The 71,541-nt window shown below is 44.7% G+C and overlaps 4 protein-coding genes across 4 annotated transcripts; 3 read left to right on the top strand and 1 right to left on the bottom strand.

The window, feature by feature from the left end:
- Positions 1 to 38,021: 38,021 nt before the first annotated feature.
- On the top strand, positions 38,022 to 39,877 carry LOC127316819 (large ribosomal subunit protein uL6). Its single transcript, XM_051347282.1, has 3 exons — positions 38,022 to 38,474; positions 39,071 to 39,193; positions 39,555 to 39,877. The coding sequence occupies exons 1-3, from the start codon at positions 38,112 to 38,114 to the stop codon at positions 39,636 to 39,638; spliced, it is 570 nt and encodes a 189-aa protein (XP_051203242.1). The 5' UTR covers positions 38,022 to 38,111; the 3' UTR covers positions 39,639 to 39,877.
- Positions 39,878 to 40,187: 310 nt separating this feature from the next.
- Positions 40,188 to 43,853, bottom strand: LOC127316817 (formamidopyrimidine-DNA glycosylase). Its single transcript, XM_051347279.2, has 10 exons — positions 43,546 to 43,853; positions 43,194 to 43,245; positions 43,027 to 43,084; positions 42,280 to 42,348; positions 42,064 to 42,189; positions 41,880 to 41,930; positions 41,419 to 41,496; positions 41,234 to 41,333; positions 41,005 to 41,039; positions 40,188 to 40,926 (listed from the first exon to the last, which is right to left on the bottom strand). The coding sequence occupies exons 1-10, from the start codon at positions 43,769 to 43,771 to the stop codon at positions 40,369 to 40,371; spliced, it is 1,353 nt and encodes a 450-aa protein (XP_051203239.1). The 5' UTR covers positions 43,772 to 43,853; the 3' UTR covers positions 40,188 to 40,368.
- A 118-nt stretch (positions 43,854 to 43,971) lies between these two features.
- LOC127316816 (uncharacterized) lies at positions 43,972 to 47,058 on the top strand. Its single transcript, XM_051347276.2, has 5 exons — positions 43,972 to 44,882; positions 44,971 to 45,168; positions 45,255 to 45,537; positions 46,035 to 46,115; positions 46,764 to 47,058. Exons 1-4 carry the CDS (start codon positions 44,019 to 44,021, stop codon positions 46,082 to 46,084), a joined length of 1,395 nt encoding a protein of 464 aa, XP_051203236.1. The 5' UTR covers positions 43,972 to 44,018; the 3' UTR covers positions 46,085 to 46,115; positions 46,764 to 47,058.
- An 18,375-nt stretch (positions 47,059 to 65,433) lies between these two features.
- LOC139834051 (uncharacterized) lies at positions 65,434 to 68,260 on the top strand. The gene is made up of 5 exons (XM_071824432.1): positions 65,434 to 66,072; positions 66,161 to 66,358; positions 66,426 to 66,708; positions 67,226 to 67,338; positions 67,990 to 68,260. Exons 1-4 carry the CDS (start codon positions 65,434 to 65,436, stop codon positions 67,273 to 67,275), a joined length of 1,170 nt encoding a protein of 389 aa, XP_071680533.1. The 3' UTR covers positions 67,276 to 67,338; positions 67,990 to 68,260.
- The last annotated feature ends 3,281 nt before the right edge of the window (positions 68,261 to 71,541 follow it).

Here is a 71,541-nt window from a genome sequence, read left to right as displayed (position 1 = left end):
GGTTTATTTGTTCGAACCTTGCTCTTTTGGGGAGTTTGCTATCTCATTCCTTCTTACATATTTTATTAGCTTGAATGAGATAAATCTTTGAGCATGTTTGCTTTATTTCATCCTCTATGCTCAATGGTTTCTTCTTAGTTCATTTGTTGAACTTTATTGAACAAATCTTTTGTGATTTGCTTCTTTGATATAATTTGGACAACAAATTTGTTTTGTGACACCTTTATGCCTTATTCAATTCTTTTGGTGTTTTGTCCAAAGTATATCTTTCTTGGATCTTTAAAAGTTTTGGTGCATGCTTATATGTAATTTGTTTATACTTGTAGCATGCTTGCTTTCTTTGATCCATTATATAGGATATACTCCATCAAATCCTAAATGGCTAAGATGTGCATGAAATTCAAATTTCATCTAAATATGCACATATTTACATGGAGTGTGTCATATATATTGTGGTTAGTCTAACCATGTTGGACCCAATAAGTTTGGGGACCAAGATGTACTTGAATGATGTTTTAGGTACATTGGAGATTGATACGTCTCCGACGTATCGATAATTTCTTATGTTCCATGACACATTATTGATGATATCTACATGTTTTATGCACACTTTATGTCATATTCGTGCATTTTCTGGAACTAACCTATTAACAAGATGCCGAAGTGCCAGTTGTTGTTTTCTGCTGTTTTTGGTTTCAGAAATCCTAGTAAAGAAATATTCTCGGAATTGGACGAAATCAACGCCCAGGTTCCTATTTTGCCCGGAAGCATCCAGAACACACGAGAACCGCCAGAGAGGGGGCACAGGCCCACCAAACCATAGGCCGGCGCGGCCTAGGGGTGGCCCGCGCCCCCCTATAGTGTGGGCCCCCCAGAAGTCCACCGACCTTGCCCTTCCGCCTATTTAAAGCCTCCGTCGCGAAAACCCTGATACGTTCGACGAAACCAGAGAAAACCTTCCAGAGCCGCCGCCATCGCGAAGCCAAGATCTGGGGGACAGGAGTCTCTCTTCCGGCACGCCGCCGGGATGGGGAAGTGCCCCCGGAAGGCTTCTCCATCGACACCACCGCCATCTCCATCAACGCTGCTGTCTCCCATGAGGAGGGAGTAGTTCTCCATCAAGGCTCGGGGCTGTACCGGTAGCTATGTGGTTCATCTCTCTCCTATGTGCTTTAATACAATAATCTCATGAGCTGCCTTACATGATTGAGATTCATATGATGATGCTTGTAATCTAGATGTCATTATGCTAGTCAAGTGAATTTTACTTATGTGATCTCCGGAGACTCCTTGTCCCACGTGTGTAAAGGTGACAGTGTGTGCACCGTGTGGGTCTCTTAGGCTATATTTCACAGAATACTTATTCACTGTTATGAATGGCATAGTGAAGTGCTTATTTATATCTCTTTATGATGGCAATGTGTTTGGTATCACAATTTATCTATGTGCTACTCTAGTGATGTTATTAAAGTAGTTTTATTCCTCCTACACGGTGTAATGGTGACAGTGTGTGCATCCGTGTTAGTACTTGGTTTATGCTATGATTGTGATCTCCTGTAGATTACAAAGTTAACTATTGCTATGATAGTATTGATATGATCTATTCCTCCTTTCTTAGCATGAAGGTGACAGTGTGCATGCTATGTTAGTACTTGGTTTAGTTGTTGATCTATCGTACACTCTAAGGTTATTTAAATATGAACATTGAATTGTGGAGCTTGTTAACTCCGGCATTGAGGGTTCGTGTAATCCTACGCAATGGTGTTCATCATCCAACAAGAGTGTAGAGTATGCATTTATCTATTCTGTTATGTGATCAATGTTGAGAGTGTCCACTAGTGAAAGTCTGATCCCTAGGCCTTGTTTCCAATACTGCTATCGCTGCTTGTTTACTGTTTTACTGCGTTACTACTGCTTGTTTACTGTCCTGGGCAAAGCACCTTTCTGGTGCCGTTGCTACTGCTACTATTTATTCATACCACCTGTATTTCACTATCTCTTCGCCGAACTAGTGCACCTATTTGGTGTGTTGGGGACACAAGAGACTTCTTGCTTTGTGGTTGCAGGGTTGCATGAGAGGGATATCTTTGACCTCTTCCTCCCTGAGTTCGATAAACCTTGGGTGATCCACTTAAGGGAAAACTTGCTGCTGTTCTACAAACATCTGCTCTTGGAGGCCCAACACTGTTTACAGGAAAAGGAGGGGGCGTAGACATCAAGCTATTTTCTGGCGCCGTTGCCGGGGAGGAAAGGTAAAAGGTACTCACATTCCGGATCTCGGCTACTAAGCTATTTTCCGGCGCCGTTGTAAGTACTCGAAGCTATTTCCTTTAGATCCTGCAATTGCAACTTTTTGTTTCTTGTTTACACTAGTAAGGCATAATGGAAAACAACAAAAATATGAGATATCTTTATGAACTTTATCTTGAATTAGGACATGATGTGTTTGAAGAGAAAATTAAAAAACCCATGGAACTTTATATGCATGCTAATGGGAATGTTATTGATATAAATGCTTTGGACACTATTGTTGCTAATGCTATGGAAAATTCTAAGCTTGGGGAAGCTGGTTTTGATGAGCATGATCTTTTTAGTCCCCCAAGCATTGAGGAGAAAATTTACTTTGATGATACTTTGCCTCCTATTTATGATGATTATAATGATAGTAGTCTTTTGTTGCCACCTGTTATGGAGGATAAATTTGATTATGATTACAATATGCCTCCTATATTTGATGATGAGAATAATAATGATAGCTACTTTGTTGAATTTGCTCCCATAACAACTAATAAAATTGATTATGCTTATGTGGAGAGTAATAATTTTATGCATGAGACTCATGATAAGAATGCTTTATGTGATAGTTATATTGTTGAGTTTGCTCATGATGCTACTGAAAGTTATTATGAGAGAGGAAAATATGGTTGTAGAAATTTTCATGTTACTAAAACACCTCTCTATGTGCTGAAATTTTTGAAGCTACACTTGTTTTATCTTCCTATGCTTGTTACTTTGCTCCTCATGAACTTGTTTATTTACAAGATTCCTATTCATAGGAAGCATGTTAGACTTAAATGTGTTTTGCCTCTTGATGCTCTCTTTTGCTTCAAATACTATTTCTTGCGAGTGCATCATTAAAACTGCTGAGCCCATCTTAATGGCTATAAAGAAAAGAACTTCTTGGGAGATAACCCATGTGTTATTTTGCTACAGTACTTTGTTTTATATTTGTGTCTTGGAAGTTGTTTATTACTGTAGCAACCTCTCCTTATCTTATTTTAGTGTTTTGTTGTGCCAAGTAAAGTCGTTGATAGAAAAGTTCATACTAGATTTGGATTACTGCGCAGTTTTAGATTTCTTTGCTGTCACGAATTTCGACCTGCCTCCCTGTAGGTAGCTCAGAAAATTAAGCCAATTTACGTGCGTGATCCTCAGATATGTACGCAACTTTCATTCAATTTGGGCATTTTCATTTGAGCAAGTCTGGTGCCTCAATAAAACCCATCTTTACGGACTGTTCTGTTTTGACAGATTCTGCCTTTTATTTCGCATTGCTTCTTTCGCTGTGTTGGGTGGATTTCTTTGTTCCATTACCTTCCAGTAGCTTTGGGCAATGTCCAGAAGTGTTAAGAATGATTGTGTCACCTCTGAACATGTGAAATTTTTGATTATGCACTAACCCTCTAATGAGTTTGTTTCGAGTTTGGTGTGGAGGAAGTTTTCAAGGTTCAAGAGAGGAGGATGATATACTATGATCAAGAAGAGTGAAAAGTCTAAGCTTGGGGATGCCCCGGTGGTTCACCCCTACATATATCAAGAAGACTCAAGCGTCTAAGCTTGGGGATGCCCAAGGCATCCCCTTCTTCATCGACAAATTATCAGGTTCCTCCCCTGAAACTATATTTTTATTCGGTCACATCTTATGTGCTTTACTTGGAGCGTCTGTATGTTTCTTGTTTTTGTTTTTGTTTGAATAAATGCTTGTGTGGGAGAGAGACACGCTCCGCTGTAGCATATGGACAAGTATGTCCTTAGGCTTTACTCATAATATTCATGGCGAAGTTTCTTCTTTGTTAAATTGTTATATGGTTGGAATTGGAAAATGATACATGTAGTAATTGGTAGAATGTCTTGGATAATTTGATACTTGGCAATTGTTGTGCTCATGTTTAAGCTCTTGCATCATATACTTTGCACCTATTAGTGAAGAATACATAGAGCATGCTAAAATTTGGTTTGCATAATTGGTCTCTCTAAAGTCTAGATAATTTCTAGTATTGAGTTTGAACAACGAGGAAGACGGTGTAGAGTCTTATAATGTTTTCAATATGTCTTTTATGTAAGTTTTGCTGCACCGGTTCATCCTTGTGTTTGTTTCAAATAACCTTGCTAGCCTAAACCTTGTATCGAGAGGGAATACTTCTCATGCATCCAAAATCCTTGAGCCAACCACTATGCCATTTGTGTCCACCATACCTACCTACTACATGGTATTTCCTTCCATTCCAAGTAAATTGCTTCATGTGCTACCTTTAAACCTTCAAAATGCTTCTCAATTTGTGTTAATGTTTTATAGCTCATGAGGAAGTATGTGGTGTTTATCTTTCAACCTTGTCATTTACTCTTGACAGACTTTCATAATGGACTAGTGGCACATCCGCTTATCCAATAATTTTGCAAAAAGAGCTGGCAATGGGGTTCCCAGCCCCAATTAATTACAACTTGCATTAATAATTCTCTTCACATGTTTTGCTCTGATTCATCAGCAAGCAACTTAATTTTGCAAATAGACACTCCTCCATGGTATAAGATTGATGGTAGGCACCCGAGGATTCGGTTAGCCATGGCTTGTGTAAGCAAAGGTTGGGAGGAGTGTCACCCATAAATAAAAACTAAAGTACATGTGTAAACAAAAGAGAAGAGGGATGATCTACCTTGCTGGTAGAGATAACGTCCTTCATGGGAGCCGCTCTTGAAAGTCTGGTTGATAAGGTAGTTAGAGTACCCATTACCATTCGTTGACAACAACAAACACCTCTCAAAATTTTACTTTTATGCTCTCTATATGATTTCAAAACTTGAAAAGCTCTAGCACATGATTTAATCCCTGCTTCCCTCTGCGAAGGGCCTTTCTTTTACTTTTATGTTGAGTCAATTCACCTATCTCTCTCCACCTCAAGAAGCAAACACTTGTGTGAACTGTGCATTGATTCCTACATACTTGCATATTGCACTTGTTATATTGCTTTGCATTGAAAACTATCCATGAGATATACATGTTACGAGTTGAAACAACCGCTGAAACTTGATCTTCCTTTATGTTGCTTCAATACCTCTACTTTGAATTATTGCTTTATGAGTTAACTCTTATGCAAGACTTATTGATGCTTGTCTTTAAGTACTATTCATGAAAAGTCTTTGCTTTATGATTCAGTTGTTTACTCATGTCATTACCATTGTTTTGATCGCTGCATTCATTACATATGCTTACAATATTATGATCAAGGTTATGATGGCATGTCACTCCAGAAATTATCTTTGTTATCGTTTACCTGCTCGGGACGAGCAGAAACTAAGCTTGGGGATGCTGATACGTCTCCGACGTATCGATAATTTCTTATGTTCCATGCCACATTATTGATGATATCTACATGTTTTATGCACACTTTATGTCATATTCGTGCATTTTCTGGAACTAACCTATTAACAAGATGCCGAAGTGCCGATTCTTTGTTTTCTGCTGTTTTTGGTTTCAGAAATCCTAGTAAAGAAATATTCTCGGAATTGGACGAAATCAACGCCCAGGTTCCTATTTTGCCCGGAAGCATCCAGAACACACGAGAACCGCCAGAGAGGGGGCACAGGCCCACCAAACCATAGGCCGGCGCGGCCTAGGGGTGGCCCGCGCCCCCCTATAGTGTGGGCCCCCCAGAAGTCCACCGACCTTGCCCTTCCGCCTATTTAAAGCCTCCGTCGCGAAAACCCTGATACGTTCGACGAAACCAGAGAAAACCTTCCAGAGCCGCCGCCATCGCGAAGCCAAGATCTGGAGGACAGGAGTCTCTCTTCCGGCACGCCGCCGGGATGGGGAAGTGCCCCCGGAAGGCTTCTCCATCGACACCACCGCCATCTCCATCAACGCTGCTGTCTCCCATGAGGAGGGAGTAGTTCTCCATCAAGGCTCGGGGCTGTACCGGTAGCTATGTGGTTCATCTCTCTCCTATGTGCTTTAATACAATAATCTCATGAGCTGCCTTACATGATTGAGATTCATATGATGATGCTTGTAATCTAGATGTCATTATGCTAGTCAAGTGAATTTTACTTATGTGATCTCCGGAGACTCCTTGTCCCACGTGTGTAAAGGTGACAGTGTGTGCACCGTGTGGGTCTCTTAGGCTATATTTCACAGAATACTTATTCACTGTTATGAATGGCATAGTGAAGTGCTTATTTATATCTCTTTATGATGGCAATGTGTTTGGTATCACAATTTATCTATGTGCTACTCTAGTGATGTTATTAAAGTAGTTTTATTCCTCCTACACGGTGTAATGGTGACAGTGTGTGCATCCGTGTTAGTACTTGGTTTATGCTATGATTGTGATCTCCTGTAGATTACAAAGTTAACTATTGCTATGATAGTATTGATATGATCTATTCCTCCTTTCTTAGCATGAAGGTGACAGTGTGCATGCTATGTTAGTACTTGGTTTAGTTGTTGATCTATCGTACACTCTAAGGTTATTTAAATATGAACATTGAATTGTGGAGCTATGTTAACTCCGGCATTGAGGGTTCGTGTAATCCTACGCAATGGTGTTCATCATCCAACAAGAGTGTAGAGTATGCATTTATCTATTCTGTTATGTGATCAATGTTGAGAGTGTCCACTAGTGAAAGTCTGATCCCTAGGCCTTGTTTCCAATACTGCTATCGCTGCTTGTTTACTGTTTTACTGCGTTACTACTGCTGCGTTACTACTGCTTGTTTACTGTCCTGGGCAAAGCACCTTTCTGGTGCCGTTGCTACTGCTACTATTTATTCATACCACCTGTATTTCACTATCTCTTCGCCGAACTAGTGCACCTATTTGGTGTGTTGGGGACACAAGAGACTTCTTGCTTTGTGGTTGCAGGGTTGCATGAGAGGGATATCTTTGACCTCTTCCTCCCTGAGTTCGATAAACCTTGGGTGATCCACTTAAGGGAAAACTTGCTGCTGTTCTACAAACCTCTGCTCTTGGAGGCCCAACACTGTCTACAGGAAAAGGAGGGGGCGTAGACATCAGAGATGCAATGGAAGCTTGTCTCATCTATAAGGAAGGTGTTGTCACCATATGAGAATTGGAGTCAAGCTAGGATGATCGATGAACTCTTATCTACTACATCAAGCCATTGCTATCTCGGTAACAAGTATCTTATTCATGCATTCTCATATAGCATCCAACCTCTTGTAGGTTGTATCTTGGCATGAAATTATTTATTTCAAAAATATTGCGGTTCTTGAAAAATCCTTTTTAAAGTAAAACTTCTTATTGTACATTTGAGTAATCTGAGAAGATGCATATGTTGGGAATATATATAAATCATGGTTATGATTCACCTACCCAAATATGCCCTCTAGCAATTTATTGCATATCAATTCCTCAAAGAATTCTTATGTGCAATTTTGATAAAAATTGCGAAATAAATCCCTATTTGTGATACTTGTTGCCTCTCTCAAAACATTCCAACTAGCTTTACTTCCCTTACCGTTAGTTGTGATGTTTTTGAGATTTTCTTGGTTGAAGCTCATTCATATACCATAAGTGAAAATTGGAGCCATAGGCTATATATGCTTCTTAAGCAAACAACCTTTGGTATATTTTATGACTTTATCTTGGATACATTGTCTTATTTATTTTATTAATCTCTTGTGTGTGCATGTTTCTTTATGGATCATATTGTCCACTTTAGAAACTCATATACATGAGAGCGTTAATCCATCACCTTGATATCCTTGTTCTTTGCCAACCATCTTCTTATCCTTTTGATTTTAGTGTTGTTGGTAAAGAAGATTTATGAGTGCTTGGTTTATTTGTTTTTCCTCATGCACTCATATCTCATAATTGTTGGACTCAAGTTGTTCTTGATAAGCATATTCTCTTTATCTTAGTTGTGTTCTAAATGATATATAGGGAGTAAGGATTCCATGTTTGTGCATATTGTATTCAAATGCAAACATTATAAATTGTGCACGAACCTTGGGGAGCTTTCTTATTTTATTTAGAGCACTATATCTCTCTTATCATGATATCTTTGTTTGTCCAATTGGATCTTTGATTGCTTGCTTTATTTGTTGAAGCTCACTTCACCATGTTATCTTTATGCAATCTTTGATCCTCAATATAGTTTGACTTCCTTCAAGTATTCGTCATTGGATATGTGCATTTGATTCCACTCAAACTATGAGAAGTGCACACCTTGGGGAGGAACTCACATTATATTGGCTTTCTAATTTTTTCACCCATTTTGGCACTTGTTGCCAATGGGGGAGAAGTTTAGAGGGTTTAAGGGAACGGTTTTATACTTAAGTTTGGTTTGTGCTTAAGTGTTTTGCCTCTCATGCATTCCATATTTATATGTCTTGCATGGTTGTATATATATAGTGGAAACTATCCCAGAGGTTAATCTTGACAATGTATGCAATGAATTCATGTTCATCACACGTGCATACATTGTGGGGGAGTTTTCTCTATATATATTGGTTCTACTCACATCCCTTGCATTTGTTGTAGTTGTGTGAGTAGAGCCGGTTTTGATATGGGCTAGTAGCTTTGTGTTACTTGACCATATCAAATACAACCTCTTGTATACAACTTATTCTCGGATAAGTTTCGTACTTGTTTCTAATATTCATTATATAAACCCTCTTATTGTGATTGTCATCAATTACCAAAATGGGGGAGATTGTAAGGGTACATTGCCCCTATGTGTGGTTTTGGTAATTAACAACAACCCCTATGGACTAATGTTTTCATTGAGTTTATATGAAGGAGTATTCCATAGGTACTACTTGTACTCCATGTGTTGGATTCAAGTATGGATGCCATGAAGATAAAGGTATACCTTGTGTATTGGCATCAAGATCATCGGTTTGAAGATATATATGTGATATGATCAAGAAGAAGAAATGAAGATGGAGTTCTTATGTGGAACTCAATATTAGCCATGCTCTATCTTAAGTGAGTATGAGAAGTACAAGCTTGAGTTGGGCAAGTTCATGATGAGCATCTCAAGTGGATCACATGCTTGAAGCTTACCGTCCATTTGGTGATAATGGACATGTGAAGATGTGCATAAATGAAGCCTTCCCGTCATGGTGTATGGGGGAGCATTTGTGAGTCTTCACGAAGCAACGTTGATCAAGTGAGGCATTCCAGCTTGTGTAGAGCTTGAAGAGTTATCATCAAGATCAAGCGGGTTGTGCAAGGCAAAGGTATGACCTTGATAGGTTTTCCTTTTACCGGTCTCAAGGTGGTTGATGGGAGACCGGATTATAGGATAGATAGCCGCACTATTAAGAGGGGCTTTCGGTTGGGTAACTTGATCACATCGTCTTAGGGAGCTCAACCCTTTGCATGCTTTGCATTCCATAAATCTTATTGCTTCTTGGTGTTTCTCTGTGTGAAGTTCTTGAGCTTGTTGCTAGCTTTACAACCAGCCCAAGTTCATCGAAAACGGAATCCATATGCATCTTCTATTGCGTTTTCAAGCTTGGAGGTTTTACCGGTGTCTCTTTTATAGATAGGTCAAACATTCATCTTATGGTTTTTACTCTGTGGGTGGACAATGATGTTTCTATGCATAAATTTGTAGGGCTTGTTCGAAATCGGAGTCCGGACGCAAAAGTTATCATGGTTTTTGTAAACCATGTTTTTCATGTTTGGCCCGGCGCGCCGGCTGTCTCACCGGCTCGTCCGGCACAGACCGGCTCCCAGACCGGTGCCATCCGGACGGTTTCCAGGAGGCTTTCAGGGGCGCCCGGTCCCTGGCCCGGTCTGACCGGGTTTTCCGCCAGGCGGCCCGGTCTCTGGCCCGGTCTGACCGGGTTTTCCGCCAGGCTGCACGAAAAACTCCCAGATCTGCCCCAAACGGTCATCGTTTGGCTATAAAAGGGGCTTCTTCCCCAACAGTTTTCTAGGGTTCTTGAGCACGTTTTTTACCACCATTGTTGAACCTCTTGAGCTTGCTTCCTCTCCCTTCCCTCCCATGATTCTTGCTCATTCTTGAGGGATTTAAGAGAGGAGATCTAGATCTACAACCTCCACCAATCCATTTCTCCTCTAAGTGAAGGGAACTCTTGGGATCTAGATCTTGGAGTCTTTTGTTGACTTTCCCCATTGTTCTTCCTCTCCAATCTCATCCTAGCATTTGTTGTTTTGGTGGGATTTGAGTGTGAAGGACTTGAACACCTCTAGTGTTCTTGCTTTGCATCATTGCATAGTGTTGAGCTCTCCACCACGATTAGTTTGAGTGAGAGACCGTGAGCTTGTTACTCTTGGAGGGAGACCTCCTAGTTGGCTTGGTTGGTGCCCCGGTGATCTCTTCGTGGAAGATTGTGAAGGGGCCCGGGCTTCTCCTTCATGGAGCTTGTGAAGTGGTTGTGGAGCTTGCCATCTCCGGAGCGGAGGAAAAGCTAACCATAAGGAAATGGCCATTATCCTTCGTGGGTGTGGTTCGGAGAATAGGGTGAGCCTTCGTGGCGCGGGGAATCCTTCGTGGGGCCTCCACTCCTCCAAACGTGACGTACCTTCTTGCAAAGGAAGGGAACACGGGAATACATCCTCGTCTCCGCGTGCCTCGGTTATTTCTATACCCGAGCTCTCTTTCCTTGTGATAGCCATCGTGCTTGAAGTACATATATCTTGCTATCACTTGTGCTACATATATCTAGTGCCTATCTTGCTTAGCTCTAGTTGCTATTGTTACACTTAGTTGAGCTTAGCATATTTAGGGTTTGTGCTTGTAAACTAAACGTTAGTTTAATTCCGCATTCTTACAAGACAAATCCGTAAGAGTTTTTAATTGCCTATTCACCCCCCCTCTAGGCGACATCTCGATCTTTCACTAATGTTTAGATCTTGTGAGCTACCCGGCCTACGTGATCAAGATCATCCTTATGTAATCCTACATGTTGTGTTTGCTGGGATCCGATGAATATTGTATACTATGTTGAGGTCAATTATATATTCATGTCACATGTTATTTATGATCTTGCATGCTCTCCGTTGGTAGTAGATACTCTGGCCAAGTAGATGCTTGTGATTCCAAGAGAAGGTATTTATGCTCGATAGTAGGTTCATGCCTCTAGTAATCTGGGAGAGTGACAGGAACTTCTAAGATTGTAGATGTGATGTTGCTACTAGGGAGAAAACAACAATGTTTTATCCGAGGATAATTCTATTGTTTACTTTACACACATTGCTTAATGCGATAATATGTTGCTTGCAAATTAATACTGAAAGAGGTTCTGACGATAACCGGAAGGTGGATTATTAGTCGTAGACGCAGTTGGATTACGATCTATGTATTATGTTGTAATGCCCAATCAAATCTCATAGTAATCATCTTGTCATGTATGGTCGATATTATGTCAATTGTCCAGCTGTAATTTGTTTACCCAACATGCTATTTATCTTAATGGAGAGACACCTCTAATGAACTGTGGATCCCGGTCCTGTTTCCTTTACACTGATAAATTCATCTACTGCCATCCTGTTATGTTTACTTTCTGCGAACATCTCTTTCCACTCGATATGTCTAATCCTTTGTGTTCAGCAAACCGGTGAGATTGACAATCTCACTGTGAGTTGGGGAAAGTACTTTGGTTGTATTGTGTGCAGGTGTTATCACCAGAATTTGACCAAGTCAGAGGTGGGCCGCGACCCAGATGGGCTTAAAGATTATATGCGGAAGAAATACGTGAATCGGCCTTATATGCAAGGTTGGGCTAGATTGCCCATATATCTGTAATATAGTAGATCGCATCTTAGATAGAGTTTTACCCGTGCACGGTTAGGTGCACATCTAAATTAGAAAGTCCCCTGGACTATAAATATGTATCTAGGGTTTATGAAATAAACAACAACTAACGTTCAACCACAAATCAATCCTGGCGCATCGCCAACTCCTTCGTCTCGAGGGTTTCTACCGGTAAGCATCATGCTGCCTAGATCGCATCTTGCGATCTAGGCAGCACAAGCTTCATGTTGTTCACGCGTTGCTCGTACTGAAGCCTTTTTGATGGCGAGCAACATAGTTATCTTAGATATGTTAGGGTTAGCATTGTTCTTCGTATCATATGCTATCGTAGTGCAACCCTTGCATATCTAGCCGCCCTCACACCTATCTTAGGTGTGGGGGCGGCACCCAGCTTGATCTTTATTTAGTAGATCCGATCCGTTACGGTTGCTCCTTGTTCCTCAAGGATTAGTTTAATATCTGCAATAGTTAGGCCTTACAAAGGGTTGGAGGATCCAGCGGCACGTAGGGTGTCGTTTGCTAGTCCTAGACAGGACGTTCCGGGGATCAACCTCGTGTTGGTTTTTAGGCCTTGTCTAGGATCGGCTTACGATCACCGTGCGTGGCCACGAGGCCCAATCGTGAGTAGGATGATCCGATTATGCGGTGAAAACCCTAAATCGTCGTAGATCGTTTTAGCTTTATCTTGATCAAGCAGGACCACCATATATTCGTGCACCTCGTACGAATCATGGGTGGATCGGCTCCTTGAGCCGATTCACAGGATAACCTGAGAGCCGATCGAGGCTCGTATTTAATGTTTACGTGTATGCCATGCAGGAAACTAAGCGAGGCATCTCCATCACCTTCCTGACCAGGTATAGGTCAGGTGGCACGCCCTTGCATCAGCATCGGACGTGTGTACCAGAGGATTTGCGGGCCGTCGCTCGGAGGGACCAGGGCCAGCCGCAGCCCTAAGTTGTTCCCGGCTCTACTATGTTGCCCGTCGCTGCCCGCCGGTGGGTTTTGACCGCAACACATTCTGGCACGCCCGGTGGGACAAGCTTCTTCATCAACCACATCGCCATCTACATCTGAGATGGCGGACGGCACTCCAGTCACATACGAGGATCTGACCGACGAGCTCAAGAAGAAGTATGACGAGGTCAAAGCAATCCTCGAAGCCGACCTCATCGGCTCATTTCACAGAACCCGTTCACATGGCATAAGGTGGAAGGGGTTCTCACCGGAAGGCGCGCTCGATGGAGTGGACCTATCCGTCCCGTCAGGAGAACGTACCAGGGCCCTGCGCCAGGAGATTAGCGGCATGGTGACTCACTCGTTGCATCGCCATTCTGAGAGCCTGGTGAATACTTTGGAGCATGTCGCCTTTCGGATGATTAAGGAGGTCATGAAGTATCAGCACTCTCTATTAGAACCAGCTCTTGGGACCTACCAAGGAAAAGTGCCACTTCAGTCCCGTCCACCGTCGTCATTCGCATTGGCGGCACCAGAAGTGCCTAATTCGCCGTCATGCGCCGTTGACAGGGTTAATGACACTTACCCTGGGAGGTGCCAGCCAAGATACTCGTTCAACATCAACATGGTAGAGCAGGGGCACCGCCCTGATGAGGGTAGAGACGAGGGCAGCTACTCTCATAGCGAAGATAAGGAAGAAGCCGCTCCACGCGATCGGCCCCGACACTGCCAAAAGATCCTGGTGATGATCAAGATGGAAGCCGATTCTAGCGATCGGCCCGTATTATCCGTACCACCTGCTCTCCCAGTATGTGGCGTCGACCTCACAGGGGACGAAAAGCTAGGGTATGGGTTTACATCGGCTGATGAGCTAGAGGAAGTCGACATTGGTCCTGGGGATAAGCCGCGACCAACTTTTATCAGCAAGAAGTTAGATCCACAGATCAGGGGACAGATGATAGCCCTGTTAAAGGAATACCCAGATTGCTTTGCATGGGATTACACGGAGATGCCTGGGTTGGACAGGAGCATCATTGAACATCGGCTCCCCCTTAAGAAAGGATTTCGGCCGTTCCAACAACGAGCACGTCAGATGAGGGCCGAAATTCTGGAGGAAGTCAAGAAAGAGATCGAGAAAATGTTGGCCGCCGGGTTCATCAGGCCATGCAGGTATGCTGAGTGGATCTCCAGTATCGTTCCTGTAGAGAAGAAGGACGGCCGATGGCGTGTGGCCATCGATTTCTGAGATCTCAATAGAGCCACTCCAAAGGACGAGTATCCAATGCCTATGGCAGAAACATTGATAAATGCCGCTGCTGGCCACAAGGTGTTGAGCTTCATGGATGGCAACGCCGGCTATAACCAGATCTTCATGGCTCCGGAAGACATACACAAGACCGCATTCAGAGTACCAGGGGCAGTAGGCTTGTTTGAATATGTGGTCATGACCTTTGGGTTGAAGAATGCTGGTGCAACGTACCAACGAGCCATGAATTATATATTTCATGATCTGATCGGTAAGTTGGTGGAGATCTATATCGACGACGTGGTAGTCAAATCTGTCTCCATGGAGGGACACTTGGACGATTTACGGCGCGTCCTAGACCGAACTCGGAAATTCGGACTAAGAATGAATCCGAAGAAGTGTGCCTTTGGCGTGACGGCTGGTCAATTCCTAGGTTTTCTAGTTCATGAACGGGGAATTGAGATCGGCCTGAAAAGTCAGGAGGCGGTGCGTACCATGCAGCCGCCAACCACGAAGAAGGAGCTCCAACGTCTCATCGGCAAGATCAATTTCGTCCGACGATTCATCTCTAATCTGTCAGGGCGAATCGAGCCGTTCATGGCGCTGGTGAAAACTAAATCTGACGACGAGTTTCATCAAAGGGCGTAACGGCAACAAAGCGTTTGATGAGATTAAGCGGTATCTGACGACGCCGCCTGTGCTAGTTCCGCCCCAGCAAGACAGGCCGTTCTACATCTACCTGTCGGTAGCTGACACATCCATCGCTTCGGTAGTGGTGCAACTCTACGAGGGCGTTGAAAAGGTCATTTTCTACCTCAGCAGAAGGATGCTGGACGCGGAGACAAGATATCCTGAGGTCGAGAAACTTTGCCTCTGCCTGTTCTTTACCTGCACCAAGCTTCATCACATCCTTTTGACGGCAGAGATCATTGTCATATGCAAATCAGATGTTGTCAAGCACATGTTGTCGGCCCCTGTTTTGAAAGGCCGACTTGGTAAGTGGATGTTTGCGTTGTCAGAGTTCGATCTCCGGTATCAGCCTGCGAAAGCAGTCAAGGGGCAAGCGTTGGCCGATCTTATCGCTGAACGGATCAGTACCAATATAGCAGCACTATCTATACGTGCATGGGCTATGTTCTTCGATGGATCGGTTTGCGACGATGGTTGTGGCATCGGCATTCTGCTCGTGTCGCCTCGGGGGGCAGAATACTCCTTCTCCATCAGATTATCTACCCTTTGCACCAACAACGTAGCAGAATATGAGGCAATACGTAAGGGAATGGAGTTGCTACTGGAAGCCGGGGCGGAAGCAGTAGAGCTTTTTGGAGACTCTAAGTTGGTGATTAACCAGCTCACGGATGAATATAAGTGCGAAAGTGAATCGCATTTCCCATATTGGATGGAATGCCGTGAGTTGATGACGCAGTTTCGGTACATCAACTTTAATTGGGTCCCAAGATCCCAAAACACCGAGGCCAACAATCTCGCACAAATGGCGTCAGGCTACATAGATATAGCTGACGGGTCGGAAGTTCTGGTACAATTCCTGGAACAGGATGATTGGAGAGCCGAAATCCTCAATTACTTGAAAGATTCGGCTCGGGGGGCACCTAAGCGGATAAGATACAAAGCCATGAAGTATGTCCTCATAGGAGACGACATGTTCTACAGGACGTTGGAAGGGTTGCTACTCAAGTGCCTGGGACCAACTGAGTCTAGTCGGCTCTTACATGAGGTGCATGAAGGCGCCTGTGGAACTCATCAGTCGGCTCATAAGATGAAGTGGCTAATCAGGCGATCAGGGTTTTATTGGCCCACCATGCTTGAAGATTGCTTTAATTATTACAAGGGGTGCCAAGCGTGCCAGATGTTCGGGAAGATTCAGATGGTACCAGCATCAGCGATGAACCCTATCATCAAGCCTTGGCCGTTTTGGGGGTGGGGCATGGATATGATCGGCAAAATCCATCCGGCGTCGAGCAAAAAACATGAATGGATTTTGGTTATCACAGATTACTTCACCAAGTGGGTGGAAGCCGTCCCTATGAAGAAGGTGAAATCAGAAGATGTGATCAAGTTTGTGAAAGAACATGTCATTCATAGGTTCGGGATTCCCCAAACTATCACGACCGATGGAGGTTCGGTCTTTGTTTCTAAAGAATTCAGGAAGTTCTGCGATGACATGGGGATTAAACTGATCCGATCATCTCCGTACTATGCTCAAGCTAATGGGCAAGCTGAAGCGTCCAATCAGAGCCTAATCAAGCTGATCAAGAGGAAAATTGACGAGAACCCTAGGGATTGGCATGAGAAGTTATCAGAAGCGTTATGGGCCTACCGCATGTCGTGCCATGGAGCTATAAAGACTTCGCCGTTGATGCGTGTGGTTGGCACGTCCGTTGGGAACCCCAAGAGGAAGGTGTGATGCGCACAGCGGCAAGTTTCCCTCAGTAAGAAACCAAGGTTTAATCGGACCAGTAGGAGTCAAGAAGCACGTTGAAGGTTGATGGCGGCGAGATGTAGTGCGGCGCAACACCAGTGATTCCGGCGCCAACGTGGAACCTGCACAACACAACCAAAGTACTTTGCCCCAACGAAACAGTGAGGTTGTCAATCTCACCGGCTTGCTGTAACAAAGAGTTAACCGTATTGTGTGGAAGATGATTGTTTGCAGAAAACAGTAGAACAAGTATTGCAGTAGATTGTATTTCAGTAAAGAGAATTGGACCGGGGTCCACAGTTCACTAGAGGTGTCTCTCCCATAAGACGAACAGCATGTTGGGTGAACAAATTACAGTTGGGCAATTGACAAATAAAGAGAGCATGACCATGCACATACATATCATGATGAGTATAGTGAGATTTAATTGGGCATTACGACAAAGTACATAGACCATCATCCAACTGCATCTATGCCTAAAAAGTCCACCTTCAGGTTATCATCCGAACCCCCTCCAGTATTAAGTTGCTAACAACAGACAATTGCATTAAGTATGGTGCGTAATGTAACTAGTGACTACATCCTTGAACATAGCACTAATGTTTTATCCCTAGTGGCAACAGCACAACACAACCTTAGAACTATCACACACTGTCCTGTGTCAATGCAGGCATGAACCCACTATCGAGCATAAGTACTCCCTCTTGGAGTTACAAGCATCTACTTGGCCAGAGCATCTACTAGTAACGGAGAGCATGCAAGATCATAAACAACACATAGCATAACTTTGATAATCAACATAACAAGTATTCTCTATTCATCGGATCCCAACAAACGCAACATATAGAATTACAGATAGATGATCTTGATCATGTTAGGCAGCTCACAAGATCCGACAATGATAGCACAATGGGGAGAAGACAACCATCTAGCTACTGCTATGGACCCATAGTCCAGGGGTAGACTACTCACACATCACACCGGAGGCGACCATGGCTGTAGGATAACGTTGCATAGAAAACAAAAATTTTCCTACCGCGAACACGCAATCCAAGCCAAGATGCAATCTAGAAGACGGTAGCAACGAGGGGGTATCGAGTCTCACCCTTGAAGAGATTCCAAAGCCTACAAGATGAGGCTCTTGTTGCTGCGGTAGACGTTCACTTGCCGCTTGCAAAAGCGCGTAGAAGATCTTGATCACGATCGGTTCCGGCGCCACGAACGGGCAGCACCTCCGTACTCGGTCACACGTTCGGTTGTTGATGAAGACGACGTCCACCTCCCCGTTCCAGCGGGCAGCGGAAGTAGTAGCTCCTCTTGAATCCGACAGCACGACGGCGTGGTGTCGGTGGTGGTGGAGAAATCCGGCGGAGCTTCGCTTAAGCGTGCGGGATGTGGTGGAGGAGAGAGACCGCTAGGGTTTGGGGAGAGAGGGGGGTTGGGCGCCGGCCCTCTAAGGGGTGCGGCCAAGGCTGAGGCTTGAAGTGGTCAGCCCCCTCTCCTATGCCCCTCATTATATAGGTGGAAGCACCAAGAGTTCTAGTCCAAGTCTTCGAATAAGACCCCAACACTAAAACCTCCCATATGTGGGAAACCTACTCAAGGAGGGAGTCCTACCCAAGGTGGGACTCCCACCTTTCCTTGAGGTGGGTTGGCCGGCCACCCTAGGGGAGTCCACCTTGGACTCCTCCCCTTTAGGGTTGGCTGGTCATGCAAGGTGGAGTCCCTCCGGGACTCTACTTTCCATGGTGATTTCTTCCGGACTTTTCTAGAACCTTCTAGAACCTGCCATAAATGCACCGGATCATTTCCAAACTTGGAATATGACTTCCTATATATGAATCTTATTCTCCGGACCATTTCGGAACTCCTCGTGATGTCCAGGATCTCATCCGGGACTCCGAACAAATATTCGAACTCCATTCCATATTCAAGTTCTACCATTTCAACATCCAACTTTAAGTGTGTCACCCTACGGTTCGTGAACTATGCGGACATGGTTGAGTACTCACTCCGACCAATAACCAATAGCGGGATCTGGAGATCCATAATGGCTCCCACATATTCAACGATGACTTTAGTGATCGAATGAACCATTCACATACGATACCAATTCCCTTTGTCACGCGATATTTTACTTGTCCGAGGTTTGATCTTCGGTATCACTCTATACCTTGTTCATCCTCGTCTCCTGACAAGTACTCTTTACTCGTACCGTGGTATGTGGTCTCTTATGAACTTATTCATATGCTTGCAAGACATTAGACGACATTCCACCGAGAGGGCCCAGAGTATATCTATCCGTCATCGGGATGGACAAATCCCACTGTTGATCCATATGCCTCAACTCATACTTTCTGGATACTTAATCCCACCTTTATAACCACCCATTTACGCAGTGGCGTTTGATGTAATCAAAGTACCTTTCCGGTATAAGTGATTTACATGATCTCATGGTCATAAGGACTAGGTAACTATGTATCGAAAGCTTATAGCAAATAACTTAATGACGAGATCTTATGCTACGCTTAATTGGGTGTGTCCATTACATCATTCATACAATGATATAACCTTGTTATTAATAACATCCAATGTTCATGATTATGAAACTAATCATCCATTAATCAACAAGCTAGTTAAGAGGCATACTAGGGACTCTTTGTTTGTCTACATATCACACATGTACTAATGTTTCGGTTAATACAATTATAGCATGATATATAAACATTTATCATAAACATAAAGATATAAATAATAACCACTTTATTATTGCCTCTAGGGCATATCTCCTTCAGTCTCCCACTTGCACTAGAGTCAATAATCTAGTTTACATTTATAAAGATATAACACCTTGGCCTTATGGTGCTTTATCATGTATTGCTCACGGGAGAGGTTTTTAGTCGACGGATCTGACACGCTCAGAAACGTATGTATTTTGTAATTCATTTGCGTCTCAACGCATCACTCATTTCCAAATGAGTCGGCATTAAATATGTTTGATCTTCTGGTGGAACCTTAATTCCATTTGTTCTGAAATATGTCACTAATATTGTCACACACAATATAGCTTCAAAGTTCTGACTCTGTTGGAACTGCACCAAGTTCTCAAAGAACCTCTTGACTTAACATCCTTTGTCATTGTCAAAATAATGACATACTCTGCCTTCTTTTGTAGAATCCGTCACAATATTTAGAATTCTTCTAAATCTAGCATAGACAACTTCTAGCTCATTGTGCTACCTTTTAAACAACACTTAGTCTAATTTGAGATTGAAATTATATTTTATATGTGACAAAACCAATATCGGTGTAACACCTTACAGCGATTTGTTTGTCATTTCTTCATACAAAAATATATATATATATCCTTAGTTCTTCTAAAGTACTCAAGGATATTCTTACTGTCGTCCAATGATCATCATATGAATCATTCTGGTATATGCTCATAACACTTTATAGCACATGATATCTGATTGTGTACATATTATTTGTGATGTATAATCACTCATGTGTTTTTACTCATTGAGTGTCAGATACACTCAAGTCTTGTTAAACCTTCACATGACAAGAACATTTTCTTAATATTTCTATATTGAACTACTTCAATATCCATCATATGTACTTTGACTTAAACTTATTTATGTGTTTCAATCTATCTTCATAGATCTTGACACTAAATTTGTTTCAGTCTATATCCTTTCATTGAAGTTAATTCTCAATGAAACCTTTTTAATGAAGTATATAATTACATCATTTATAACCAACTATATGTCACCTACATAAAGTATTATAAATGTGTCTTAGCGCTCCCACTTAATTTCTTGCAAATGCAAGCCTCTTCATCGTCTCTGATGAAATCAAAAACTCTTTGACTATTTCATCTGGTGAAGATTCCAACTCCGCAATACTTACTTCATCCAATTGAAGTTCGTATACCTATCTAGTATTCCACGGACCAGCAAAACTCTTGGTTGTATCTTGTATACACCTTTAATACATACTTCTGATAAGTAATGTATTTTGCCATCCTACTAGCATATCTCATAAAAGAAATATGTAGTGATTACTAGAATAATCCACATAGCCTATAAGCATTGCTACGGAAGATCTAATCTTATCGTAGTCAACTCTTTGAACTTTGTCGTAAACAATTTTTCAACAAGTCGAGCTTATTCAAAGATATTTCATCTAAGTCTATAGATCCATTTACTTTCAAAAAGTATTCATCTATTATGGATTTCATGGTGCATGGCCATTTTAACGGAGTCAGGGCCCATCATAACTTCTTTGCTTGTAGTTGGTTTATCATTGTTCAAAATCAATCCTTTGTCCACAAATCATTTATTTGATCACAAAGTAAACCATACCTACAAGGTTCAATATGTACTTCGATCTCCATGGCTAAAACACTTTGTAGTCATAGGAGCCATGATCGTCGTGGCCGCTTCCGGAACCAATTCCGATGCTGCGCTACTCTGATCATTATGCTCAGGTTCATAAACCTTATCAAGTTCTATTGTTCTCCCACTCAAAAACTTCGCTAGAAACAATTTCTTGGAAATAAGAAACATTGACAAACACTTTTGTCTTTGTCTCCATTGTGGGAAGAATTCCCAATCAATTCTCTGGGATAACCAACAAAGACATTCATCCGATTTTGGTTGTAAACTTATTTACTTATGCTATGCATACCAAAATTTAAGAAAAGACTATTAGGGTTTATACCCATGTCATAACTCGTATGATGTCATTTCAACGGATCATGATGATGCTCTATTCAGTGTAAAGCGGTAGTCTCTAAAGCATAATTCACAAAAATATAATGGCATTAATATATTATCTCATCATTGACCCAACTAGGTTTGGATACATCTCTCGGATACTTCATCATCACTATGATACTCCAAGAAATGTGAGTTGTAGAACAATTTCATAACTCTCTTAGATGTTCGCTAAAACTAGTAATTCAAATATTTCCACTATGATGCAATCATAGATATTTGACTTTTCTATTACGATGATTTCTACTTCATGCTGAAATTTATTTGAATCCATTCAAATGTTTCAAACTTCTTCCTTATCGAATATATCCACATATATATACTCAATTCATTGTTTGAAGTTTTCATGAAGTATAAGAATCTTCCGCACACAACTATGCCCAGTGATCCATATACATCATCATGTATGTTTCCACTAAGTTAGTTGCCCGTTCAAAACTTGGCCTATGAACGGTATTTTAGTCATTCTCTTTTAGAAAAGATTTGCAAGCGCCAAACGATTCAAAAAATCAAATGACTCCAAAAATCCATTTGCATGGAGTTTCTTCATGCGTTCCTTTCCAACATGACCTAAATGGCGGTTCCACAAATAAGTGGAATTCAAATCATTTGCCTTATAGCATTTTAGCGTCAGTGTTATGTATGTGTGTTTCACCATTAAGATTTATAATAACTTATCCATCGTACATGGAGTAATGTCATAATTTAAACAACTCATTGTTTTCATTTGACCAGAGCAAATAACAATTATTAAGTTCTTTATTATAAATTCTAAGGGTTAGATAGAATGCCAACGATGAACATAATAACACTTTATTTTTGTTCCAGGCGTGCATTCCTATCATATTCCTTGTCAGTCACTTAGGCCATTGTATTCTTGTATTGCGTTGTTTTGTATGACACTTCATACCAACCAATATAGTACTAATACCCAAGAATTTCTTAGTGTGACTTAACTAGGAATACAACCATAACATGTATATCATTTATATACACCTGAGCTAGACTTTCTAGTCTTTTCTTTTCTTTTTGCCAAAATATCTTTTGCTATTTCTCTTTTAGCTTTCCTCATTATTCAGAAAAACACTTCAACATCAATAACTTCTAGGTTTGTTGGTCTAATACCAATAACCTTGAGGTTCTTATTTTGAAGTTAATCATCATATGACAAGTGTTCCAGATTTCACTATTAGTAACTTTGTAATACGATGAACAATTTCACTCATAATTTTATCCATTAATTCATGACAACTTTCTGAGACCATGTCTGTACATGCTAGGCTCATAAAGTTTAAACCTTGGTATTTGCATGTGCAAATCTAGCTTGCACCCGTTGTATGCACACGTAGAATCTATCACACCCGATCATCACGTGATGCTTCGAAACGACGAGTCTTAGTAACGGTGCATATTAAGGATGGTCACTTCATGGATATGCGAATATCGTTAGTGCCCCAATAGTTGGAGGATTGTGACGCCTTGCGTCTTCAACCTTCGTACATTCCCATAAAACTTATGAGTTCATGTAGTCTCACCAAATTATATTCTATCATCTTGCAATAAGGTCTTAGATATCACATATATATCATACCTTGATTATTTCTGAAAACTAAATTTTCAGCTCCTTACTTTTCAAACAGATTTGAACTTCAAGTTTCACGGAGACAAGATAACTTTAGGTACTAATTGAAACCATAGCTCTTTGAATTAACAATGTGAGGTTTACTAAAAGTTTGCAATAGGACTTAATCAATTCTTGATTCTTTAACAATACGGTACCAATCCGTAAAGTTTCTTGTCAGATTTTAACAGTATTTCTATCTCAATAACAAGACTAGCGCATAGTAGTAAACGGATGCCAATACTACAAAATTAATTCAAAATACTACTCAGACTATGTTTAAGATAATTAGTTCATGGTTTAATCTAATTACTAATGAACTCCCACTTAATACAACATCCCTCATAGTTGTTAAGTGGTACACGATCCAAATTCACTACACCAAAAACCGATCATCACGTGAGATGATGTAGCTTCAATGGTGAACATCAACATGTTGATCATATCATCCATATGACTCGTGTTCAACCTTTCGGTTTCCGTTGTCCCGAGGCCATGTCTGTACATGCTAGGCTCGTCAAGCAAACCCAAGTATTCCGCGTGTGCAACATGGCTTACACCCGTTGTATGTGAATCGTTGAATCTATCACATCCGATCATCACGAGATGCTTCGAAACGACGAACTGTTACAACGGTGCATACGAGGGGAGAACACTTTATTATCTTGATATTAATGTGAGGGATCATCTTATAATGCTACCGTCGCGATCTAAGCAAAATAAGATGCATAAAGGATTAACATCACATGCAGTTCATATGTGATATGATATGGCCCTTTTATCTTTGCGCCTTCGATCTTCATCTCCAAAGCACGGACATGATCTCCATCATCAACGGGCATGATCTCCATCATCGTCGGCGTAGCGTCAAGGTTCATGACGCCGTCTTCATGGTTGTTCACCTCATGTAGCAACTATTACAACTACTTTGAAATACCTCTCAACATGAAAATTAAAGACAACCATAAGGCTCCTGCCGGTTGCCACAATACAATAATGATCATCTCATACATATTCATCATCATATCATGGCCATATCACATCACCAAACCCTGCAAAAACAAGTTAGACGTCTCTAATTTGGTTTGCATATTTTACGTGGTTTAGGGTTTTCGAGTAAGATCTAATCTACCTACGAACATGAACCACAACGGTGATACTAGTGTTGTCAATAGAAGAGTAAGTTGAATCTTCACTATAGTAGGAGAGACAGACACTCGCAAAGCCTCTTATGCAATACAAGTTGCATGTCGAACGAGGAACAAGTCTCATGAACGCGGTCATGTAAAGTTAGCCCGAGCCGCTTCATCCCACTATGCCACAAAGATGCAAAGTACTCAAACTAAAGATAACAAGAGCATCAACGCCCACAAAACCATTGTGTTCTACTCGTGCAACCATCTATGCATAGACACGGCTCTGATACCACTGTAGGATAACGTTGCATAGAAAACAAAAATTTTCCTACCGCGAACACGCAATCCAAGCCAAGATGCAATCTAGAAGACGGTAGAAACGAGGGGGTATCGAGTCTCACCCTTGAAGAGATTCCAAAGCCTACAAGATGAGGCTCTTGTTGCTGCGGTAGACGTTCACTTGCCGCTTGCAAAAGCGCGTAGAAGATCTTGATCACGATCGGTTCCGGCGCCACGAACGGGCAGCACCTCCGTACTCGGTCACACGTTCGGTTGTTGATGAAGACGACGTCCACCTCCCCGTTCCAGCGGGCAGCGGAAGTAGTAGCTCCTCTTGAATCCGACAGCACGACGGCGTGGTGTCGGTGGTGGTGGAGAAATCCGGCGGAGCTTCGCTTAAGCGTGCGGGATGTGGTGGAGGAGAGAGACCGCTAGGGTTTGGGGAGAGAGGGGGGTTGGGCGCCGGCCCTCTAAGGGGTGCGGCCAAGGCTGAGGCTTGAAGTGGTCAGCCCCCTCTCCTATGCCCCTCATTATATAGGTGGAAGCACCAAGAGTTCTAGTCCAAGTCTTCGAATAAGACCCCAACACTAAAACCTCCCATATGTGGGAAACCTACTCAAGGAGGGAGTCCTACCCAAGGTGGGACTCCCACCTTTCCTTGAGGTGGGTTGGCCGGCCACCCTAGGGGAGTCCACCTTGGACTCCTCCCCTTTAGGGTTGGCTGGTCATGCAAGGTGGAGTCCCTCCGGGACTCTACTTTCCATGGTGATTTCTTCCCACTTTTCTAGAACCTTCTAGAACCTGCCATAAATGCACCGGATCATTTCCAAACTTGGAATATGACTTCCTATATATGAATCTTATTCTCCGGACCATTTCGGAACTCCTCGTGATGTCCGGGATCTCATCCGGGACTCCGAACAAATATTCGAACTCCATTCCATATTCAAGTTCTACCATTTCAACATCCAACTTTAAGTGTGTCACCCTACGGTTCGTGAACTATGCGGACATGGTTGAGTACTCACTCCGACCAATAACCAATAGCGGGATCTGGAGATCCATAATGGCTCCCACATATTCAACGATGACTTTAGTGATCGAATGAACCATTCACATACGATACCAATTCCCTTTGTCACGCGATATTTTACTTGTCCGAGGTTTGATCTTCGGTATCACTCTATACCTTGTTCATCCTCGTCTCCTGACAAGTACTCTTTACTCGTACCGTGGTATGTGGTCTCTTATGAACTTATTCATATGCTTGCAAGACATTAGACGACATTCCACCGAGAGGGCCCAGAGTATATCTATCCGTCATCGGGATGGACAAATCCCACTGTTGATCCATATGCCTCAACTCATACTTTCTGGATACTTAATCCCACCTTTATAACCACCCATTTACGCAGTGGCGTTTGATGTAATCAAAGTACCTTTCCGGTATAAGTGATTTACATGATCTCATGGTCATAAGGACTAGGTAACTATGTATCGAAAGCTTATAGCAAATAACTTAATGACGAGATCTTATGCTACGCTTAATTGGGTGTGTCCATTACATCATTCATACAATGATATAACCTTGTTATTAATAACATCCAATGTTCATGATTATGAAACTAATCATCCATTAATCAACAAGCTAGTTAAGAGGCATACTAGGGACTCTTTGTTTGTCTACATATCACACATGTACTAATGTTTCGGTTAATACAATTATAGCATGATATATAAACATTTATCATAAACATAAAGATATAAATAATAACCACTTTATTATTGCCTCTAGGGCATATCTCCTTCAATGGCGGCGTAGAGTCCTCCGGGAGATGATTCCCCTCTCCGGCAGGGTGCCGGAGGCGATCTCCTGGATCCCCCGAGATGGGATCGGCGGCGGCGGCGTCTCTGGAAGGTTTTCCGTATCGTGGCTCTCGGTACTGGGGGTTTCGTCACAGAGACTTTTTATAGGCGGAAGGGCAGGTCAAGAGGCGGCACGGGGGCCCCACACCACAGGGCCGCGCGGCCAAGGGGGGGGCCGCGCCGCCCTATGGTGTGGCCCCTCCGTGGCCCCTCTTCGTCTCTCCTTCGGACTTCTGGAAGCTTCGTGAGAAAATAGGCCCCTGGGCTTTGATTTCGTCCAATTCCGAGAATATTTCCTTACTAGGATTTCTGAAACCAAAAACAGCAGAACAAAGAATCGGCACTTCGGCATCTTGTTAATAGGTTAGTTCCAGAAAATGCACGAATATGACATAAAGTGTGCATAAAACATGTAGATAACATCAATAATGTGGCATGGAACATAAGAAATTATCGATACGTCGGAGACGTATCAGCATCCCCAAGCTTAGTTCTGCTCGTCCGAGCGAGTAAAACGATAAACACGTATAATTTCTGGAGTGACATGCCATCATAATCTTGATCATACTATTTGTAAAGCATATGTAGTGAATGCAGCGATCGAAACAATGTATATGACATGAGTAAACAAGTGAATCATATAGCAAAGACTTTTCATGAATAGCACTTCAAGACAAGCATCAATAAGTCTTGCATAAGAGTTAACTCATAAAGCAATAATTCAAAGTAAAGATATTGAAGCAACACAAAAGAAGATTAAGTTTCAGCGGTTGCTTTCAACTTGTAACATGTATATCTCATGGATATTGTCAACATAGAGTAATATAATAAGTGCAATAAGCAAGTATGTAGGAATCAATGCACAGTTCACACAAGTGTTTGCTTCTTGAGGTGGAGAGAAATAGGTGAACTGACTCAACATTGAAAGTAAAAGAATGGTCCTCCATAGAGGAAAAGCATCGATTGCTATATTTGTGCTAGAGCTTTGATTTTGAAAACATGAAACAATTTTGTCAACGGTAGTAATAAAACATATGCATCATGTAAATTATATCTTATAAGTTGCAAGCCTCATGCATAGTGTACTAATAGTGCCCGCACCTTGTCCTAATTAGCTTGGACTACCGGATCATCACAATGCATTGTTTTTACCAAGTGTCACAAAGGGGTACCTCTATGCCGCCTGTACAAAGGTCTAAGGAGAAAGCTCGCATTGGATTTCTCGCTATTGATTATTCTTCAACTTAGACATCCATACCGGGACAACATAGATAACAGATAATGGACTCCTCTTTTATGCATAAGCATATACCAACAATTAATAATTTTCTCATTTGAGATTTGAGGATTGTTGTCCAAAACTGAAACTTCCACCATGGAGCATGGCTTTAGTTAGCGGCCCAATGTTCTTCTCTAACATATGCATGCTTAACCATATGGTGGTAGATCTCTCTTACTTCAGACAAGACGGACATGCATAGCAACTCACATGAAATTCAACAATGAAAAGTTGATGGCGTCCCCAGTGAACATGGTTATCGCACAACAAGCAACTTAATAAGAGATAAAGTGCATAATTACATATTCAATACCACAATAGTTTTTAAGCTATTTGTCCCATGAGCTATATATTGCAAAGGTGAATGATGGAATTTTAAAGGTAGCACTCAAGCAATTTACTTTGGAATGGCGGAAAATACCATGTAGTAGGTAGGTATGGTGGACACAAATGGCATAGTGTTGTTTGGCTCAAGGATTTGGATGCATGAGAAGTATTCCCTCTCGATACAAGGTTTAGGCTAGCAAGGCTTATTTGAAACAAACACAAGGATGAACCGGTGCAGCAAAACTCACATAAAGACATATTGAAAACATTGTAAGACTCTACACCGTCTTCCTTGTTGTTCAAACTCAATACTAGAAATTATCTAGACCTTAGAGAAACCAAATATGCAAACCAAATTTTAGCATGCTCTATGTATTTCTTCATTAATGGGTGCAAAGCATATGATGCAAGAGCTTAATCATGAGCACAACAATTGCCAAGTATCACATTACCCAAGACATTTATAGCAATTACTACATGTATCATTTTCCAATTCCAACCATATAACAATTTAACGAAGGAGAAACTTTGCCATGAATACTATGAGTAGAAACCAAGGACATACTTGTCCATATGCTACAGCGGAGCGTGTCTCTCTCCCATAAAGTGAGTGCTAGGATCCATTTTATTCAAACAAAACAAAAAACAAAAACAAACCGGCGCTCCAAGAAAAAGCACATAAGATGTGATGGAATAAAAATATAGTTTCAGGGGAGGAACCTGATAATGTTGTCGATGAAGAAGGGGATGCCTTGGGCATCCCCAAGCTTAGACGCTTGAGTCTTCTTGATATATGCAGGGGTGAACCACCGGGTGCATCCCCAAGCTTAGAGCTTTCACTCTCCTTGATCATGTTGCATCATACTCCTCTCTTGATCCTTGAAAACTTCCTCCACACCAAACTCGAAACAACTCATTAGAGGGTTAGTGCACAATATAAATTGACATATTCAGAGGTGACACAATCATTCTTAACACTTCTGGACATTGCATAATGCTACTGGACATTAATGGATCAAAGAAATTCATCCAACATAGCGAAAGAGGCAATGCGAAATAAAAGGCAGAATCTGTCAAAACAGAACAGTTCGTATTGACGAATTTTAAAATGGCACCAGACTTGCTCAAATGAAAATGCCCAAATTGAATGAAAGTTGCGTACATATCTGAGGATCATGCACGTAAATTGGATTAATTTTCTGAGCTACCTACAGGGAGGTGGACCCAGATTCGTGACAGCAAAGAAATCTGGAACTGTGCAGTAATCCAAATCTAGTACTTACTTTTCTATCAACGGCTTAACTTGGCACAACAAAACACAAAACTAAGATAAGGAGAGGTTGCTACAGTAGTAAACAACTTCCAAGACACAAAATAAAAACAAAGTACTGTAGGTAAAAACATGGGTTGTCTCCCATAAGCGCTTTTCTTTAACGCCTTTCAGCTAGGCGCAGAAAGTGTATATCAAGTATTATCAAGAGACGAAGTGTCAACATCATAATTTGTTCTCATAATAGAATCAAAAGGTAACTTCATTCTCTTTCTAGGGAAGTGTTCCATACCTTTCTTGAGAGGAAATTGATATTTTATATTACCTTCCTTCATATCAATAACAGCACCAACAGTTCGAAGAAAAGGTCTTCCCAATATAATGGGACAAGATGCATTGCATTCAATATCCAAGACAACAAAATCAACGGAAACAAGGTTATTGTTAACGGTAATGCGAACATTATCAACTTTCCCCAAAGGTTTCTTTGTAGAATGATCAGCAAGATTAACATCCAAATAACAATTTTTCAGCGGTGGCAAGTCAAGCATATTATAAATTTTCTTAGGCATAACAGAAATACTTGCACCAAGATCACATAAAGCATTACAATCAAAATCTTTAATCTTCATCTTAATGATGGGCTCTGAACCATCCTCTAGCTTTTTAGGAATAGAGGCTTCGCGCTCTAGTTTCTCTTCTCTAGCTTTTATAAGAGCATTTGTAATATGATGTGTAAAAGCCAAATTTATAGCACTAGCATTAGGACTTTTAGCAAGTTTTTGCAAGAACTTTATAACTTCAGAGATGTGGCAATCATCAAAATTCAAACCATTATAATCTAAAGCAATGGGATCATCATCCCCAATGTTGGAAAAAATTTCAGCAGCTTTATCAAAGGCAGTTTCAGCAGTTTTAGCGCTTTAGTGCAGTTTTTTCGCGCTTTGCATTAGAAGTGGAAACATTGCTAACACCAATTCTTTTATTAGTATGAGTAGGAGGTGCAGCAACATGTGTAGCATTAGCATTACTAGTGGTGGTAATAGTCCAAACTTTAGCTATATTCTTTTCTTTAGCTAGTTTTTCATTTTCTTCTCTATCCCACCTAGCACGCAGTTCAGCCATTAATCTTATATTCTCATTAATTCTAACTTGAATGGCATTTGCTGTAGTAGTAATTTTATTATGATGATTCTCATTAGGCAAAACTTTTGATTTCAAAAGATCAACATCAGCAGCAAGACTATCGATTTTAGAAGCAAGTATATCAATTTTCCCAAGCTTTTCTTCAACAGATTTGTTAAAAGCAGTTTGTGTACTAATAAATTCTTTAAGCATGGCTTCAAGTCCAGGGGGTAAACTCCTATTATTGTTGTAAGAATTCCCATAAGAATTACCATAGCCGTTGCCATTATTATAAGGATATGGTCTATAGTTGTTACTAGAATTGTTCCGGTAAGCATTGTTGTTGAAATTATTATTTTTAATGAAGTTTACATCAACATGTTCTTCTTGTGCAACCAATGAAGCTAATGGAACATTATTAGGATCAATATTAGTCCTATCATTCACAAGCATAGACATAATAGCATCAATCTTATCACTCAAGGAAGAGGTTTCTTCGACAGAATTTACCTTCTTACCTTGTGGAGCTCTTTCCGTGTGCCATTCAGAGTAATTGATCATCATATTATCAAGAAGCTTTGTTGCTTCACCAAGAGTGATGGACATAAAGGTACCTCCAGCAGCTGAATCCAATAAATTCCGTGAAGAAAAATTTAGTCCTGCATAGAAGGTTTGGATGATCATCCAAGTAGTCAGTCCATGGGTTGGGCAATTTTTAACCAAAGATTTCATTCTTTCCCAAGCTTGAGCAACATGTTCAGTATCTAATTGTTTAAAATTCATTATGCTACTCCTCAAAGATATAATTTTAGCAGGGGGATAATATCTACCAATAAAAGCATCCTTGCATTTAGTCCATGAATCAATACTATTCTTAGGCAGAGATAGCAACCAATCTTTAGCTCTTCCTTTTAATGAGAAAGGGAACAATTTTAGTTTAATAATATCACCATCTACATCTTTATGTTTTTGCATTTCACATAATTCAACAAAATTATTAAGATGGGCAGCAGCATCATCAGAACTAACACCAGAAAATTGCTCTCGCATAACAAGTTTCAGTAAAGCAGGTTTAATTTCAAAGAATTCTGCTGTAGTAGCAGGTGGAGCAATAGGTGTGCATAAGAAATCATTATTATTTGTGGTTGTGAAGTCACACAACTTAGTGTTTTTAGCGTTGGCCATTTTAGCAACAGTAAATAAAGCAAATTAGATAAAGTAAATGCAAGTAAACTAATTTTTTTTTGTGTTTTAGATATAGCAAACAAGATAGCAAATAAAGTAAAACTAGCAACTAATTTTTTTTGTATTTTGATTTAGTGCAGCAAACAAAGTAGTAAATAAAACTAAGCAAGACAAAAAAAAAGTAAAGAGATTGAGAAGTGGAGACTCCCCTTGCAGCGTGTCTTGATCTCCCCGGCAACGGCGCCAGAAATTTGCTTGATGCGTGTGGTTGGCACGTCCGTTGGGAACCCCAAGAGGAAGGTGTGATGCGCACAGCGGCAAGTTTCCCTCAGTAAGAAACCAAGGTTTAATCGGACCAGTAGGAGTCAAGAAGCACGTTGAAGGTTGATGGCGGCGAGATGTAGTGCGGCGCAACACCAGTGATTCCGGCGCCAACGTGGAACCTGCACAACACAACCAAAGTACTTTGCCCCAACGAAACAGTGAGGTTGTCAATCTCACCGGCTTGCTGTAACAAAGAGTTAACCGTATTGTGTGGAAGATGATTGTTTGCAGAAAACAGTAGAACAAGTATTGCAGTAGATTGTATTTCAGTAAAGAGAATTGGACCGGGGTCCACAGTTCACTAGAGGTGTCTCTCCCATAAGACGAACAGCATGTTGGGTGAACAAATTACAGTTGGGCAATTGACAAATAAAGAGAGCATGACCATGCACATACATATCATGATGAGTATAGTGAGATTTAATTGGGCATTACGACAAAGTACATAGACCGTCATCCAACTGCATCTATGCCTAAAAAGTCCACCTTCAGGTTATCATCCGAACCCCCTCCAGTATTAAGTTGCTAACAACAGACAATTGCATTAAGTATGGTGCGTAATGTAACTAGTGACTACATCCTTGAACATAGCACTAATGTTTTATCCCTAGTGGCAACAGCACAACACAACCTTAGAACTTTCTGTCACTGTCCCAGGTGTCAATGCAGGCATGAACCCACTATCGAGCATAAGTACTCCCTCTTGGAGTTACAAGCATCTACTTGGCCAGAGCATCTACTAGTAACGGAGAGCATGCAAGATCATAAACAACACATAGCATAACTTTGATAATCAACATAACAAGTATTCTCTATTCATCGGATCCCAACAAACGCAACATATAGAATTACAGATAGATGATCTTGATCATGTTAGGCAGCTCACAAGATCCGACAATGATAGCACAATGGGGAGAAGACAACCATCCAACATCGCTATGGACCCATAGTCCAGGGGTAGACTACTCACACATCACACCGGAGGCGACCATGGCGGCGTAGAGTCCTCCGGGAGATGATTCCCCTCTCCGGCAGGGTGCCGGAGGCGATCTCCTGGATCCCCCGAGATGGGATCGGCGGCGGCGGCGTCTCTGGAAGGTTTTTCGTATCGTGGCTCTCGGTACTGGGGGTTTCGTCACGGAGACTTTTTATAGGCGGAAGGGCAGGTCAAGAGGCGGCACGGGGGCCCCACACCACAGGGCCGCGCGGCCAAGGGGGGGGGCCGCGCCGCCCTATGGTGTGGCCCCTCCGTGGCCCCTCTTCGTCTCTCCTTCGGACTTCTGGAAGCTTCGTGAGAAAATAGGCCCCTGGGCTTTGATTTCGTCCAATTCCGAGAATATTTCCTTACTAGGATTTCTGAAACCAAAATGCAAAAACAAAGAATCGGCACTTCGGCATCTTGTTAATAGGTTAGTTCCAGAAAATGCACGAATATGATATAAAGTGTGCATAAAACATGTAGATAACATCAATAATGTGGCATGGAACATAAGAAATTATCGATACGTCGGAGACGTATCAGCCGTACCAGCTTGTCTATGGACAGGAAGCCGTATTACCTTGGGAAATTACGGCTGGATCAAGACGTGTCACGTTTCAGAATGATCTGACAGTTGAAGAATATGCAGCCTTGATGAGTGACACTATTGAGGACGCAACAGAACTTAGGCTTTGGTCACTGGAGAAGATTAAGGAGAACAAAGCCAGGGTGGCTCGTGCCTACAATAAGAAGGTTAGACCAAAGGAGTTTCAAGTTGGTGATCTAGTATGGGAAGCTGTGTTGCCGTTAGGAACCAGGGACAAGGCATATGGCAAATGGTCTCCTAATTGGCACGGTCCGTACAAAGTTGTCCAGGCCTTGAAGGGTAATGCATACATGTTGGAAGAGTTGGACGGCGAGAAGTTCCCAGTAGCTGTCAATGGTCAACACCTCAAGAAGTATTTCCTAAGCATGTGGGATGATGGGCAGTAAGATATGGGGGCCGATTTTAATCGGCCAGTAAAAAAAAAAAAACAAATCACAGCCGACGCGCAGACATCGACTTGAGAAAACATACGGAGATAACAGTATGCAAATACAGCCGATGCACGGGCATCGACTTCAGAATAACAAAGCCGACCAGAAATCATGATGTGTGAGACGAATCTCCTAGTGGGTTGCTAAGAAGTTCAATCCGATGGTTTGGACGAGAATTAGGCCTATTGAGGCCTGTTGGACTGCGTGTTTAAGCAACAGCTTGGCCTCAGATCGCAATGCGAGCCGATGTTCTGTTATCGGCTCTTTGTACGGCAACTCCATTCGACGATCGGCAAAGTTGACAAGGAAGCAAAATTAATGGAGGGATATTTTCTTCATTAATAGAGGGATTTCTTACAAAGAAAGAGCCGATTGCTCAGGGAAGAGGAGGGCAAAAAGCCAACTACTACTACTGATCCCTAATCTAGGGGCCGTTGCTGCCCTCTTCGTCGCTGCCTCCGACGCAGCTGCTGAGAGGCTCCTCATCAGAGCTTCCGTAGCCTTCTACGGGAGCCTCATCTTCCTCATCGTCGTCATCGCTGTCGTCGTCCCACCAGGTGCGGAGGCGCTTCGCTGGTGGGTAACCTTCGAGGGAGTCTTCGTCGTCCTCCTCCGCCTCTTCCTCGGAGGAGGAGAAATCGTCCCAGGAGAAGCGGTCGTCCTCGCTCTCCGCCTCCTCTTCCCCTTCGACGAGGAATTGAAGGTCGCCCTCTCCATCGATCAGGGATTTGTCATCCTCAGACCAGATGGAAGAATCGTGTTCCTCCTTGTCCCACGTCGTTGGGGCGAGAATGTCGTGCGCCGCCAGCGAGCCCCACTCCGGCGTCGGCTCGCGAGATGAGGAGGAGTCAGAGAAGACCGACGAGGTGGAGGAGGAAGAAGAGGAAGACATGGCTATGGGAGATTGGGGGTTTTTTGGGTGCCGATGGCCGGAACAGAGCAAGGTGATGAAGTGGCAGATTGCTCAGGGCGGTTAAATAAAGGGGCTATAGTAGAAATTCAATGCCACAGCAGTTTCCGAGGAGGCGGTGCCCAAAGACAACGGTCAAATCATGCGGAATAGTAGAGAAGGCAGGGCATCATGATGAAGAATGCTGCGACGGTTCTGCTCTGCCATGACATGACCCGACGAAGAAAAGCAGAGTGATTTTGGAATTATCAATTCCAAAACCAGGGGGGCATGTGTTATCACCAGAATTTGACCAAGTCAGAGGTGGGCCGCGATCCAGATGGGCTTAAAGATTATATGCGGAAGAAATACGTGAATCGGCCTTATATGCAAGGTTGGGCTAGATTGCCCATATATCTGTAATATAGTAGATCGCATCTTAGATAGAGTTTTACCCATGCACGGTTAGGTGCACATCTAAATTAGAAAGTCCCCTGGACTATAAATATGTATCTAGGGTTTATGAAATAAACAACAACCAACGTTCAACCACAAATCAATCCTGGCGCATCGCCAACTCCTTCGTCTCGAGGGTTTCTACCGGTAAGCATCATGCTGCCTAGATCGCATCTTGCGATCTAGGCAGCACAAGCTTCATGTTGTTCACGCGTTGCTCGTACTGAAGCCTTTTTTATGGCGAGCAACGTAGTTATCTTAGATATGTTAGGGTTAGCATTGTTCTTCGTATCATATGCTATCGTAGTGCAACCCTTGCATATCTAGCCGCCCTCACACCTATCTTAGGTGTGGGGGCGGCACCCCGCTTGATCTTTATTTAGTAGATCCGATCCGTTACGGTTGCTCCTTGTTCCTCAAGGATTAGTTTAATATCTGCAATAGTTAGGCCTTACAAAGGGTTGGAGGATCCAGCGGCACGTAGGGTGTCGTTTGCTAGTCCTAGACAGGACGTTCCGGGATCAACCTCGTGTTGGTTTTTAGGCCTTGTCTAGGATCGGCTTACGATCACCGTGCGTGGCCGCGAGGCCCAATCGTGAGTAGGATGATCCGATTATGCGGTGAAAACCCTAAATCGTCGTAGATCGTTTTAGCTTTATCTTGATCAAGCAGGACCACCATATATTCGTGCACCTCGTACGAATCATGGGTGGAACGGCTCCTTGAGCCGATTCACAGGATAACCTGAGAGCCGATCGAGGCTCGTATTTAATGTTTACGTGTATGCCATGCAGGAAACTAAGCGAGGCATCTCCATCACCTTCCTGACACGGTATAGGTCAGGTGGCACGCCCTTGCATCAGCATCGGACGTGTGTACCAGAGGCTTTGCGGGCCGTCGCTCGGAGGGACCAGGGCCAGCCGCAGCCCTAAGTTGTTCTCGGCTCTACTGTGTTGCCCGTCGCTGCCCGCCGGTGGGTTTTGACCGCAACAGCAGGTTCCACGTTGTTGCTGACGCTGGTAGTGTGTCCTGCCACTAGTCAGCTAGCACCTAGCAACACCTTCAGAAGTCACTCCGTTCTCCTACTGATCGATTAAATCTTGGTTTTGTACTGAGGAAAAACTTGCTGCTGTGCTCATCACACCTTCCTCTTGGGGTTTCCCAATCGCTTGCACAACAACTGCCAAGAAGATTATCTGGCGCCATCACCGGAGCACCATCAGCGGCGCGTTCGTGCGCTACAGCGGCGAAACTGCCGAGCGTCCACATAGAAGTTATGGTTGACCCGCTGCTACCATCGTCTTTAAGGAGGACGAATCAGACGATGTCGCGTCGTCTTTGCGGCGGACGAGTATCTCAAGGGGAGAATTGATTTTAACCCTCATGTTGGTGCGTTGGGACAACATAAGCCCCCTTGTTCATCTCTATCAATTTTAATCCCCTTTTCACTATTATTCTCTTATTTAGCAATTGATCCAACTGTTTAGACAATTATGTTCAGAAATGCCAAGACTGCCCTCGTCCTTTCTTTACCACGCACGAGCCAACTGGGAGACAAAACACACGAGCATTATTCCCTCGCCCGCGTTGACCCAGTTGCCCGAGCGCTGCTCCTAGCCTCCGCTGGAACAGGCCGCTCCGCCGCATCTCCGTCCTGTCTCCCACGGGTCAGCCGCCCTCCAGTGCTGCCCCGAGGTAAGGCCGGCTAATCACATGCCCTTTTGAGTCTACGAAGTTCTCCGAAAGTCAAAAGTACGAATACAAGTTTTTTTCTTCCCTGTAGGGTTATAATACAAATAAAGGGGATCTTTTAGAAAAATCCCCCAAATTATTCTAAATCAGGATTAAAAGTCCACTTATATGAATCAATTATCAGGGAATATGTCACAATAAACTACAAAGCACATAGATGAATTTTATATATATCACATGCATGCATCATACACACACCTAATAATGTTTGACAGTGGAGCCAGTTTCTAGTAACTCGTTTTAATATCTTTTGTTCACCCTACATGATTTCGACCAATATCCCACCAGGGTTCGGTAGCTACACCGTCCGTGCATCCACAAGGGCTAAACCATCGCCAAGAAATCAAGGTTGTTGCTCATTGCACCTAGCTCTGCCTATGAGGTCGCCAGAAGAGATAACTTTGTTAACACAGTCTGTGGCACGATCATAGCACGATGTATGTTTGCACAGTTCATTTCTTGATGTTTCTATTATTAAAAGGTAATCGAATATATTTTCTGTTACAAAGTGTTAGTCAAGAGTTGAGAGCAACATTTTGGCTCCTCTCTTTGTAGGAGCTCGAAGCTTTGAAAATAGAATTCCAAAATGATATTTAATAGGTTTTAGAAAATATGAATTTTTGGGTGGTCACACACAGATATGTCCTACGTAGGTGCATTTTTTTCATTACATACTACGTTATATTCCTACACAAAATCACAAAATTGTCTCTCTAAAAGGGAAACAAACTTGATTTTGCTCCTGGCATTTGTTTTTATTATATCATAGAAGGAACTTTTTTTTTGATAAAATTAGTTTTACAAGCTAAAAACCTATATGCATTGGTATACGTTTTCAAGGTTTGTTGAAATTTGAAGTAAAATTCCAGTTTTCGATTTTTTTAGAACAAGCTATACATATTTTTTGAGAAAAAAAATGAGCTAATATGACCTGGGCTGGAAAAGAAAACACTGGGCCTACTCAGGCCCATATCCAACCCAGGACCACCCCATTCCCTCTCCCTCAGAGACAAAACCCTAGCAACCCCAGTTATATAGCGATCGCATCCTCCTCCCGCCGCCGCCGCTGCTCAGAACACCCACCCCACCCGCCGCCGGAGAAGAAGAGGAGGAAGAGCAACCAAGTCCGCCCAAGATGAAGACGATCCTGGCGTCGGAGACGATGGAGATCCCCGAGGAGGTGACGGTGAAGGTGTCGGCGAAGATGGTGTCCGTGACGGGGCCCCGCGGGACGCTGACCCGCAACTTCAAGCACCTCAACCTCGACTTCCAGCTGCAGGAGGGCGGCCGGAAGCTCAAGGTGGACGCCTGGTTCGGCACCCGCCGCACCATGGCCGCCATCCGCACCGCCATCTCCCACGTCCAGAACCTCATCACCGGCGTCACCAAGGGCTTCCGCTACAAGATGCGCTTCGTCTACGCTCACTTCCCCATCAACGCCTCCATCAACAACGGCAACAAGGGCATCGAGATCAGGAACTTCCTCGGAGAGAAGAAGGTAACTTGGCCAAACAATTGCTGTCCCCAGTTATCCAGTCTGCTGTGTCTCTGTAATTAGTGATTTTTGAAAGGATATCATGCGATGTTTGTCGCTGCGAATAGAAAATAGCTTTTATTTTACCTGCAACAGAGAACTTATGGTATGCTATAAGCTGGTTGCCTGATAGTGTTGCATTCATCATATTTCAGTGTAGTAGATCTAGAGAGGCAAATATCTGTTCATTACCATTTAGTGTTTGTGATGTGCTGTGTGGCTATACCTGTCATGGTGCTCTTGTTAGCGAATCATGGTATGAACAGACTCATCAAATGTGAATCTCTTGCACTGGTGCACAATTTAGGGTTGTGATTACTTATTGATAGTGCTGCATCCTTATTTAAGATGTTTAGATCATTACATTCTGATAGTACTTGAATACAGGGGTCACTAGCATCACTGTAATGCCCCCCTATGCCCTAGGGTGATGTGAGTGTGCCATGCTCTAGAGAGGCAGATATTGCTTGACCATTTCAGTCTTTGATGGATGCTCCTGTGTTATTTTATCTGTTGCTCTAGTTATGTATTGCATGTACTGAGTTTATACCTGTTAACAGGTCAGGAAAGTTGACATGCTTGACGGTGTGACGATCTTGAGGTCCGAGAAGGTCAAGGATGAGATTGTCCTTGATGGCAATGACATCGAACTTGTCTCTCGCTCTGCTGCTCTGATTAACCAGGTTAGTGTCCTCGCAACTGGATTTTCTGCACTAAGAGTATGTTTGTATGTACGCATGCTGAATCATGCTCCTGACAAGGATCATGCAGTATTGGATCATATATGCTAAACAGTTCACACCACCATGCTTAAGTTTGCACACCTTTGGTAATTTACGCACCCCACCTAACAACAGGGCATTTATCATAAGTTCTATGCTCCACATTTTCTTTTCCATTTGCCCTTGTTTGGTCAGCGATTTGTTTCACTTGACTACCAACTGTACAATGAAAATATATGCAATGTACTGTTGGACCGGATGCTATAGTTTTACTATACAGTTTGTGAATGGATCATTGATCGATCTGTTCTGCTTGCTACAGAAATGCCACGTGAAGAAGAAGGATATCCGGAAGTTCTTGGATGGTATCTATGTCAGCGACAAGGGTGCCATCAAGGAAGAGTAGAAGTGATGATCTGCAACCCCTTTGTAGCTGGTAGCCGAAACTGTTCTAGAGGGTGTCCAGAACCAACATTCTGTGCTGGTTTTTCTTTTTTTGAGTGGATCACAAGTTCATTACAATTTGCACTTGATTTTTCAGAGATGCTATGTATCTGGGGAAGGTGTTTGTTCCTTTTATGTGAGATGTTCCTTATCCTGGTTGATGAGACTATTATATATGCTATATTCGCTCGACTTGTGCCATTTGTTTTGCTCTATTACCTGTGTGCAATCTTGTTTTGGCTCCATTATTGTACGTTCGTTTTTAGCAATCTGCTAAGATGATTGCTTGAGGGATATCATCATGGGCTTGAATGGCATAAAAATTCCAGGTAAAATGGCACAGAAACAAACCATTTAAGGAAAGAATGTGCTGACATATGCCAAATGTTACCATGAAAAGGATCTGGATCCAACCATTCATGGGTAGCTGCACTTTGCAGCACACCACAGGATCATGCATCATACTAGGATCGTGTCAGTTTCCATGAAATAGTACAGTAACACTGCAAGGTGACTGCGAAGATTTCAGATAGTAGAACAGTAGTTCAGGAAACAGATGCAACGTTAAGCGATTCTGAAGATTTTAAGTAACTACATATCCACTGGACAGCAGATCAAGCATGCATGCAGCATATATACACCCAATTGATTTTGACAGCGGAACCAAACAACACTGAATTTCATCCACCTTCCTACTGATACTTGACAGGCTTGGTCTTCTTCCTTGAAGATGTTCTTGCAACGCCATGGTCTGATACCTTGTGCACAACCACGCTAGGTTCGACTAAGCCATGATCATTGTTGCCAGTGGCACCTGCTCCGTCCGATTCAACAGTCTTGACATTGTTTTTGCTGCCATGTTCAATGCTTGGTTTCTTCTTGGCACCAGCAATTTCCCCTGTTTTCCTTGAGGGAGCACTTGCGGCATCCTTGTTTTGTTGTCCCTTGACAGCTCTGGATGTAGCCACTCTCTTTCTTGGCTTCAGATCATCATCATCTCCATCTGCTCCGACTTCCTTGGCGCCACCATCCTCGCTCACTTGCACCGGGTTAGTTTTTCTGGAAGGAGGCTTTCCCCTGGTAGCCCTGGATACGGCTACTCTCTTTCTTGGCTTCGGATCATCATCATCATCATCATCTCCATCTTCCCCTGCTTCCTTTGCGACACCATCGTTGCTCACTTGCCCTGGGTCAGCCACTACCGCTTTGGTTCCAGTCAGCTTCTGCAGTTGTGGGACATACGCTGTAGTCTGTAGACAGGGCGAATCAGAGGGTTAGATAGATTTAGGATGGTACAAGGTATAGCAATAAAGTGGTATACTGCTCACCCTGCCACCAGCTGTTATGAATTCAATTTTCTTTCCTGCAATAACCAGAAATTTGATAAATCCAAAGGAAAATGAAAAGCTAACAATGGTGAAGAGATCGCATAACATGACAACTGATATTCTAGTACTTCCTGCAATAAAGGCGTGACCAATTTTTTCGAAAAAGAGCAGGTGCCCAATTTATTCAGGAATCAAGAAAACTCTAAAAGGAAGTTGAGGATAAACTCACCATCAACTTTACCAGGCTTTTTGCCCCAGCGGTGATGAAACAACCATTCAATGGGAAAGCGGTCAGAATCAGCATCAACATCGACAGCATATTTCACAACCTAACAGTTTTGTTGGTCAAAACACGAGTGTTCTGTGAGACTACATACAACACAGTTACTCAAAACAATGTCAAGTTAGAGTAACCTCTTGGATGCTTTGGTGTAGTGCTTCACAACTCTCCCTTGTTAGGCTTGAAGCAATCTGTAATGGATGGAGTCTCGACTGCAAAGAATACATGAACTCTGTCACAGCCAAGCAACAATGCAACACAACAAGTGCAGACGATGCAGTAGTTCTATTTATCGAACAGCAACAGCTTTATCTCTAAGGCGTGTTAGCCACAGTTGTTAGGGATAAGACCAGATCGGTTCAGGTACATGTCATGGCTATTGGTACTTTTATTGAATTATTAGTTGTTTCAAGCAATGAATAACAAAGAACTCGGTCTAGTACTCTAGCCCCCCCGCCCCCCCCCCCCATGAGGCATCTAACAATCAATGATAGGTGTCCAGAACTTGGTCGGCAGCCCATATGTTTCCAGGTTCATAACAAGTTTAAAGTTCAAGTGATGCATTTCATGTCAGCCTAATTTTCTGTAATAATACCTGGTAAAGCACTTCATCTGCAATCCAATTACCAATGCCTGATACAAAGCTCTGCTCATTTGAAAAAACAAGATGTCACAAGTACGGTAGTATCATGATAAGAAAATATTACAAGAAGTTAATTATGCATTTCATAGGAAAAATTAATTGAGACGAGAACTTCTATCCACTCGGTAACAATCACCTGATCAAGTAAAAGAGCTTTTATTCCAATCTTCTTCTTTCTCAGTGATTCCACAAAATTGTCAACAGACATCGGCTCAAAGAGAGCATCTGGACCTAGCTCAGAAATTGGGGGTACAGTTTCAGGCTGCGAACAATACTTGAGTGAGGAAACCTGTACAGCATTGGTAGGGGGAAGTATTTCCACATAATTTACAATAACTTGCGATGCACCTACATCATCAAACAACCGAACTCTTGCAAAGCGCCTCTTATCAGTGAAGGAAAACTCCAAGCCATCATCAAGCTGTAAAGTATGTATAATAAAGAGGTTAGGCACATCAAAGTTCAAAACCAACTTGAGGCGAGCCATGACTCCCAGCGTAAATGGGTTTGACAACAAATGGAAAACTCCAAGCCATGTCTCCTGACTATCCATCTTCTGGAAGGACTAACCAGATGGAAATTCCAGAGTCAGCCACTTATAAATGAGATGGATTGTTTCATGACAAGGGAGTTAAGTGTCTTATCATGGACCCTATTTTTGTCAGCCACAAGGTGCTAACTATAGTCCTTGCAAATGAGCCAGAAACTCCATATCCTATTTGCTGTCATTCATGGGAACACACCTAGTTGTGTCAAGAGAGTGATGCACATTAAAACTTCTCTGTTCATGGGCTTCTTAAAGTGATAGGTTATCAGCACAATGGACGATCACTAGGCTTGTTTTGACTAAAATTGGAAGATGTAGGCAATTGTAACAGGACACATCCTGCTTACTCACACTCACAGCTATTCTACAATTAACCTACAAAAATTTTGCACGGACAGTGATCCTATGTCGTCTCCTGAACTGCTAATCTACAACCGTAATTCATCAATTTCTACAAGCAAGACCACCTAAATAAGCCGCAGTGGCATGGATAATAGCGCATTGAAACAAAAATCGAAAAGAATCTGGCATATTTCGGTTTGGGCTCCTGACCTCAACAAAGAACTTGGAGTACTTGGAGGGCCACTCGTCCGTGGACTTGACGGCTGATCTGCAAGCATACATAAGCTTCAGTAGTTGTTTCAATCCTACTAGTATACTATCGTAGTAGAAAAACATGATCATAAGGTTGAGATAACGAGGCGGGAATGAGCACTCGCCTCTTGTACTTTGTGACGGCAACACCCTTGATGTAGATTGCACCTGCCATTCCTGCAACAACCGAGAACTTGCCAAAGTCGATCCCCTTTCCCATCTCTTGGAAGAAATTAGGTCGTATAACAATCATCACTAGGTTATCATCAGAGGAGCAATTCTAATCGGCATCTATTGTTTTTGAGGAATCATCATAATATGAGCATTGAAGCGAATACAACTTAGCCACGCACGAGAGAGATTCCTAGGGGCATTCAAACCTAAACCATCGCCAGCCAAGCTACCAATGCAGGTCTTCCAGACCGAGACGGGAACTGAATACTGGTGTGTGTGGTGGCGGCAGTACGGAATACTGACCGAACTGGAAGGAGGGGAATGGCGGGGCGTCGAGCTGGAGCCAGAGGTTCTTGCCCCTCCTGCGCGCGGCGACGATGGTCCTGCCGACCATGGCGCGCTCGAAGGCCACGCGGTCGGATAGGACGACCTTGGGGTCGTCCGCGACGGCGCAGCGCGCGATGCGCCGGCCCACGCAGTGCGCCTCCAGCGCCCGCCGCGCCGCCTCCACCTCCGGCAGCTCCGGCATCGCCGCTCTCTCTCAAACGCGCACGGGGCAGTCCGGTGCGAGACGGCGAACCGGGTCGTCCGACTCGAAAAGGTAAGTAGAGAAAATAATCCCCGTCCCGTTTGAGAAAAGAAAAAGAATCCCCATTTCGTTACGAGCACAAATACGAGCGGCGCGACGGCGTCCTTGGTTACTTCGTCGGCCGCCGTCTAAAAAATCCCCATTTCTCCACTGATCTAGTCGTCGCCGGCCAATACCCAGTTCCAATATGGAGCTGAGCTCGGGCTTCACCCGGCGCTCCTCCCAGCAGCTGGGCCCAGCCAGCGGCGGGGAGGACCGCATCAGCGCCCTGGACGACGACATGCTGCTCCTCGTCCTGGCGCGCCTCGGATGCTTCCGCGCGGCCGCTCGCACGGGCGGCCTCTCCCGCCGGTGGCGCGGCCTCTGGGCCAGCCTCCGCCACATCGTCTTCTGCGACGTCCCGTTCCCCTCGCTCGAAGCGGCGCTCGGCCGCGTCACTCGCCCCCCTCCGGGGCTTTCCCTCCTGGAGATCCGCGTCACGGACATGCAGCCCAGGCGCGACGCCGCCGGCGTCACCTCGCTCTTGTGCGCCGCCGCGCTGCTCGAGCCCAAGGAGCTAGTCTTGGCCCTCCCGTCGGGCTACATGGGCAATCTCTCGCCCTTGTTCTTCCTGCAGCTTCCAGACCACGTCAGGTTCCATGAACTCGAGACACTGTCCCTCTTGGGCTGCCACGTGCGCTTCGACTCCTTGCTCCCCTGCTGCCCACGCTTGCGGGTGCTAAGGCTAAAGTTCAATGACCGTTGGGGCCACTACAACATCAGATCCTTCATGTCACTCCACTCCACGTCGCTGCAAGAGCTTTGTGTGGATGTCGAGAACGTAAGCATAGATACCGTCGACCTTGTTGCTCCCGAGCTTAAGAAATTGACAGTGTCCTTGAAGGCTTTCCGGGAGGTCAACATCTCTATCTTGGCACCAATGCTTGAGAAGCTCTCATGGAAATGCTCCTACTCCTTTATCAACTTTGGTCCTTGGAGGATTGCAAAGTTGTGGCTGCAGAAGGCGGAGAGACAAGGAGAGCTCCCTTCATTGCTCATCCATGCCCGCATTGTGCGTGTCCCCTCCCGCTCAATTTACCGAGCTCCAACTAAACCAAAATTTGTGGAGTGATATATATTTTCCCAAATTAACGTTTCAGAGCTCGTCCATTGTTCATGGTGAAGCGGAGAACTCTACGCAAGAGATAGAGAAACATATGCTCGCAAAGTTCTCTGTTTTGGAGCTACATCTCAGGCCAAAGGGACATGCTTTTGGAGCATTCATGTTTCATCTCCTTGGGATGAATCGGTTTTTTAGGGCCACGCAGAGGCTCAAGGTTGTCCTACAGAGATCCGCGGTAATTCTTTGCTCTTTGCTCTGATTATATATCTCAATAGTACATTGTCTAGTAATTAATTAACACGGTATAGTTTTTGGTTTTAGTTGAAGCAAGAATGCCCACTAGATTGTGCTTGTGACCACCCGGACTGGAGATCCCAAACTAGTTCCTTGACCGCTCTCGAAGAAGTGGAGATCAGTGGCTTTCAAGGACACGATCATGAGATCGATTTCTTGAAACTGATATTCAAATGTGCACCGATGCTTAAAAGAATGATTGTGCGTTTCTCACATGAGGTCTTATATCGTGATCATCATGGATGCACACAAATACGAAACATCTTGAGGGAATATTCTTCTGTGGAATGCTATCTTTATCTTAGCTCTGGTGAGTAACTGAGTATGTGTTCTGCGTGCAACATGGATATAATTGCTAGTTAGCTAATTATGCCTATTGCTGACATTATGTGCGCAAACCCGCATATGAATGGTGGAGTGGGTGGCACAAAATAAATTCGAAAATTTGTATGCAGAATTACCTTAGGTTCTCTTTTGTCTTGGTCAATCTCTAGGTTGATTATACCCTTCTCTTGGACATCTCCATTTAGTATAGTAAAAGGACAATTTTGCAGATTACCTGAAGTTAGTTGTCTTATCTGAATTTCCTTGACATTCATGTTTGGCACAAGGTATTTAGTTCTAGTTAGATTTGGTTCAGTAAATATTGTACTATTTCTTTCTGCTTTCAGCATATATTGTACTATTTCTTTCTGCTGTCAGCATATATTGCATTTTATTTGCGAGTCAGGACAGCCTTTACAAGTATAATAACTCCACATGTGCACGGTGTGATACTGATTGGAAATGGTTTCAATTTTCCTCCAGCCTCCGCTGCAGGTTTAGAGCATGGCAGCGACGGGTTCCCATCAACATGATTCTAAGCCTTGCATATTTGGATTCATGATGGTATTGACAAAGACCAAGCTTTTCATCTGCGGACAACCTCCATTACCTGTTCTCTCCTGACTTTGCTTTGTTGCTTCAACTCATTATCTGGCATGTTGTTTTGCTTAGTGTAGTGTAGCTATATATAGGATACTCTTAGTTAGGTCTTGAGTGGTTTCTGTGCAATTCAATTATTTAAGTTAATGCAGTCAACCTATGTCACTCATGCGACCTAAGCAAGTTATTCTGTTAATCCTATGGTTTTAGTTAGTAGCGTTGTTCCATTTTGTTGACAAATGACATATTTTCATACGAAGTAAACTGAGCAACAACGGATAGAACTCAGGAGCTGATCTTGAAGGGGCGATGTAGCACACAATCTATTTTTCAATATGCTTACATTACGAGTTTCCATTTTGTACAAACTGTATAAAAATATTATCAAAGCAGTGTAACATCCGTTAGCATAGTAGATGCTCTAAAAAAACTCTCAAATGTATTTATATGAAAATTAGCAAGAGTATTAATTATTCCCGTGAGATTAGCTTGTATAGATAAAGTATTAGTAACATTAGGTAGCATGTAACTTAATGTTTATTTTACATCCAACCTTTTGAACTATGCGAAGATTCAGTTTGAGTTCTAATGTTAGTATTTCTTCTTTAACAGAGTGGATGCATGCCTCTTTTACTGCAAGTTTGATCATGGATGGCTGCAAAAGATGCCAAGAATCATATCGGCAACTTTGGCTCCTTGTTTGTCTAATGCCATCATCTTAACAAGTTATAATATTGTGATGTTTGTATGAAGTACTAATGACTGCTGGACTGATGTTATTCTGCACTGTCAAACTCCTAGTTTTCATGCTTCTTGTGCTATAAGTATTTGTTCCCCATCGAATGATGATATAGATTGTAGAGTGTATCTCTTATTTGATGCTTGGGATCTGCTATCTTTTTTGCCCCTGTTTGCTCTGTTTTGTCAATGGTCTTGCCTCTGTTTGTTCTGTTTTCAGGTCTGACTTGCATGTTTCGGTACTGAATTTCTTTGAAAGTCCAGCGAAAATTTGCACAGTTTTCAGTTAAGTTTTGGGCAGAATTCAAATGATGATTTCGCCCATTTGATGGTCAACTTTGTGTAGTGCTGCATTACTATTTAGATGGGGAGTGCAGCATAACATGTAACTGCAAGTGTATTTTGCAAAGCCAACTGAACCGCAAGTTTCAGTGTTTCACCGTGACTGGGAAAACTTGAACAAAACTGAAGCCACCGTACTGCGAATACATTCCGTACTACAGTTTGTCACAGCAGATGGAATACATCCTACACTGATGACTGATCTTTTGAGAGCAGCATGTGTATTGTTCACGGCCACCGTAATGTGATCCTAAAAATTTTAGGTGCACAAGGTCGTGAAAAAATCATGCAAGTCAAAATCAAAACTTGTGCAAAATCATACTGCGTCGGGGATGATCCGGGGAGCTGGAGGACATGCTTCTCGGCTGGTTGTTGTCGTCGTCAGCGGCGCCGCGGCGGAAGCGCAGCACCGTGCAGAACATATACCACCGTTGTGTATTTTTGAAAGCTTCATGGGACACCATATAATTGGAGCTCTATCTCTTCGTTGTATGTCTGCCTGAGGATGAGCTTCAGGGGACACCATTTAGCTGGAGTTCTCTTCGTTGTGCCCAATTGCTCAAACTGGAGCTCCTCGTCAACATCGGTACTTGCATGTCATCGGTACTTGTATGTCCACTAGCCAAAGAGCGTAAGTTAGGAGGCATTCCTAGCTTGCACTTGTATGTCATCATTTGTTGAATACTAATACTTGTACAAATTAACGAGGGATTCGTAGCATATTGTTGCATTATCTCCAGTTGATCTCATTTGATGTGCCTAAGGTAACCTCACCATCTTGACAAATCAGGTTACCACAACCACTCAACCACTCATCCACTCCTCATCCTTTCAACCAAACAAGAAAATGGTTATCCCTAACCACCTCTTATCCTGCCCAACCAAACAGAAAAAATGGCTACCCCTAACCAAGTGGTTGGGGATACCACTATCCCAAAAACTTACCCCCTGAACCAAACAGCCCCTAAGAGCATCTCCACCGGCGCCCCCATTTTGAGAGCAGCGAAAATGGGCTCGCACCGGTGCGCCCCAAACGGCGTCGGCCAATTTTGGAGCCCAACAGAATCGCCGGCAACCCCGTGCCGGCCCCTTCGCCAAGGGCGCGAATCGGGCCACCTCGCGGCACATCTGAAAATGAGCGTGAGCTCCGCTGGCAGCCAGACACACCGATTTCCCACGTCCTACACACACCCGAACCGACTCCCACCCCTCTAGATCGTCGCCGTCACTGCCGCGCCCCTGCTTGCAATAGACACCGCCGACTGTCTAGGAACAGCTGTCCATCGACACGGCCGAAACCCCCTCGACCGGCGGCCGCTGTTTCGCCCGGAACAGAGCTCGCCGCCACCGCGATAGTATCGCCCCGTCCGCAAGGTGTTCGTCCGATTGACGTGATAGACAGCGCCGACGAGATGATGGTGCAGCTGTTCACGAAGGAGCTGAACGCTCAGGCTGTTCTGCGGCAACAACAGCAGCTGATTCTGACGAACATGCTGCGTGTTCGCCAGCCTTTCTTCGTCGTGCCTCGGCGCGGCGGCTCAAAGCTAGGCAAGAGGAGGAACATAAACCGGCATCGCAAAGCCGGCGCAATGCTGTTTGACGCCGACTACTTCAACAACGACGCAACTCATTCGCCGAAGGAATTTCGGCGCCGGTTTAGGATGAACAAGGAGCTGTTTTTGAAGATTGTCCACGGCGTCAGGGAGTACGACAAGTACTTCATGGCCAAAAAACATTGCACAGGTTTGTGAGGCTTCACCTTAATTCAGAAGTGCACTGCTGCAATGCGCTGTCTTGCATACGAAGCTCCTCCAGATAAATCCAATGACTACCTACGGATGGCAGAGTCGACATGTACAGAGACTCTCTATAGGTTCTGCCGAGCCGTCATAGCGGTGTTTGCTAAAGACTATTTGAGAGCACCAAGAGAAGATGATACATCTCGGATCCTGCAAAAGAATGCAGCAAGAGAGTTTCCTGGGATGCTCGGAAGCATTGACTGTATGCACTAGGGCTGGAAGAATTGCCCTTTTGCTTGACAGGGGATCTACAAGGGGCATGCTGGTGAGTGCAGTGTCATTCTTGAGGCGGTGGCAGACCATGAGTTTTGGATTTGGCATGCATTTTTTGGCATGGCACGAACAAACAATGATATCAACGTGTTGCAGCGCTCTCCAGTATTTGCCAGGCTAGCTGAGGGACAAGCTCCTACCGTGAACTTTGAGGTAAACGGTCACGCATACAACAAGGGATACTATCTAGCTGATGGTATCTACCCGACGTATGCTACATTTGTGAAGACAATTCCCTCTCCATCAAACGAGATGGAAGCCTAATTTGCAACATACCTGGAAGCAGCACACAAGGATGTTGAGCGTGCTTTTTTGGTGCTTCATCAGCGTTTCGCCATTGTCAGGTACCCTGCTCTCACTTGGTCTGAGACACAGATGTGGGAGGTGATGAACGCCTGTGTGATCATCCACAACATGATCATTGAGAGCGAGCGCGACTCACCTGTGCAGGATGATCATCCATTTGATTATCAAGGGCCACTAGCTGAGGTAGAGCATGTACCCCAAGAATTTGCTGCTTTTCTTCATATGCACAATGAAATTCGAGATGCAGGTGTCCATGCACAGCTGAAGGCGGATCTAGCTACGCATTTGTGGGCGAGGAGAGGAGCAGCCAACAATGCATGATTTTATTTCTATTTGTTTGCATGTATGAATAATTTAAGTACTATTTTGTTTGTTGGGTTGTATGAATAATTTAAGTACTATTTATTTGATTGATTGTATGAATAATTTAATTCTATTTGTTTGATTGATTGTATGAATAATTTAATTCTATTTGTTTGATTGATTGTATGAATAATTTAATTCTATTTGTATGATTGTATGAATAAAATGTGATTGATATGTTGTTTTAAAATATTGTAGAAAAAATTGGGGGCCGCCGTTTAGAAGGCGTCGGTGTGGGAACAGAGTCCCCAAATGGAGGATGCACTGCCGGCGCTCCTCATACAACAGTGCTGGCGACTATTTGGGGGCTGCTGGTGGAGATGCTCTAAGTGCGTGACCTGAGGTCCTATCCAGCCTACATCAGCTTTGAAGGGTTGAGCTAAGAAAAGTGTCGTTTCGCTCCACTGGGTACCTCGGAGGGGATATTTTATAATTTGCCACATATTACTTAGCCTTTTACTATTTGCCACATATTACATTAATTTCTTTATAATTTACCCTATATCTCATTTTTCAGATCTATTATTTTTTTAAACTCACAAATACTTATGGATACGATATATTATACCCCGTTTGTCCTGGGCCTTGTTGCGTGTGCCTCTAGAATATTTGTTTCAGCTACGGTGCCCATGCAGCGGACACCATGGCCGCGAACAGCAGTCTTATATATACTCTCATCGCAGAGAGTGACGGTGTTGCCACGAACAGCCGCCGATATGCCATCGGCCTGTTTGCAACTGCTGCCGGCGAGGGCATCACATCCAATCCTAGGCCCGGTGCCAGCGCTGCAGGGAAGGTCGTGTGAACAGGGAACCCGTACACCTTCATGAGTGTATGGACAGGCGCTACGGCCGCCGCCATGGTCATCCGGTCTGCATGCCTTGGAGAGAGGGGTGAGGATCAGGTGGCGCAGCGGCCGCCGCTGGTACTGCTGCCGCCATGGTCGTCATGCAGGAGCAGGTTGCACCGCGTGAAAACCAGATCGTGCGGTTTCTTCATTCGCCTTTTCCTTTCTCCCACTAGAACCAGATGAACTTCACCTTAGCAATTCCTTTTTTTTCGAGTGTTTCTCAGTGATGATACTTAGGTATGTCGCATCAAAAGCAGATTCTGAAAGTCCTGTGTAGTAAAGCCTGGCTGGTTACGAGGAGATAAATGTGCATGCATACAGATGCAATCCTTATCCAACTGCATTGGGCCACGCCTAGTCCGTAAGTCAAGCGCCGTAAGTTTTATCCGTAAGTCTAGGATTACCGGTGGCAAAGTATAGAATGTCCCACCTCAGCTCGGAGGAGGGGAATGGTAGGGTTTGCCAAAGCCTCCAACTTTATGTGGGCGCCGATGAAGTTGAGATCGTGGCGTCCCTACTCCAAGCGGTGAGCCCGGTCGGAGTCGGAGACGGAGACGGAGACGGAGAGGACCATATCGGTGCCCTCCCGACGACCTGCTCTTCCTCGTCCTCGGGCGTCTCGGATGCTTCGGCGCCGCCGTGCGGACAGCGTCCTCTCCGCCGTTGGCGCGGTCTCCGGTCCCGCCTCCGTCGGATCTTCCTACGCGCGCGATGCCCCCTTTCACTCCCCACAGACGGCGCTCGCCCGCGTCCCTCGTCCCCGCCGAAGGTCTCCTCGTCGAAATTGACCTCCCGCAGCCGCCGCAGCCTTCGGCGAGGAGAACTCGTGGACACCGCAAGCGTGAACTCGCCGCTCCGCGCCGCCGCACGTCTCGATCCGGAGGAGCTCTTCTTGGTCCTCCCTCGCTCCTCCGCGACTCCCTCCCTCCGGAGTTGCCTTGCTTCGCAGCGCCACCTCCATCATGCCGGGATCTTTGTTGCATCATCCGCCGCGCCGCGTGCCGCCCGGCGTTGAGTTCCCCGCGCTCGAGACGCTGTCCTCGCTCAACCGCACCGCCAATCTGACGCCTTGCTCTCCGGCTGCCCCAGATTGCGCACGCTCCGGCTATCCAAAGTTGCTTTCCATAATAAGAATGTCTTGAGTGTCAACTCACCGCTGCTGCACGAGCAGGATAAAGCATGTCAACATCATTGCCCCCATATATGGTAACGCAATTGACCCTATCATTGGACACCTACGAGGAGCTCAGCATTTCCATCTTGGCACCAATGGTGGAGAAAGTCTCGTGGGACTGCTTTTTCTCCTGATATTCCTCTAGTGTTAGTTTGTTTGGTCTTTGGCACCTCCAGCGCGCGTCTGAGCCTACCAACGGCAGAAACACAAGGATTTGTTCAACTGAGAGTCGATCTACTATCGGTGACGCTAGCTCCAAGCCTGCCCTGTGTATCGCGCGCGCGCGCTCCGGCCTGCTGCCAGCCTGTCACTATGGTAGCACGTCGCTAGCTATGGTGCCACCTGATTAGATTCACGCGCGCGGAGCCGATACTCCCTCCCTCCTGACGCGCGCGGCTTCCTCATTTCTCCTCGTGCTCCCGCGCGAGGCCGAAGCACATCTTGTCGCAACCAGCCACCCAGGCCTGCACGTCGCGGTCGATCGACAGCGCGCTGTGGTCAGGGATGCGACAGCACGTGGAGAAAGGATTTTCCGCCGACGCGCGACGTATCCTCTTGCTGCCAGCCTGTCACCAGCTAGCTACTCTAGCACGCTTGGATGGATGGATGGATTAAATACTAGTACTGTACACTCAAACCCTTTCGTCCATTTGGATGGATCAAAAATTAGCTACTGCTTCTTTCTCTCTATAGTACTACTAGTAGTACACGACTACTCCGGTCCGTATCATCATCATCATCATCTTTTTTTTTTTTGGAAAATGATTCAATCCCTCCGCTCCGCTCCGCTAGCTAGTTGATTAATAACTCACCATCGACGTAAAGTGCCCCCGCTGAAACGCGCGCTGATCCAACTGCTCGCCGTCCCGCCCGATCTGTGCAACCAGCTTTCGATTATATTTAACCAACCTGCATGCATCATTTACTGGACTATTTGGATTTGGAGGCGGATTTCATTCATTCAGCATCCTCTCCTCTCGTCCCAACCAGTGGAAACCCCCAACCCCTCTCTCGTCTTGCTACAGTAGCCAGAACCTCCTCGGTGAGATCTGGGCCGATCCCGAGCCGCCGGAGGTGGCGGAGGTGAGGTTCCAGATGTAGTTTCTCTAGTTTAGGAGTAGTTTTCCTCGCGGTTTGCCGGTTAGGTTAATTAGGAGTAGAAGCTCTGGTTTTGGCCAGATCCAGAGCGGGCCGAGGTCTGGTGGCGTCGCTCTGCTCCGGCGGTCGGAGCTCAGAGACCCCCTCCTCCACCGATCTCATCAATAAGGCCTGAGTCGTCTCCTTCAAGCTCTTCTTGATGCCTCTCCTTCCGTCCCTGGCCGGCCATGGTGGTGAGGGGGTGCGGTCGGAGTTGGCGTTGACGGCTGGATCTGGAGGTGGCTAGGGCGGAGTGTCTCTCTTGTGCTCTGGCGCAGCACCAGGTGGCCCGTCGTTGACGACCTCTCTCCAGATCCGTGGTGGATCTGGTCTGGAGTTCGTCGGCTTTGACGGACACACGTCGCACAACCAAGGCGGAGGCTGCGAACGCTTCATCCCCTTGGGGAGATGAATCATTTCCCTTTTTCAATTCATTGCCACTCCTGGGAACATGGAGCAACAAATAGCGCAAACCATCAATTAATAGCGATTTAGCCGCCGTGATTATTGATGACGTGGCCAAATAATACAGACATGGGGGTGTCCACCGTAACTGCGAGGCGGCGGATGTTAGGCCACGTCATCACTAACAATTGAACCGCAAATTTGTGGACGCTTAGTGCTATTTGTTGCTCAAATTAGCACAAATGGTACTGACCGTCGAATTCGATCCAACTATGCTAGTTCACTCTAACTTACTCTCTTATGCCAATAATACTAGACCTACGGACTGCCTATGCCACGGAAACTTTACGGACAGACGTGTTGTGGGTTGATTGGCTGTGCCTTCCTGCCCTTGCTGAAAAATCGGATCATGCTCTGATTTGTAGCCTGCTGCTGTGAGTCCGTAAGTGAATTTTGTAAAAGTAGTCCGTACGTGTAGCATTGCTCCTCTTATGCATGCCGCTCCACCAACATAATATCAGCATCACCTGCCAGACCAACGTACGTCCGCAGGTTCCCTTCAGACCTTTGATTACATAAACCGATAATAACAGCATCACCTGTCCGACCCTCCTCTCCCTGTAGTTCCTCCTCGAGAACCGCCGCCACGGATCGACGCTTCGTCCTCGTCCTCGGGTCGCTCCCCCGCGGGCGACTCCAGGACGCCAACCCTAGCCCTCCTCCCCCGTCCTTCCCCGTCCTCCCCCGCCACCGCCGCCGACGGAAGCCGCTGGGCAAAGCCCGGGCGGTGCCGGAGGCAGTGGCCCTTTCTTACACGGCGCTTCCTCTCCAGGCGGGGCTGGCAGGCTGGCGGCGGTGCACCCAGGTCGGCGGGGCTCCAGCGGCGGCGCTCCCTCCCAGGCGGCGCGGCGGCGGGTGGCAACGAGGCGGCGGCGGGGCTCCTTGGCCGCGGGACGGCGCGATGGCTCGGGGCTCCTCCTTCCTGGCCCAGATCTGGGCCCTTCGGGCCCCATCTGGGTCCGGGCGGGCTGGCTCCCTGCCCCGTGGTGCTCCTCTAGGCGGACGGAGGGAAGGCCGGAGCTCGGGGCGGCGACCTCGGCGGCGCGTACACTGCAGCGCATAGACAGGAACTTCACGAGCCCGCTCGGGCTCGGCCGGGCCAGGTGGGCCTGGTGTGTTCCGGTCGCCGCGCCCGGTCGGTGTCCGCAGGTGGCGGTGGAGGTGGTACCTCCGACGTGGCTGCTGGCGTGCTGCCACTCGCTCCCGGCTGGCTCGTCCTGTTCGTGATGACCCCGCTTCGTTGGTCACGGTGAGACGGCGGTGGTGCTTGCAAGGCTGTGGTGGCGCATGGTGGTGGGTGGCGAGTGTGGTGGAGCACGATGGAGTGTCCAAGGCGAGGTTGCGAGGGTCGGGAGAAATCCCTGTCGGCTTTGCTGGCACCGACGCGGTGACGCCGGCGGGCACCATTCTTCCTTCTTGAAGGGCGTTGGGTGAAGCCCTGTTTCCTAGTCCTTGCGCGTACCGGGGGAAACCCTAGGACTACTCCGGGCAGCAGTGGCGTCGTCGTCGCACCCCTTCTTGAAGGTGTTGCTTGGTACACGGAACTTCAGAGTGCTAGGAGCGTGGTGGGAATTATCCGGCGGGCGCAGCGGTTGCGAGGCATCTCCGTTTTCGTTGATCCGTCCCTTTCGGCATTAGTTTCTCTTTTCTTTCTTTTGTGTTTTCTTTTGGGCTTGCTTTGTGCTGTTTCCAGCAATGGTTCCTATGTTGTATCGGTGGTGTGCTATATTAATATAGCGGGGCGAAAGCCTATTTCGAGGAGGAGAACCGCCGCCACCATCTTCCGGTCCACCCACCGCTGCAACCGCCTTTGCCGTCATCTTCGCCAGCCCCCGCCCCATCTCCATGTAACAACCTAACTTCTTCTCACCTGCGACCCAGTCTATAGTCTAATGCCGCCGCTCTCCTCGACGGCCAGATTGCACCTGTAGCCTACACAGTGGGATCGAAGTATGCTATCTACTCAGAGTTGTATCCAGCTATGTTAATTATGCTAGCTTGTGTTCAAATTCAGCAGGATTAACTGGAAATGAAGACATCGGCGAGAGAGCAAGTCCGAGCCGATCTAGCCAGAGAAAAAGAAGGAAAGCTAGCTTCAATCGACGGAGAGTTGCACATTAAAACATGCATCATCGCTCCCAGTTTTCCATTCGTGTGCAGCAGCGAATTGTACCAGTTTTTTTTTTTGTTATGATTCTTTGTGTATCTCTTGTTTCCTCCCACTTCTTTTTATAGGAATCATTATAATTATAGCATAAATGTGTAGCATGCAAATTTCAGATTTCAGAGAGAACTACGCTTTCTTGAGAACAAGCCAAAATCCGCAGGCCCGCCCAAGCCGAGACAGGCCCCGAGCGGGCTCGAAGCTCCTCACCGGAGCAGAAGTTGCCTCCACCGCGGGGAAGCCACGGCACCAACTACCGAAGTCACGCGTCGCCGCTGCCGCAGAAGACGGCACACCACTGTGCGAGAAGTCATGGGTCGCCCTAGGCCCCGCAACCTTCGAGTTTGGTGTTGATCTACATCACATGTTTCATTCTTATTTTGGTCAGACTCAACTCACGAGCACACATGCATGAAATCTGGCAACGTATGCGTAAATCATTTCTAGCTAGGCAACATAGGCATGAAAAATAATATTAATAAACCTACCAAAAAGTCAATGATTTTTAAGTTTGACCAACTATGTAAAATACTATGTCGATAACTATACCATTAAATAAATATATTATGATAATATATCTTATTATGGGTTTATTGATATTGATTTTGTATTGAAGATCTTTATAATTTTGTATATTTATTTCGTCAAACTTAGAAAACAATGATTATTTTAAATAAGTTAATACGCCACCTATTTTAGGATGGAGGTCATAGCAAAGTCTAATAACCAAATCGACCCCTTCTGTACCCTACTTGTGTCCGTGCCCATCAAAGTTGAGATGCTAATCCACGAAAAACGATATGAGAGATGCGAAAGAACTCAACTACGGAACGAGGGCGACCCGTGAAAATACCTCGGTTTCTTACTCGTGCCATTGAACTCTTTCTTGGCAACTTGGATAACTTATAACGATGTTTATCCCACATATTGTGCAGAAGATCAGGTTACAAAATTATAAAGATTTCGTCCCAGTTCATATTTAGCCGCGTAAATGTTCCTCACGGCCATTTATGGAACATAAGGAGTAGATGATAATAAATAGTAATAAAAATAATGCACATCAAATAATGCACCACAATAGGTATGTACCACGGGTATTATTATAAGCACGCAATAAACATGACATGAAATAATATATATTAATTATTTTCTCACTGTAGAATTACAACATATTTAATAAAAGTACTATAATGTGCATGAAATCATCCAAAGGTGGGAAAGGAACGGAATAGGCCTCATCAATATTCTCAACATTCAGTGAATCTAGTCTTTTGGTAGGCAATGCCCAAGTGTATATATGAGTGTAGTGGTGGCTACATGCTTTGGCGAGCCATGTCCCAACGCGCCCTTCTTAGCTCAATCTTCTTGCATACCCACACCATGCCACCTCAAATCTTGGCACGGCCGCCTCTATTTGTTCTCCCCCGGAGGGCTATGAGAATTGCTCATCATTAATAAGGGTTGATAACTTAAGATGAAATTGCTTGAATGCACTTTCCGCATATATGCTGCTCCACGAACATGATATCACCATGTGTCGCACAAGTTTTGTTTCATTAGTACTACCTCCATCTATAAAAAGATGTATCTACACACTTTTTTTAGTGTATAGATGTATTCAAATTTAGATAAATCTTCGACAGTATAATGCTTTGACCATTAACTGCTATGTTTCGCGGTCAAAAGAAAGCGTCCAAAAAAGGAACCTGATTGATTCTAAAAGAGCAAAAGAGAGCCTGACGCTCCTCTCCCAGGTCCCAAGTGTTGTTGCACATGTTGTCCTATTCTAACAGGAGTAGAAACATCAGAGAAATAGCATATCCTCAAAGGGAAAACATCTGCAACGTCATTAGCGATCCCGTGGATGAGGAGGGCGGTGGCCGCCCCCGTCGATCCTGCTGTTGAGGCTAGAGTTCCAATCTAGCCTTCGGGGAGAGCGACGACATTAGACTAGACTGGGGGACGGGGGAGAAGAACTTGGGTTGTTATCTCACACATGGAGATGGGGAAGGGGCTAGCACGAATGATAGCAAGGGAGGTGGCGGCGGTGGCAGCGGCAGATGGATCGGATAACGGCGGCAGCGGTGCAGCAACGAATGGTACTGGTTTTTTTTTTGTTATGATTCTTAGTGTATTTCTGGTTTGCTCCCAGTTCTTTTCTTAGGAATAATTATAGCATAAATGTGTAGCATGCAAATTTCACAGAGAACTACACTTCCATGAGATTAATCCAAGATCCGCAGGCCCACCTAAGCAGAAATGGGGCCTGAGCAGGCTCGAACCTCCTCACCGCAGCAGAAGGTACCTCCGCCGCGGGGAAGCCACGTCTCCTCGCTCTCTGCTGGGCCCCGCGGCACCTCATTGGAGCACCACCGCCAAAGTCACGCGCCGCCACCGCAGAAGACCACACACCGCTGCGCGAGGAAAAGTCATGCGTCGCCACCAGGCCCCCACATTAGTTTGACCAACTATATAAATTACTCTATTGATAGCTATAACATTAAATAAATACATTGTGAGAATATATCTTATTACGGGTTTACTGATATTGATTTTTTATTGAAGATCTTTACAATTTTGTATATACATTTCTTCAAACTTAGAAAATATTGACTATTTTAACTAAGTTGATACGCCACCTATTTTGGGATGGAGGTAAAAGCAACATCTAACAACCAAGTCGACCCCCTTCTGCACCCCCCTTGTGTCCATGTAAATTTTTCCCCACAACCATTTACTCCCTCCGTCTAACACGCGCGCACGTAGTTTAAGAAATTGCTTTCACCATTATTTTAGTTAATAAAATATGAAATATATGTCACGAAAATTATATCATTGGAAAGCTTTTTTGCATACGAATCTAATGATATAGATTTTGTAGACATAAAAGTTATATTTTGTTGACCAAATCAATGGTCAAAGTTTGTCTAGAACTGCGTGTGTGCCTGTTAAACCGAGACGGAGGTAGTATGGAACATACTCTCTCTGCTAGGGATTATACGGCTCAAGAGCTTTTTGAAAATTTTAGGAATTACAAGACCTATCTCATTTATTAGCCTTTCTCAGCCAATGCATGTCCACCTTTTTCTCTCTCTTTTTCCGTGCATGCAAAATTATTGGTCCATGCAGTAATTAACGAGGGAAGTAATGGGCTTTCTTGGTCTTAGCGAATTGGATCCTTATACTACCAATGGTCCGAGTTAATGGACACTAGCCTCTGGTTCCGCGTCGATTAATAATGATCGGAGGGGAGTAGTAATAAAAATAATGCACATGAAATACTACACCTCAACATGTATATGCTACAGGTTTGTAAGTACGCAACAAACATTTCATAAAATAATAGTATTAATTATTTTCCCAATGTAGAATTACAATATGTAACAATGTACCGTGCATATTAACCAAAAGTATGTATAATGTGCATGTGATAACGTACCATGTATATTCATTCAAAGTACATATAATGTGCATGAAATCATCCCAAGGTGGCAAAGCAACAAGATAGGCTTCATCGATATTCTCAAATGTCGTGAATCTTGTCTTTGGTAGGTAGTGCCCAAGTGTATATATGAGTGTAATTGTGGCTACATGCTTCGGCGAGCCTTGTCCCAACGCGCCCTTCCGACCTCCGATGTCTTGCCTACCCACATAACCTCATCCTGCCTCAAATCTTGGCACATGGACCTCTTATTTGTTCTTCACCGACGGGCAATAAAAATTTCTCATCATTAATAAGGGTTGATAACTTAAGAGGGGAATGCTTGAATGTACTTTCCACATGAAATAGTACCTTCGCACATGAAATAATAACCACTCAGAAGGTGTCAGTGCAATTATAGGGCTATGTCCGCTGGTGGGAGGGGGGCGCTCCCCACGTGTGCATGTTTATGCTATGCTAAAAGCCATGTTCATCTTGCCTTCTTAGGGTTACCAAGTGCAAGACGAGCCATGACCTGAAAGGAAGCATTGGCGGGCGAGTCAACGACGAGCCGTACGTCTCAAGGAAGCAGTGGATTATTAGGGCTGCCGATTAGGGTTGGCGAGTCAGAGATGAGCCGTGGATTTAGAGGAAGAAGTGGCTTCTTAGGGTAGGAGAGTCGAAGACGAGCTGTATTTCTCAAGGAAGAAGTGGCTTCATATGGCGGGCTAGTTGAAGACGAGCTCTAAGTTTAAAGGAAGAAATGGCTTCTTAAGGCTGGTAGGTTGAAGACTCAAGGAAAAAGTGGGCCATTAGGGTTGGCGAGTCCAAGACGAGCCCTAAGTTTAGAGGAAGCATCAGCTAGGGTTGGCTTGTCGAAGAAAATCCATTTATCTCAAGGAACTGTGACTTCATTAGGGTTGGGGAGTCTAAGATGAGTCGTGATTTCAAAGGAAGAAGTGTCTTCTTAGGACTGGTGAGTCGCAAACTAGTCGTGACTTAAAAGGACAAAGTGGCTTCTTAGAGTTGGCGAGTAAAATATGAAAAATTCGTCTCAAGGAATCAGTGGGTCCTTAGGGTTGGCGAGTCGAAGACGAGCCACGAGTTTAAAGGAAGCAATGGTTAGGGTTGGTGAGTCAAAGATAATCTATTTGTCTCAAGGAAGCGATGTCCTCTCAAGGTTGGCGTGTATAAGATGAGCCATGAGCTCAAAGGAAGAAGTAAGGTTCTTAGGGATGGCAAGTCAAAGACGAGTCACTCGTCTCGCAGAAGCATTGTATTCTTAGGGCGGGGGAGTCAAAGACGGGACATTCATCTCTAAAAATCAATGGCTTCTTAGGGTTGGCGAGTCAAAGACGAGCCGTACTTCTCAAGGAAGCAGTGGCTTCTTAGGGTTGGCGAGCCGAAGACGAGGCGTACTTCACAAGGAAGGAGTGGCTTCTTAGGGCGTACGAGTCGAAGACGAGCCGTGAGTTTAAAGGAAACCTGCATTATGGTTGTTTAGTCGAAGATAATCCATTTGTGTCAAGTAAGCGGCGTCTTCTTAGTGTTGGCGAGTCTAAGATGAGCCGTGACTTCAATGGAAGAAGTGGCTTCGTAGGGCTGGCGAGTCGAAGACGAGCCGTGAATTCAAAGGAAGAAGTGGCTTCTTAGGGTTGGGGAGTCAAAGAAGAGATGTTCATCTCAAGGAAGCAGTATGTTATTAGGGTTGGCGAGTCCAAGGCGATCCGTGAGTTTAGAGGAAGCACCAGTTAAAGTTGGCGAGTCGAAGAAAATCCATTTAAATCATGGATTCGTCGTCTTCTTAGGGCTGACGAGTCAAACACGAACCGTGACTTCGAAGGATGAAATGGCTTCTTAGGGTTGGCGAGTCAAAGAAGAGCCGTGACCTCAACCAGGGCAAGCGAGTCGAAGACGAGTCGTGGATTCAAAGGAAGCCATGGCTTTTTAGGGTTGGCGAGTCGAAGACGAGCCGTGATTTTAAAGGAAGCATGTGTTAGGTTTGATTAGTCGAAGATAGTCCATTTGTGTCAAATAAGCGACATCTTCTTAGGGTTGGCGAGTCTAAGATGAGCCGTGACTTCAACGAAAGAAGTGGCTTCTTAGGGCTGGCGTGTCGAACACGAGCCATGCATTCAAAGGAAGAAGTGGCTTCTTAGGGTTGGTGAGTCGAAGACCATCTCATGGAAGCAGTGTGTCATCAGGGTTGGTGAGTCCAAGACGAGCCGTGAGCTTAGAGGATGCATCAGTTAGCGTTGGCGAGTCGAAGCAAATCCATTTAAATCAAGAAACCATCATCTTCTTAGGGTTGGCGAGTCAAACACGACCCGTGACTTCAAAGGATGTAGTGGCTTCTTAGGGTTGGTGAGTCGAAGACGAGGCGTGACCTGGACCGCGGGCTGGCATGGCTCGCCCTGCTTCGTCGCTTATGCATGCGGACACCGCGATGGTATGGCTCACATAGATTCACCGCTTAATCATGGGCAAGCTAGGCTCGACTGGAGCGTGGGACGCATGGCCATGCTGCCGGTGAGCCCAAGCCGGCCACCCTCGTGCAGTCCATCATCGTAGGGATCGTGCTCCTAGTTAGCGTCTTCGCCGGAGGACGCATGGGCATGCTGCCATCGTCTCTGATGGGCTCCTCCTCTGCACAAAGATCTACAACATTTAAGTCTAAACTTGATCTCCAACATCGTTCCAATCTATCTGTTTGCGGAGAACCACGACATGCAGGGAAGGAGATGTGTGAAGTGGAGTTGATGAGACCAAGCGCCATAGAGGAGTGAAGCATTTAATTAGAGAAGGATAGGGACTCCAAAAATTGCAGCTCGGTAAAGGCAATATGTGCTCGTTTTGGTATAAATACCTTAATTTCTGCAAAAGTACTTCCCAAGCATATCCTCTTCTACATGTTCGCTTTTCTATCAGTCAATGTACATGAAAGGTTCTTGCGGCTGGGCTAGGTGCGTGGATTACAGCGCGAGGCGGCTCTGCTATTTGCATGGATTTCACGGTGAGTGTGCGCGTGAGATTAGTTCGATACATGCACGTATATGTACTACTCAAGTGCTAGCTATTTACACAAGTTAGTTTCATTTCAAAGGAAAGCCAAACGGTAGCAAGCTAGTAGGAGTAGTTTTAATGGGCAAGAGAAAGAAACATCATCCTCTGATTTTTTTTCATTGCATTCCGATAAGCTAGAAAAATATATGCTTGTCTGGCACCACCGTCGTTTTGCTGCTATCCATGCTCCTCCTCCTCCGTCTTTTAAAGCAGAAAAGGATGTCCTGCACCATTGTCATTCGTCTCTATCCACACTCCTCCGTCTTGTGTACGTAGGGATGTGTAAGAGCAAGTACAATAGAGTCCAGTCAGCTGACTATAAGACATTAAATAATATATTTTAGATGAGTTGGAGGAGAGAGAAGAGGAGAGAGAAGAGAGGTGGGCTACTATGCAATAACCAGCTCTTGCACGTGCTCCTAGGCACCTTGTGAGAGTGAAAGGTGGGCCATATATTAGTAAAGTACTACATTCTTATAGCCAACTATTGTACATGTTAGATATGATGACTACAAATGATATGACATCTTGTTATAGCCAACAGTTGGCTATACTATTGGAATTGCTCTAAGCGGCAGCGGCGTTCAACGAAATTTTAAGTGGCCTAATTTATGAGCACAACAAGGCCAACGGTGCGGTTTACTACGCTCGCTTCCTCTGACTTCTGGCGACCGACGGCCATACGCAGCAATGTCAGGCTGTAGCGCGGCACTCCCTATTTTCCATCAGTGCTGGAGTAATCGCTTACCCTCTCTCCGATATTCCTCGACACCGTGCTTCCGGCCTCCAGGCTTCAACGTCGCCCGGCGAGCGAGTTGCAGCCGGGGATAAGACGACATTGTCCTGCCATCCCTACGTACGTGGCACCATATCATGATCTCATCTCCCATTCTATTTCTGAGCCGACATTTTTTATTGGATCACTACCATTATTTTGTGATGGTTTCATGATGCTGAGGTTGGCGTGACCTCATGGTGTATGTATAGCTACTAGCTAGGCTGTGTAAACATGATATGTGAGATAATGGATCGGTGTAATAAACCTGATAATGGTTTGAGAACTGCAATGTGTACCTCAACCAAACCCGTACGTACAAATGTGGCAGCCCAAACCGAACTAAACCTATTTAGTATCTCCGTCAGCCCAAGTGCCCAACCAAAACCAAACTAATCTGATTTTTAACCCAAACCAAACCAAAAATGACTGCCAATCTGTGGGTGGAACCATTTGGGTGAAATGGTTCACAACCATAGCTGTGTCAATCTTCCTCCAAAGACATCGAGGAGGTGTTTAGCTGGGAGCTCAGGAATAAGACGTGCGTCCTCCATCGACTGGACGTACGTGGTCGTGGTTAAAGATGCGCGCGCGGCGTCGCAGAAGAGGGTGATGTCCATGGCCTTCCTGTGGCCATGGTGAAGGGTGCACGGAGCAGGATTGTGTGCGCAGCGGCGTTGGTGGCGGTCTCCATGTCTTCAGCAAACCCTTGCGTGCGCTCGGAGAAGCATGCACCTGATGGGTGTGGCTGTGCTGCTGCTGCCGGCGGCGGCGTTGGGGGCGGTCTTCATGTCTTCAGCCAACCGCCCAACCCTTGAATGCGCGCGGAGGAGCATGGACCGGATGGGTGTGTTGGTGGTGCTACTGGCGACAGCCCCGCAGAGCGCCCCCGCGTTCCAGCGATGATGGGCGAGCGCAGCGACCTTGCAGTGCTGCTGGGCGCATGCGACGTCCAACATGGTGCAGCGATCGCGTGCTACTGGCCGGGTGAGCAGGATGGCCTGCATGGTGCTGCCGGCGGCGGTGTTCAAGTGTTGGGCGAGCGCGGCATCTTTGCCGTGTTGCTGGGCGAGCGCGGCGTCCAAGATGGCGCGATGTTCGCGTGCTACTAGACGAGCAGGATGGCCTGCATGGTGCTGCCGACGGCGGCATTCACGTGCTCGGCGAGCGTGGCGTCCTTGTGTGCTGCTAGGGGAGCGCGGCGTCCAACATGGCGCATGGCGCGGTGTTTGCGTGCTACTGGATGAGCAGTATGGCCTGCATGGTGCTGCCGACGGCGGCATTCATGAGATGGTGCAAAGCACAAAGGTAGCAACAGAGGGAATCATTTCGGATGGCAGCAAATGCAATGAAAGTTATATATCTCATGCAAGCAAAGAAAAGTACCAAAAAGAAACCAACAAAGCTAAGTTAGAAAGGACAAGAGAGTACTTTTTTTTTTTGAGAACTGGACAAGAGAGTACTGGGATGCATGCATTGTGGCATGCCAAGAATTATTAATGATATGTCCTGTGCTTCCCAGCCCAACAACTTAACGTCAGTCGGGCCCATATGGCGCATGTGGAAAAATCCCGAAGTGAAGGCAAATTTAGTCCCACACGGCTTAGCTAGGAGAGTGGCGAGCTGCTTATAAGGTGAGGTTTTTTGGTAGTTCTAGATGCTAGTACTACATAAGCTATACATGCATAGCGCGTGCGCTCGCGTGAATATTCGCGACTTAAGACTTTGGACGCTTGGCGCGGCTAGCCAACTAGCAAATATAATTTTCTTTTTTTTTTGACATTTTTTTATTGATAAATCCAAGGAAAATGAAAGGCTAGCTAACAATGGTGTAAGTTGGGCTAAAAATGAAAGGCATCTCTGCACCTTCTTCGCCGTTCGTGGTGGCCAGCGGAGGCGCCGCTCCTCTGTTTCTAGTTCGTTGCAGGGAACGATCGATTTGGGGATCCAGCAATTTGGGATCGACGAACTAGATTCGGTTTGTACTGTATTTCATAAGTATTTCAGAGTTAAAGAAAACGAATAGCTATGTAGAAGGAGGTATAGGGCAAATTATAAAAGAAACAGTCTAAGTAACGTATGGCAAATTATAGAAGACATAAGTAATGTGTGGCAAATGAATAATGCTACACTTACGAGCAATTTGTTTATGAACGGGCTGACGTGGTGAGCAGGCTTGCTGGATAAACAACCAACCCCAATCCTTATCCAACTGCATTAGGCCACGCCTAATCCGTAAGTCAAGCGCGCGTAAGTCTAGGATTACCGGCGGCAAAGTAGTAGTATATATGCACAATGAAATTCGAGATGCAGGTGTCCATGCACAGCTGAAGGCGGATCTAGCTGCGCATTTGTAGGTGAGGAGAGGAGCAGCCAACAATGCATGATTTTATTTCTATTTTTTTTGCATGTATGAATAATTTAAGTACTATTTTGTTTGTTGGGTTGTTGGGTCTTTCCCTCCTGGAGATCCGCGTCACGGACATTCAGCCCAGGCGCGACGCCGCCGGCGTCACCTCGCTCTTGTGCGCCGCCGCGCTGCTCGAGCCCAAGGAGCTAGTCTTGGCCCTCCCGTCGGGCTACATGGGCAATCTCTCGCCCTTGTTCTTCCTGCAGCTTCCAGACCACGTCAGGTTCCATGAACTCGAGACACTGTCCCTCTTGGGCTGCCACGTGCGCTTCGACTCCTTGCTCCCCTGCTGCCCACGCCTGCGCGTGCTAAGGCTAAAGTTCAATGACCGTTGGGGCCACAACAGCATCAGATCCTTCATGTCACTCCACTCCACGTCGCTGCAAGAGATTTGTGTGGATGTCGAGAATGTAAGCATAGATACCGTCGACCTTGTTGCTCCCGAGCTTAAGAAATTGACTGTGTCCTTGAAGGCTTTCCGGGAGGTCAACATCTCTATCTTGGCACCAATGCTTGAGAAGCTCTCATGGAAATGCTCCTACTCCTTTATCAACTTTGGTCCTTGGAGGATTGCAAAGTTGTGGCTGCAGAAGGTGGAGAGACAAGGAGAGCTCCCTTCATTGCTCATCCATGCCCGCATTGTGCGTGTCCCCTCCCGCTCAATTTACCGAGCTCCAACTAAACCAAAATTTGTGGAGTGATATATATTTTCCCAAATTAACGTTTCAGAGCTCGTCCATTGTTCATGGTGAAGCGGAGAACTCTACGCAAGAGATAGAGAAACATATGCTCGCAAAGTTCTCTGTTTTGGAGTTACATCTCAGGCCAAAGGGACATGCTTTTGGAGCATTCATGTTTCATCTCCTTGGGATGAATCGGTTTTTTAGGGCCACGCAGAGGCTAAAGGTTGTCCTACAGAGATCCTCGGTAATTCTTTGCTCTTTGCTCTGATTATATATCTCGATAGTACATTCTCTAGTAATTTTGGTTTTAGTTGAAGCAAGAATGCCCACTAGATTGTGCTTGTGACCACCCGGACTGGAGATCCCGAACTAGCTCCTTGACCGCTCTCGAAGAAGTGGAGATCAGTGGCTTTCAAGGACACGATCATGAGATCGATTTCTTGAAACTGATATTCAAATGTGCACCGATGCTTAAAAGAATGATTGTGCGTTTCTCACATGAGGTCTTATATCGTGATCATCATGGATGCACACAAATACGAAACATCTTCAGGGAATATTCTTCTGTGGAATGCTATCTTTATCTTAGCTCTGGTGAGTAACTGAGTATGTGTTCTGCGTGCAACATGGATATAATTGCTAGTTAGCTAATTATGCCTATTGCTGACATTATGTGCGCAAACCCGCATATTTTAATCAAAAAGAGAAGCTGAATGGTGGAGTGGGTGGCACAAAATAAATTCGAAAATTTGTATGCAGAATTACCTTAGGTTCTCTTTTGTCTTGGTCAATCTCTAGGTTGATTATACCCTTCTCTTGGGCATCTGCATTTTGTATAGTAAAAGGACAATTTTGCAGATTACCTGAAGTTAGTTGTCTTATCTGAATTTCCTTGACATTCATGTTTGGCACAAGGTATTTAGTTCTAGTTAGATTTCGTTCAGTAAAAATTGTACTATTTCTTTCTGCTTTCAGCATATATTGTACTATTTCTTTCTGCTGTCAGCATATATTGCATTTTATTTGCAAGTCAGGACAGCCTTTACAAGTATAATAATTCCACATGTGCATGTTGTGATACTGACTGGAAATTGTTTCAATTTTCCTTCAGCCTCCAATGCAGGTTTAGTGCATGGCAGCGGCGGGTTCCCATCAACATGATTCTCAGCCTACATTCGCAAAAAAAAACATGATTCTCAGCCTTGCATATTTGGATTCATGATGGTATTGACAAAGACCAAACTTTTCATATGCGGACAACCTCCATTACCTGTTCTCTGCTGACTTTGCTTTGTTGCTTCAACTCATTATCTGGCATGTTGTTTTGCTTAGTGTAGTGTAGCTATATATAGGATACTCTTAGTTAGGTCTTGAGTGGTTTCTCTGCAATTCAATTATTTAAGTTAATGCAGTCAACCTATGTCAGTCATGCGCCCTAAGCAAGTTATTCTGTTAATCCTATGGTTTTAGTTAGTATTTGCGTTGTTTCATTTTGTTGACAAGTGACATGTTTTCATACGAAGTAAACTGAGCAACAACGGATAGAACTCAGGAGCTGATCTTTAAGGGGCGATGTAGCACACAATCTATTTTTCAATATGCTTACATTACGAGTTTCCATTTTGTACTAACAGTATAAAAATATTATCAAAGCAGTGTAACATCCGTTAGCATATTAGATGCTCTAAAAAAACTCTCAAATGTATTTATATGAAAATTAGCAAGAGTATTAATTATACCCGTGAGATTAGCTTGTATAGATAAGGTATTAGTAACATTAGCTAGCATGTAACTTAATGTTTATTTTACATCCAACCTTTTGAACTATGCGAAGATTCAGTTTGAGTTCTAATGTTAGTATTTCTTCTTTAACAGAGTGGATGCATGCCTCTTTTACTGCAAGTTTGATCATGGATGGCTGCAAAAGATGCCAAGAATCATATCGGCAACTTTGGCTCCTTGTTTGTCTAATGCCATCATCTTAACAAGTTATAATATTGTGATGTTTGTATGAAGTACTAATGACTGCTGGACTGATGTTATTCTGCACTGTCAAACTCCTAGTTTTCATGCTTCTTGTGCTATAAGTATTTGTTCCCCATCGAATGATGATATAGATTGTAGAGTGTATCTACTATTTGATGCTTGGGATCTGCTATCTTTTTTGCCCCTGTTTGCTCTGTTTTGTCAATGGTCTTGCCTCTGTTTGTTCTTTTTTCAGGTCTGACTTGCATGTTTCGGTACTGAATTTCTTTGAAAGTCCAGCGAAATTTTTTGCACAGCTTTCAGTTAACCTTTGGGCAGAATTCAAATGATGATTTCGCCCATTTGATGGTCAACTTTGGGTAGTGCTGCATTACTATGTACATGGGGAGTGCATAACATGTAACTGCAACTGTATTTTGCAAACCCAACTGAACCGCAAGTTTCAGTGTTCACCGTGACTGGGAAAACTTGAACAAAACTGAAGCCACCGTACTGCGAATACATTCCGCACTACAGTTTGTCACAGCAGATGGAATACATGCTACACTGATGACTGATCTTTTGAGAGCAGCATGTGTATTGTTCACGTGGATAGATACAGGTGGCCACCGTAATGTGATCCTAAAAGTTTTAGGTGCACAAGGTCTTTAAAAAATCATGCAAGTCAAAATCAAAACTTGTGCAAAATCATACTGCGTCGGGATGATCCGGGGAGCTGGAGGACGTGCTTCTCGGCTGGTTGTTGTCGTCGTCAGCGGCGCCGCGGCGGAAGCGCAGCACCGTGCTGCCTCTAGCCGGTCCTCAAGGTTGGCACAAATCATGAGAGCTGATGAGGTGTTGCTGCGAGCTAGTCCACTTCTGATCTGAACATATATCACCGTTGTGTATTTTTGAAAGCTTCATGGGACACCATATAATTGGAGCTCTATCTCTTCGTTGTATGTCTGCCTGAGGATGAGCTTCAGGGGACACCATTTAGCTGGAGTTCTCTTCGTTGTGCCCAATTGCTCAAACTAGAGCGCCTCGTCAACATCGGTACTTGCATGTCATCGGCGTAAGTTAGGAGGCATTCCTAGCTTGCACTTGTATGCCATCATTTGTTGAATACTAATACTTGTACAAATTAACGAGGGATTCGTAGCATATTGTTGCATTATCTCCAATTGATCTCATTTGATGTGCCTAAGGTAACCTCACCATCTTGACAAATCAGGTTACCACAACCACTCATCCACTCCTCATCCTTTCAACCAAACAAGAAAATGGTTATCCCAAACCGCCTCTTATCATGCCCAACCAAACAGAAAAAATGGCTACCCCTAACCAAGTGGTTGGGGATACCACTATCCCAAAAACTTACCCCCTGAACCAGACAACCCCTAAGAGCATCTCCACCGGCGCCCCCATTTTGAGAGCGGCGAAAATGGGATCGCACCGGTGCGCCCCAAACGGCGTCGGCCAATTTTGGAGCCCAATAGAATCGCCGGCAACCCCGTGCCGGCCCCTTCGCCAAGGGCGCGAATCGGGCCACCTCGCGGCACATCTGAAAACGAGTGTGAGCTCCGCTGGCAGCCAGACACACCGATTTCCCACCTCCTACACACACCCGAACCGACTCCCACCCCTCTAGATCGCCACCGTCGCCGTCGCTGCCGCGCCCCTGCTTGCAATAGACACCGCCGACTGTCTAGGAACCGCTGTCCATCGACACAGCCGCCACCCCCTCGACCGGCGGCCGCTGTTTCGCCCGGAACAGAGCTCGCCGCCACCGCGATAGTATCGCCCCGTCCGCAAGGTGTTCGTCCGATTGCCATGATGGACAGCGCCGAAGAGATGATGGTGCAACTGTTCACGGAGGAGCAGAACGCTCAGGTTGTTCGGCGGCAACAACAGCAGCTGATTCTGACGAACATGCTGCGTGTTCGCCAGCCTTTCTTCGTCGTGCCTCGGCGCGGCGGCTCAAAGCCAGGCAAGAGGAGGAACATCAACCGGCATCGCGAAGCCGGCGCAATGCTGCTTGACGCCGACTACTTCAACAACGATGCGACTCATTCGCCGAAGGAATTTCGGTGCCGGTTTAGGATGAACAAGGAGCTATTTTTGAAGATTGTCCACGGCGTCAGGGAGTACGACAAGTACTTCATGGCCAAAAAAGATTGCACAGGTTTGTGGGGCTTCACCTCAATTCAGAAGTGCACTGCTGCAATGCGATGTCTTGTATACGAAGCTCCTCCAGATACAGCCAATGACTACCTACGGATGGCAGAGTCGACATGTACAGAGACTCTATAGGTTCTACCGAGCCGTCATAGCGGTGTTTGCTGAAGACTATTTGAGAGCACCAAGAGAAGATGATACATCTCGGATCCTGCAAAAGAATGCAACAAGAGAGTTTCCTGGGATGCTCGGAAGCATTGACTGTATGCACTGGGGTTGGAAGAATTGCCCTTTTGCTTGACATGGGATCTACAAGGGGCATGCTGGTGAGTGCAGTGTCATTCTTGAGGTGGTGTCAGACCATGAGTTTTGGATTTGGCATGCATTTTTTTGGCATGGCAGGAACAAACAATGATATCAACGTGTTGCAGCGCTCTCCGGTGTTTGCCAGGCTAGCTGAGTGACAAGCTCCTACCGTGAACTTTGAGGTAAACGGTCACGCATACAACAAGGGATACTATCTAGCTGATGGTATCTACCGACGTATGCTACATTTGTGAAGACAATTCCCTCTCCATCAAACGAGATGGAAGCCTAATTTGCAACATACCAGGAAGCAGCACACAAGGATGTTGAGCGTAATTTTTGGGTGCTTCAGCAGCGTTTCGCCATTATCAGGTACCCTGCTCTCACTTGGTCTGTGTGATCATCCACAACATGATCATTGAGAGCGAGCACAACGCACCTGTGCAGGATGATCATCCATTTGATTATCAAGGGCCACTAGCTGAGGTAGAGCATGTACCCCAAGAATTTGCTGCTTTTCTTCATATGCACAATGAAATTCGAGATGCAGGTGTCCATACACAGCTGAAGGCGGATCTAGCTGCGCATTTGTGGGTGAGGAGAGGAGCAGCCAACAATGCATGATTTTATTTCTATTTTTTTGCATGTATGAATAATTTAAGTACTATTTTGTTTGTTGGCTTGTATGAATAATTTAAGTATTATTTATTTGATTGATTGTATGAATAATTTAATTCTATTTGTTTGATTGATTGTATAAATAATTTAATTCTATTTATGTGATTGTATGAATAAAATGTGATTGATATGTTGTTTTAAAATATTGTAAAAAAAATTGGGGGCCGCCGTTTAGGAGCCGTCGGTGTGGGAAGAGAGTCCCCAAATGGAGGATGCACTGCCGGCGCTCCTCATACAACAGTGCTGGCGACTATTTGGGGGCTGCTGGTGGAGATGCTCTAAGTGTGTGACCTGAGGTCC

This window comes from Lolium perenne, chromosome 7, assembly GCF_019359855.2.
Source record: "Lolium perenne isolate Kyuss_39 chromosome 7, Kyuss_2.0, whole genome shotgun sequence".
Classification (NCBI taxonomy): Eukaryota; Viridiplantae; Streptophyta; class Magnoliopsida; order Poales; family Poaceae; genus Lolium; species Lolium perenne.
The sequence above is the reverse complement of the archived record's forward strand: the minus strand, read 5'-3'. Positions and strand labels throughout refer to the sequence as shown.

Excerpts from the sequence above, each read along its gene's own strand:
- LOC127316819 (XM_051347282.1), top strand. The coding sequence starts at position 38,112 with ATGAAGACGATCCTGGCGTCGGAGACGATGGAGATCCCCGAGGAGGTG. Across the intron at positions 38,475-39,070 it reads ACTTCCTCGGAGAGAAGAAG|GTCAGGAAAGTTGACATGCT; the intron begins GTAACTTGGCCA and ends ACCTGTTAACAG. Across the intron at positions 39,194-39,554 it reads CTGCTGCTCTGATTAACCAG|AAATGCCACGTGAAGAAGAA; the intron begins GTTAGTGTCCTC and ends TGCTTGCTACAG.
- LOC127316817 (XM_051347279.2), bottom strand. The coding sequence starts at position 43,771 with ATGCCGGAGCTGCCGGAGGTGGAGGCGGCGCGGCGGGCGCTGGAGGCG. Across the intron at positions 43,085-43,193 it reads GCCGTCACAAAGTACAAGAG|ATCAGCCGTCAAGTCCACGG; the intron begins GCGAGTGCTCAT and ends GTATGCTTGCAG. Across the intron at positions 41,040-41,233 it reads AAAGCCTGGTAAAGTTGATG|GAAAGAAAATTGAATTCATA; the intron begins GTGAGTTTATCC and ends TGGTTATTGCAG.
- LOC127316816 (XM_051347276.2), top strand. The coding sequence starts at position 44,019 with ATGGAGCTGAGCTCGGGCTTCACCCGGCGCTCCTCCCAGCAGCTGGGC. Across the intron at positions 45,169-45,254 it reads TTGTCCTACAGAGATCCGCG|TTGAAGCAAGAATGCCCACT; the intron begins GTAATTCTTTGC and ends TTTTGGTTTTAG. Across the intron at positions 45,538-46,034 it reads CTATCTTTATCTTAGCTCTG|CCTCCGCTGCAGGTTTAGAG; the intron begins GTGAGTAACTGA and ends ATTTTCCTCCAG.
- LOC139834051 (XM_071824432.1), top strand. The coding sequence starts at position 65,434 with ATGAATAATTTAAGTACTATTTTGTTTGTTGGGTTGTTGGGTCTTTCC. Across the intron at positions 66,073-66,160 it reads TGCTCATCCATGCCCGCATT|AGCTCGTCCATTGTTCATGG; the intron begins GTGCGTGTCCCC and ends TTAACGTTTCAG. Across the intron at positions 66,709-67,225 it reads CTATCTTTATCTTAGCTCTG|CCTCCAATGCAGGTTTAGTG; the intron begins GTGAGTAACTGA and ends ATTTTCCTTCAG.